General features: G+C 32.3%; 4 protein-coding genes and 2 long non-coding RNA genes across 11 annotated transcripts; 1 reads left to right on the forward strand and 5 right to left on the reverse strand.

Annotated features, from left to right (window-relative positions):
• Positions 1-13,775: 13,775 nt before the first annotated feature.
• On the reverse strand, positions 13,776-17,244 carry LOC107887026 (probable transcription factor KAN4). The gene is made up of 6 exons (XM_016811161.2): positions 16,179-17,244; positions 15,943-16,019; positions 15,641-15,677; positions 15,241-15,391; positions 14,219-14,306; positions 13,776-14,115 (listed from the first exon to the last, which is right to left on the reverse strand). Exons 1-6 carry the CDS (start codon positions 16,645-16,647, stop codon positions 13,942-13,944), a joined length of 996 nt encoding a protein of 331 aa, XP_016666650.1. The 5' UTR covers positions 16,648-17,244; the 3' UTR covers positions 13,776-13,941.
• A 7,797-nt stretch (positions 17,245-25,041) lies between these two features.
• Positions 25,042-25,895, reverse strand: LOC107936800 (uncharacterized). Its single transcript, XR_001694497.2, has 2 exons — positions 25,722-25,895; positions 25,042-25,354 (listed from the first exon to the last, which is right to left on the reverse strand). It is a non-coding gene; the product is annotated as an uncharacterized lncRNA (long non-coding RNA).
• A 3,101-nt stretch (positions 25,896-28,996) lies between these two features.
• LOC107887025 (transmembrane protein 147) lies at positions 28,997-31,798 on the forward strand. The gene is made up of 7 exons (XM_016811160.2): positions 28,997-29,249; positions 29,701-29,770; positions 29,887-29,946; positions 30,244-30,358; positions 30,799-30,914; positions 31,116-31,240; positions 31,359-31,798. Exons 1-7 carry the CDS (start codon positions 29,173-29,175, stop codon positions 31,480-31,482), a joined length of 687 nt encoding a protein of 228 aa, XP_016666649.1. The 5' UTR covers positions 28,997-29,172; the 3' UTR covers positions 31,483-31,798.
• Positions 31,799-32,435: 637 nt separating this feature from the next.
• Positions 32,436-34,947, reverse strand: LOC121229454 (B3 domain-containing protein REM16). 2 transcript variants are annotated; one of them, XM_041113865.1, is made up of 4 exons: positions 34,390-34,947; positions 33,575-34,127; positions 33,124-33,272; positions 32,436-33,018 (listed from the first exon to the last, which is right to left on the reverse strand). In XM_041113865.1, exons 1-4 carry the CDS (start codon positions 34,498-34,500, stop codon positions 32,713-32,715), a joined length of 1,119 nt encoding a protein of 372 aa, XP_040969799.1. In that variant the 5' UTR covers positions 34,501-34,947; the 3' UTR covers positions 32,436-32,712. The 2 variants fall into 2 exon arrangements, with proteins under 2 accessions (XP_040969799.1, XP_040969798.1); XM_041113864.1 differs by having other exon boundaries at positions 33,124-33,299.
• An 8,287-nt stretch (positions 34,948-43,234) lies between these two features.
• On the reverse strand, positions 43,235-46,995 carry LOC121229455 (uncharacterized). The gene is made up of 3 exons (XR_005927204.1): positions 46,891-46,995; positions 44,588-46,418; positions 43,235-43,448 (listed from the first exon to the last, which is right to left on the reverse strand). It is a non-coding gene; the product is annotated as an uncharacterized lncRNA (long non-coding RNA).
• Positions 46,996-54,560: 7,565 nt separating this feature from the next.
• LOC107888140 (uncharacterized) lies at positions 54,561-57,042 on the reverse strand. 5 transcript variants are annotated; one of them, XR_005927205.1, is made up of 5 exons: positions 56,742-57,042; positions 56,431-56,555; positions 55,963-56,044; positions 55,287-55,342; positions 54,561-54,950 (listed from the first exon to the last, which is right to left on the reverse strand). XR_005927205.1 is itself a non-coding variant. In XM_041113867.1 (4 exons), exons 2-4 carry the CDS (start codon positions 56,482-56,484, stop codon positions 54,677-54,679), a joined length of 384 nt encoding a protein of 127 aa, XP_040969801.1. In that variant the 5' UTR covers positions 56,485-56,555; positions 56,742-57,034; the 3' UTR covers positions 54,561-54,676. The 5 variants fall into 5 exon arrangements, 3 of the variants coding, with proteins under 3 accessions (XP_040969801.1, XP_040969800.1, XP_016667765.2); XR_001681297.2 differs by having other exon boundaries at positions 55,287-55,348; positions 56,742-57,039; XM_041113867.1 differs by lacking the exon at positions 55,963-56,044 and having other exon boundaries at positions 56,742-57,034.
• Between the last annotated feature and the right edge of the window lie 15,047 nt (positions 57,043-72,089).

A 72,089-nucleotide genomic window follows, 5' to 3' on the forward strand; every position in this document is an offset into this window, starting at 1 on the left:
TGGGTCATATTGTTTCAGGTGATGGTATACGGGTTGATCCTAGTAAAATTTCAGCCATTGTTGATTGGAAACCACCGAAAAACGTAACTGAAGTTAGAAGTTTCTTGGGGCTAGCTGGGTATTATCGGCGGTTTGTAAATGGATTTTCTATAATTGCTGCTCCTATGACTAGACTACTCCGAAAGGATGTTAAATTTGAATGGACGGAAGAATGTCAACAGAGTTTTGAAGAATTGAAAAAGTTATTAACTGAAGCACCAGTGTTGGTACAACCCGAATTAGGTAAAGAATTTGTAGTGTATAGTGATGCTTCTCTAAATGGTTTGGGGTGTGTACTCATGCAAGAAGGAAAAGTGGTGGCTTATGCTTCGAGGCAGTTAAAACCTCATAAGAGGAATTATCCTACTCACGATTTGGAATTGGCTGTAGTGGTGTTTGCTTTGAAGATTTGGCGACATTATTTGTATGGTGAAAAGTGCCGAGTATATACTGATCACAAAAGTCTTAAATACTTGATGTCACAAAAAGACTTGAATTTGAGACAGCGAAGATGGTTGGAGTTATTGAAAGATTATGAGCTTGTTATTGATTATCATCCGGGAAAAGCGAATGTGGTTGCCGATGCTTTAAGTAGAAAGTTGTTGTTTGCTTTGAGAGTTATGAACACTCAGTTGAAAATGTCAGATGACGGTTTGATTCTAGCAGAGTTAAAAGCAAGACCGATGTTTTTACAAGAGATTTCTGAAACTCAGAAAAATGATCAAGATTTGCTAGCCAAAAGAAAACAGTGTGAGGCTGATACGGGATCAGATTTTAGAATTGGTTCTGATGGGTGCTTAATGTTTAAAGATCGGATTTGTGTACCGAAGAATGAGGAATTGATTCAAAAGATCCTACAGGAAGCACGTAGTGGTTATTTCTCGATTCATCCGGGTAGTACGAAAATGTATAATGACTTGAAGAAAATGTATTGGTGGAATGGAATGAAAAGAGATATATCAGAGTTTGTGTCCAAATGCTTAATTTGTCAACAGGTGAAAGCTGAACACCAAGTACCTTCAGGATTACTCCAGCCTATTATGGTTCCTAAATGGAAATGGGATCGGATTACTATGGATTTTGTTTCAGGATTGCCATTGACTCCGGGAAAGAAAGATGCCATCTGGGTAATAGTTGACAGATTAACTAAGTCGGCTCATTTTATCCCGGTACGTACGGATTATTCTCTTAACAAGTTGGCTGAACTGTATATTAGAGAAATTGTTAGATTACACGGAATACCATTATCGATTATTTCAGATAGAGATCCAAGGTTTACCTCGCGGTTTTGGCAAAAGTTGTAAGACGCGTTAGGTACGAAGTTAAATTTCAGTACTGCTTTTCATCCACAAACTGATGGACAATCAGAAAGAATAATTCAGATTCTTGAAGATATGCTTAGATGTTGTGTATTGGAATTTCAGGGAAGTTGGGAAAGATACTTACCGTTGGTGGAATTTGCTTACAATAATAGTTATCAGACGAGCTTGAAAATGGCACCTTATGAAGCATTATATGGTCGTAAGTGTCGAACGCCATTGTATTGGACTGAACTCAAGGAAAATCAGATTTATGGAGTTGATCTAATAAAAGAAACTGAAGAAAAAGTGAAGATAATTCGAGATTGTTTGAAAGCTACTTCAGATAGACAGAAATCTTATGCAGACCTAAAACGAAAGGACATTGAATTTCAAGTTGGTGATAAAGTATTTTTAAAGGTGACTCCGTGGAAGAAAGTCCTTAGATTTGGACGGAAGGGCAAATTAAGTCCGCGTTTTGTTGGGCCGTATGAAGTAATTGAAAAAGTTGAACCGGTAGCATATCGGCTAGCATTACCACCTGAATTAGAGAAGATTCAGGATGTGTTCCACGTATCTATGTTACGTCGGTATCGTTCGGATCCTTCACATGTAGTTTCACCGACAGAAATTGAACTACAACCAGATATGACCTACGAAGAAGAACCGATTAAGATTTTAGCTCGAGAGGTCAAACAACTAAGGAATAAAAATGTTGCACTTGTGAAAGTGTTGTGGCAAAGGCATGGAGTAGAAGAAGCTACATGGGAATCCGAAGAAACTATGAGAAATCAATACCCACATCTGTTTACCGGTAAGATTTTCGAGGACGAAAATCCTTAAAGGGGGGAGAGTTGTAATATCCCGAATTAGGGCCTAATCGGAATAGTGGTTTCGTGACCATAAATCCAAGATAGAAATAATTATTTTATAATTATTTTTAGGTTTATGATATGATTGCATGATTGTGTGAAAATTTCGTGATGAAATTCTATGCCTAAAGTGCTTAAATTGAAAGTAGGGACTAAATCGAATAAGTTGCAAAACTTGCATTCTAGAAGTTTTTAGTATGAAATTGTTTTGGAATATTAATGAGGAGGTCTTAAATAGCAATTTGACAAATTTTAAGTTCATGGACAAAATTAGGACATGGAAGGAATTTTTGGAAAGTTTAGTAGTAAGGGTATTTTGGTCATTTAGTTATTAAAATGAATTAAAAACAAATTTAAAAGCCAATTTTTGTCCATCTTCTTCATTAGGACGAAATTTCAAGGGTTCTCCATAGCTAGGGTTTGTTTCAAGCTTCCAAGCTCCATAGTAAGTGATTCCAAGCCCCGTTTTTAATGATTTTTACGATTTTGAGATCCCGGTAACTCGATAAAGCTTATGTTAGCAATAATTTAACCTAGGGTTTATATTTGGAAAAATACACATAGGTGAAATTTGTGTATTTTGATGTTTTATGATAGAATATGAAGTTTTAAATTATGTTAGACAACTTGTACTACTCGATTTTAAGCAAAAACGAGTAAAAGGGATTAATTGGTAAAAATACCTAATAGTCACAAGTACATGTTAGAATGAGAATTTGATGTTGCCATAGAAGAGAAAAGTGATCAGCATGTTGTAAAACATAAGAATAAGGAATAAATTTTAATCCCGAGCCTAGGGGAAAAAATGTAAATATGCAAAAGTTTAGGGGTAAAATTGTAATTTTGCCAAAATTTGAGTTAAGGATTAATTTGATAATGTGAGTATTAAATAAGCTAAATGTGTTATTTTAGATCAAGAAAGACGTGGAATCGACCTCAATCGAGGAAAAGAAAAGATTGTGGACTAAATTGCAAAATCTTTGTATTTTGGTACCAAGGTAAGTTCATGTGTAAATAATGTATCATAATGGTTATTTTTAAGTTATTGATGTTAATTATATGTTATGCTGAATTGTTAAATATAATTGTGAACTACTTGTTAAATATAATTGTTACCGAGTATTGATTTCGGCATTCTACGGAAGACGGCAAGGATAAGTGTTCGAGGAAAAATCCCGTTTGAACCTTAGAAATAGATTAGGATACAAGTGACATGTCACTAGGATGATTGAGCATCCGAACTCGTTGAGTTGAGTCCGAGTTCACTTATGGATGCGAATGTCCGAACTCGTTGAGTTGAGTCCGAGTTCGTGAGATGTAACTAGGCATCTGAACTCGTTGAGTTGAGTCCGAGTTCACTTATGGATGTGAATGCCTGAGCTCGTTGAGTTGAGTCCGAGTTCGCTTATGGGCGGGTTACATGATTGCTTGATTGCATATATGGCACTTATGTGCAAGTTATCCATGTATCCGAATTATATTCCGATGTGTTCAACGGGTAAAGTTCTACTCAATGGAGGAATATTCGAGATGTAAAGAGAAGTATTGGTGAGTGATGTGAAATGGTTATTTTGGATAGGTATGTATTTAACCCTCGGGTTGAGTATTGATACAACCACGATAAGGTAATAAGATGATGAAAAATGATTAAAAATGTGATATGTGTTTTAGTGATACATGCTAATGTTGATTTGTATGACTGTTTGTTATGTTACTTATTATTTGCATATGAACTTACTAAGCATTTATGCTTACTCCCTCCTTCTTACTCATTGTAGTTTTGGACAAGCCAGCTCAGGAGTCGGGATAGGTCGAAGGCTCAGTCACACTATCCGGAAGACTTTTGGTAATGGCTTGTAAATTTAAGTATGGCATGTATAGCAATATACTTTTTTTGTGTAAATGATCTTATGGTATGGTGATGGAATGGTTGAGGAAATGCTTGATAATGATAAATTATGAAAATATTTAGTTTAGATTATATTTGATGTTAAGGAAAATTATTAAGATACTTAGTGCATAAAAACTCATAAAAGGGATGAAATTTGCCATAAACAGAATACTGCAGCAACACTGACGCGAGTTTAAAAATTTACTAAAAATCATAGAAATTGAACTTGGTGATGGAATACATATCAAATTGAAGCTTATTATGTCTAGATTCACATGAAAGAAATGAAACAGGTAAAGGAATTATATGTTACAAGATATTTGAATTTTAGTGAAACAGGGTCATAGCAGTTTCTGAATCCCCTGTTCCAACTTTAGAAATTCACCATAAATTGTAAAGATATAATTAGGTAGTGTATTTTATATTCTCAGAATCCTTATTGAGTCTAGTTTCATTAGAAACAAACCTCATAGTCATATGGATTTTTTTTACAGAGAGAAATGTGGTTCGTAGTAAACAGAGGTCAGACCAGTCAAGTCCTGAAACAGGGGTAACTTTAACTAATAAACTGTACTAATTGGCCCAACCAAAAATTCTAGAAAAAAATTAGTAGATAGGTATATGAGTCTAGATTTAGGGAAAATTTACGGATCTTGATTTCAAGTTTCATAACTTGAGATATGATTTTTCTTGTGACTGTGATGCAAGTAGCTTAAAAGCTGTGAATGTAGAAATAAATAATCCAAAGTTCTAAATATGTTAAATTAAGCTTAGTAACACCTCATACTCGACTCCGGCGACGGTCTCGGGCGTGGGGGCATTACACACTCCCTGGTTTAGAACCTCGTCTCAGGAGGTTTCAACTATGAAGAATCCAAAGGAGGAGGTTTCAATGTCGAATTTGAGCCTTAACGGAGAAGAAGCTCTGATGGCACGAACAAGGTAACCTCTCTCCCTCCTAGTCGATTGTGGGCTTCATCGGCAGCTAACGCACCTCCACCACCACAGTTTCAGCCAGATCCACAAAGATCTGCCAATCCTTAGACCAGAGGAGCCAACATCGACTGAACCGACACCAAAAGAGTAAATGAACTCTTTCTTTTTTTGATTCGTCGAATAAATTCAAAATAAAAGTAAAAAATGAAAATAAGAGCAGAGAAATAATCTACGAATCACCTTTGGTAAACTCTTTTTGAATTGATTTCTTTTTTCATATATGCGTGTGTATTTCTGTGGAAAAAATTAGCTCTTTTACACTTGATTTCATTCGGTTTTATAGCCGAAAAATAAAATAAATAAATAAATAAATAAATAATACAAATTTAATTGCTGTCATTTGCTGGATATCTACTGTGTGTTGTTAGTTTGTTGCAAGTATGAAGTTCGTGGTACCGCTGACATGGCGAGGCCGTTCGTGGGGGTGTACGGAGGAACGGAGGAGTACGTGCAATGTGGCAAGGCCGCTCGTGAAGGCTGCGGCACAAGGGAACCCTAGGGTTCTAGAAGTTTCAATTTGCTCGGGTCATTTGGGCCTTTTTAAGATTGGCCCTTATTGTAAAATGAGTTTAAATTTTGGGCTTCAATTGTATATGGGTTAAATGTAAATTTGGACTATGGACATTTATTGGATTTTTATTTTGTTATTTTGTTTTTGTTTTTGTTTTATTTTGGTTTTGGTATGAGCCCAGGCGAAATGGGCCTATTACAGCAGTATTTGTATGTAAGACCATGGCAGGGCCATGGCAAATTCACGTGTAAGACCATAGTCGAACTATGGCACAAAGAAAATGGTGTACTCATATCCGTAAGCCGTTATCAAATTTGGAATGACAAAGTAAGTATATTTATCGATATTTAAAGAAATTAATGAACTCTGTAATAATACGAGGTGATCTGAATTATTACGAATTAGTAAATGTATTTGTGTGAAATACGGAAATTAGTACATAGTGATTGAATTCATGCATGATTAACCTACTCGTGTTTACATGATAGGCTATTGGCTGAATTGGAACTTGTTTATGTTTATTTATGCTTATTTAAATTGTGAATGACTTGGTAAGTTACATTGATTAGTATTACGAACTTACTAAGCTTCATTGCTTACTTGGTTTATGTTTTCGTGTTTTATAGTATTTCAGAAGCTCGCTCGATTCGATAGCCGTAGGAAATCATATCGCACTATCAAACTCTCATTTTGGTACTTTGGACTTGGTATATTTTGGGTTAAATGGCATGTATAGGTGTTTTGGTTAAGGTAGCCTATATGTTGGTTGTGTAATTAGCCAAGTGAGTTGGCTTGAGAATGATATATATTTTGATATGTAAATATGTATATATGGCCTTTTGATATGTTTTGTATAGTGGCTTTGTGAATGCCTTGTTGTGGATTGGCGTCTTATGTAGCAAATGGTTGGAATTGAGATGAGTATGCATGATAAGTTATAGGCACAAATTCTCATATATGAATTTGACCTTTTAAATAGTCTTTGTAAGTATGTTTGATGTGTGTTAAAGTGGTTAAGTGAATGTGCTTATGGATATCATGTCGTATGTGTGATAGTGTATGATATAAACTTGATATTGGTTGGCTTGAAGTGTTTATTTATACCACGGTTGTATGTGCATTGTTGAGTTTAGGTTGGCACCATTTTAGGTGAGGAAAATCGCTTGGAAAATAGCCTATTTCTATCCACACGGGTAGATACACGGGCATGTGTCTTAGCCGTGTGTGACATACGGCCAGGTGACACGGCCGTATGTCCCCTGATACTTATTTAGAAACCAAGTCAGTAGCTTCAGATGGCCTAGGACATGGGCGTGTAGTCTGGTCGTGTGGCACAAGTCAGTTTACCCTCCAGTTTCCACATGGCCTGGCACACGGGCTTGTGGTCTAGCCGTGTGACCCAAGTCAGAGAGTTACACGGGGTCAGACACGGGCTGGGGCACGGCTATGTGATCCCATTTCGAATGCCCACATGGCCTGAGGCGTGTCTCTTGGCCGTGTGAGACACATAGCCTGACCACATAGGCGTGTGTCCTCTGCATTTTGAAAAATTTTCATGTTTTTTTCTAAAAAAATTTCTTGAGTGCTCAGTTTAGCCCCGAACCATTTTTAATGTTTATTTTAGGGCCTCGAGGGCTTGTATGAGGGAATATATGAATGAATTTGAATGGTTTTTGATTTGAACGATAACTGTATATGAAATGTTTGAATGATTGAGTTATAAGTTCGGTAATGCTCTGTAACCCTGTTTAAACATCGAATACGGGTTAGGGGTGTTACAATCGTAACTCATTTCCATTTCCATTCAGGAATCATAATAGGTTATAGAAAACCTGTTGGTACCTGATGTTCTGCTTTCACCTATTAACAAATTAAACATTTAGCTACAAACTCATAAATTTCCCGTTTCATACCCGACCACCAATACATCAGTTTCAAATTACAATACATCTTCGTACTACCCAGATGAATAGAGTACATGCCACTGTGAGCTTCAGAAAGAATATCATTTTTTAAATCTAAATTATTTGGAACACAAATTATATCAGGATAACGTAATGTACCACTATCATCAACACTGTACTCTGAATCCAAATTATTCTGAACCATCTGTCGTTTCAACACCAACTTTGGATCATTATCTTGCAATTCTTGAATTCGTTGTAGAAACATAGGTTTCATTCTCAATTCTGCTAACACAAAACCTTCTTATTAAGAGTTAAACGAGCGTTCAATGCTCGAAGTGCAAATAATGACGACTTTCGACTAAGTGCATCTGCAACTACGTTAGCCTTTCCAGGATGGTAATCAATAACCAGATTATAATCTTTCAGTAATTCTAACCACCGTCTCTGTCTCGAATTCAATTCTTTCTGAGTCATCAAACACTTTAAATTTTTGTGATCTATAAACACATGACATTTCTCGCCGTATAAATAATGTCTCAAAATCTTCAAAGCAAATACAATCGCGGCCAATTCAAGATCATGCATAGGATAATTCTTCTCATCCGACTTTAATTGTCGATAAGCATAGGCTACTACATTTCCTGACTGCATTAGTACACAACCCAAACCATTGAGAAATGCATCACTATAAACAACATATGCTACTCCAGATTCGGGCTGAGTTAAGACTGGGGCTTCCGTCAACATTCTCTTCAGCTGATCAAAAATCTATTGGCACTTATCAAACCGAACAAACTCAACATTTTTCTGTAATAATCTGGTCATCGGCGAAGCAATAATTGAAAATTTTTTAACAAAACGTCGATAGTAACCTGCTAAACCTAGAAAACTTCGCACTTTTGAGACATTTTTTGGAGTTTTCCAGTTTATCACAACAGAAACTTTACTTGGATCAACTTGAATCCCATCAGTTATACTATGTAACCCAAGAATCCAACCTCACGAAGCCAGAATTCACATTTACTAAGTATAACTGCTTTTCTCTTAAAATCTGTAGTACGATCCTCAAATGTTGTGCATGCTCAAATTCTGTCTTGGAATAGATTAGTATATCGTCAATAAACATAATAATGAATCTATCCAAATGAGGTTGAAAGATCTAATTCATTAAATCCATAAAAGCAATAGAGGCATTAGTCAAACCAAATGGCATTACCAAAAACTCATAATGACTGTAACGAGTTCTGAAAGTAGTCTTTGGCACATTACAGTCTTTAACCTTCAATTGATAATACCTAGATCTGAGGTCTATCTTCGAGAACATTGCGGCATGAGCCAACAGAAGCTCGAAAGCTGAACAGAAGCTTGTAAAAGCTAAACAGAAACTCATAAGAGTTGAACAGAAGCTCAAAAGAGCTAAACAAAAGCTCGTAAGAGCTAAACAGAAGCTCGTAAGAGCTAAACAGAAAGTAAAACACGAGAGTTCACAATAAATTTTGAACCCCAATTTACTTGGGTAATTTTTGATATCTTCCTCCAATATCGTCATACGCCAAATCAAAAAATGTACTCAAATCTCGTGTTCCATTCAAACTGAATATCCAATTTAATATTAGAATTCCAACAATGACTCATTTCCAACAATAGAATAAATGCATGATATCTTTCATCAAATTTGTACATATATAAAAATTTTAACCGTACAAACTTACCTGGACTAAATTATAGTAATTGTAGAAGTTCAGGGACTATTCTACTATTTTTCCTTTTTCACGAGTTTCTACGGGATCTTAATTTAAAATATAAAATTATTCATTCATTAGCATATATTTCACTTATAATTCATTCACGAGTTTCTACAGGATTTTGATTTAAAATTTAAAATTATTCATTCATTAGCATATATTTCACTTATAATTCATTTCACAATTAATACCCTTTTATTTGTCAAATTTACATAATTACCCCAAACTTTTACAATTTTTGCAATTTAATCCTTTAATTAGTTAATCTATCAAATTAACTCATTTTCCTCAATCAATAATTTATTCAAATATTCCAAGCCATTATGCAGCCCCTAATAAATCAAAAATTCACTATCAAATCCTAATATTTTAACCTTTTCACAATTTAATCCTAAAATCAATATTTAACAAAATCACTTTATAAAATCATCATACAACAAAATCAAAGCTCTAAATATATGTTATTCATAAAAAATCTAATATTTATCAAGGAAACTTCCAAAGTTTTTAATAAAATCAAAAACAAAGGTATGGTTTAGTTAGACCTAATTGTAACAATCTCAAAAACATAAAAATTACAAGAAACGGGTAAGAATTGAACTCAATTGAAGTAAAAATAGGTAAAACCGGCTTAAGAAGCTCTCCCTATTTGAACCAAAATTGAGTAAGAATTGCATAAAATATCTTCAATTTCCATTTGTTTGTTTTAATTTCAACAATATTACAAATTTTCCATTAATTGGCTTTATTTTAATATTTTTTTCTCCTTATGCCACCTCATCTTTTAATTTAGGCATAATTGTTTCTTAAGTCGTCCCTCATTTATTAATTAAGCCATTTAGTCACTAAATTAATATAATTAACAAGTTTTGTACATTTTTCAATTTAGTCTTTTTTAATTAATTAACTATCGAAATGTTAAAATTTTTCATCGAAACTTTAATACTACCTTAATGACACTTCTTAAATATTTATAAAAACATTTACGGCTCGGTTTATAGAAACGAGATCCTGTTACCTCACTTTCTAAAACTACTTGACCTAATTAACCATTATAAAACACAATTTACCAATTCAAAAACCTTTTTAAAACCATATTTGACTCGTAAATGTTAAATAATAAATTTACAAGCTTACTCGCCAAATTTGGTGGCCTCTAACCACTATTTCCGACACCACTAAACATCGGGTTGTTACATTGTTTCTTTTTATTTCCATTATTTCTAATCCATTTTGTTTTTTCTTTCAGGTCTATTGAGTCGAACAATTTAAATATAATCTTGGTTCGATGCCACTATAAGCAACTTAGAAAAAATCATAAAGCAATAGAAAAAATAATTAAATAGAAGAATTTCATTAATAATATAATATAATATATATTTTAATTTAATAAAAATAAAAATAATTACTACTTGAATATTTAATTTTAAAAGTATATAGGGTATAATGACGGTTGAATAATTAAATTTAAAAAATATGAAAAGCATATATATTGTTCAATATTTGTAATTTTAAAATTGATACTTTTGTATGGATAAATGACTCTTTTTTTGTAGTAAAGAGAAACAGCAATAACGAGATTCATAATAGATTCATACAACACATATAAAATACATTTTTGAATACAAGAAACAACTTAGCCTAAGGATGATGTTGGATCCTCAGTATTTGAATAGAATAGTTTAGCAGTGTGCATAATTTTAAGAAGCAAAATTAGCTGGGATACTAAATTATAAATATTAAACAAGATTTGGTAGCATGGTTTCATGTAACACTTATTTGGGTAGTTCCTTCTTCACCTACTGTATATTCAATTGCTTCAAAGAATGTTAAATGGGGCTTTAATTCATCTTTAGATCAGCAAAGTTGAATTGTGAGACCTTGTAGCTGTTACACTTATGTCATTCCGGAATAAAGAAAGAAAGAAAGTCAACTGTCCCCTGCACTTTTACGCCCACCGGTGTTGATGTTGAAGTAGTGGTTACCAAACATGAATGCAGGAACCTTGCCACTTCCCCCATTTCTCAAATTTCCCAGGCAAATTATCGTTTGATGTCATCTCTTCTTCGCATATTACTCCAAACCTGGATGAAGTTAACACTCCAGCAAAAACATCAGCAAAGCAATGGGGGCATTAGGAAAATAATATTAAGGTCAGATGTTTTTCAGAACCATAAAAATGGAAACTAAATATTTTTATTGCGAATTGAAGCTCTTCCAGCATGGTTTTGAATGACAAGAAGCCCAAATACAGAATTAAAAAAATACCTGTAAATTAACAATGAAACACAAGTGGGTTAATGAGTTAACGTAATATCCTTGTTTTATCGAAGTAAGAAATATCAAACACAACCAAGATAGCTAATAAAAAACAGTTAACCATATGAGCAATCAAATTTGTCTTGATATATAATTTCAGATTGAAACATTGACATAGTTTAAGAGAATTGGGTTTCTATATCATTATTAAACTGATGCAATTAGCCAATATTAACTTGTTAGTGTCACATGAAATTACAGTGTAGGATTGCATTAAGGTTTAAGAGCATTTGTAAAATAGGAAATTGAAATGCCCCAATAATACTAGCATATTTATGGTACACAAATATGGACCAAAATCCACTGAAGGATTAAATTAACAAAATTTTCTATAATTTGCCTGGAGACTGAATGTATGGTCAACAAAATTGCAATTTTTATATTATATATACCCAAAACAATACTGCAAAAGAAAACAAGCGAATTGAACATTTTGGGCAACGAGAAGACAAGAAAAGAAGCTTCAAAGAAAGAAATGGGAAAAAGAGGGTACTTAAGTAGTTTGTCCGAATAATCTCTTTACAGGAGTGATATCCGTAATGATAAGATCGCCTGGAGAGAACAAATAAAAGAAGTTGAATTAAAGGATGAAATTTTTGTCAGGAGGTTTCGATGTTGTTGGGAAAAAAAAATTTTGACAGATACAATTTCCACGGAACAGACAACCATGCAATCATTATCGACGAAAACAAGGGCCAGTTCAGCAGTTCCCAATTTCCAACACCCCCTCTCTTGGACCCCAAAACTGTGATAGGCCTAATAATGGCAAAGACAGTGGAACAAGGCCCATAATAATATTGATTTTCAGCAATGGAACCCACAGCACAGTCCAAATTGGATCCTACTGTTTTTTTTCCCCAAGGGATTGTTCAAGTTTAAACTAATTAGATTGCATGTCAAGGACATAAATTATTTATAACTATACCACTGATTAATTGACCCTTTTTATTATTTTATTGTAAATCCAGAAGAAAATGTAGAGGCGTGGCAGGGCAGGAATTGAATTCCTGGGGTAATAAAAGATTGAAAGCGACAGTGCACCTTATATCCAAACGGAGAAGTACAAGATTTCATTTTCCAATTTCTTCACTGCAGCAACGAAGAAAAGGGGCGTGGCCAATTACACGACAGCTAACTATGTGGCAAAATTTATATGTCAAGTTTCTTCGTGATGGCTTTTTGTAAGAGCATGCCCTCCATTTATGACTTTTAAACTATATATCAGAGTACAAATATGACTGTGAAACCTTTTACTTTTCCTAAATAATGTAAATTAGCCTAATTATTGACTCTAACTATTATACGGTAGTTTACTTGTTTCTTCTTTCAAAAGGGTTTTTCTTCCCCTTTACAGGAAAATGAATCAAGTTGAGATTGAAAAAGGGAAATGGACCTCAACCAAACTGGCTGTATTGTTTTGCCGACATATGTTTGTAATTTTGTCCATTAAGTATATGCTTCGTATATTATCAATTAATGTGTAGACGGGTATGTTATTCTCTTTCCTTGGTAATCCAAAAAGAAACAAATCCCTGTAAGTTGGAGACTCTTGGATTTCAGTAGTTGATTAAAACAACTAGCCAATGTTGGTGGTCCCTTAAGCATCTGCTCCGCAAAATGTACCGAGCTGGAGTAGTAATTTATATAATAACATCACTGTTGGTATAGTAACTTTGAAGGAGGAGGAAGAACAATCATGATTCGATGACCACACTGAAAAATGGGGGTCCTCAGAAGATGATCATCACTTTGGAGTACTTACTAGTTAATTAATACATAGGGTCATTATTATTGTATATCAGTAGACATGCAAGGATTGGACCCATCTCTTATCACATCGTACGTTCAAACTTCCAAGGCGAGAGCCTGTCAGCTCCCTGTGTGCGACATTAGCATTCAAATCTTGGCTACAATCATATCAAAGGTCATGGAGGCATGCAGGGCCATACCCAGCTCAATGTTCGCAGAGGGCACCGAATGCGAAACTGATTGACATTAACTGTCTCAGATATATTAATTTCGCACTGGTGCTTGACCCACTTGTTCATTGTCGGGGACCCTCCTGGAATTCTGCCCTGCACAACCCTAGCATCACCACCATAGACCATGGCCCATTAATATCAAGATCATGGCTAGAATTTAGTTTTCTCCCCCCCCCCAAAAAAAAAAGCCATCAACATTAGATGGAACAAAGTGATTGAAGACATTCACAACGCTACAGATAGTTTCTTTTCCTTTTTGTGATTTTCTTTCATGACAAATTTGAAGAACATGGAACAAGATAGTTCATGCAAGTTAAACATGCATTCCACCCAAATTCACAGAAAAAAAAAAACATTATATTAGCTGCTTTTATGGAGTCTCTAACACTTGAGAAGGGTTAACTCGTTTGAAGATTCAGCATAATCCATCTGCAAGGTTGGCCTTCCAAGGGTGATTTCTAGGTTAAGGAACATGTCTGAAGGTGACATGGAGCTCGAATCTAACCTTTCCTTCATTCTATCCGACATATGAAGCACTGCCTTGTCTCCATCCACCTATGCCAAAACCAAAAGTTAATCATACGATTGATAATTAACACAATGATAGAAAATTGAACTTTCAACGTTTTCGGTTTTGTTTTTAGACATACAATCATACCTTAGCATCATTTGGCTTAAAATTCAAGCCATTTCCACGGTTTGATACGCTAAAATTATTTGTCTCCATTGAGGATGGCCATGAACCGCTACAAACAAGCAAGAAACACCAACAACGAAAAACAAAAGTAAGAAATGGGATCTTATTTGCAGTCCACTTCTAACTGTTTATGGTGATTTAATTCAAGTACAGAAAGAGGGTTCTCCAGAGATATGACTGGGAGCTGATTATAAATTACCTGATATGTCTATGATGAACTATGGTACTTTTTACTCTTAAGTTTGTTTGACATTTATTATCAAGATTATAGATACAATCATAAAGCCGATTCTATTAAATAGAAAATGGGGAAAGCATGCAACTCTTTTTCAACATATATAGGAAATACAATACTGAGCTATTGTTCGGGGAAGTCAACATAACGAGGCAGCAAACAGCAAGGTCTAATTAATTTATTTACTAAATTAATAAATAAGTAGAAAGGTCATGGAGTTTAGGCCTTTAGAAGATCGAGGAATTAATTCGAAATCTAACGGGAGTAAATGGATGGAACTTGTTTTCATGGAACGGAACACGAAATAGCTTAGCTTGCCTAAAAACCCTAGGCGATCTTCATCAAAATCTATGTACATCATCTACCCCCATAAGCAGTGACGAACAACAAGTTGGACCAAAACAGATCATACTCCATAGCCAAGAATGTATGTATAATATTAGGGTGGGTTTGGGGCGGCGGTGCGGTGTGGTACGGTGCGGTGCGTTTATCTTACTTTTTATTTCACGCTACAGTATTGCTACAGTATCTAATCTCACCGCCACTGTTGTTTTTACACTAACCACAAGTAAACGCACCACCCATCTAAAGTCACCCTTAGTGCATATACGACTGCTTTGAGTTAATGCATCCATTTAAATCAGGCTTATAAGCTATCTTAAACTTTGCGAAAAAAGAGAAGATCATGATCCAGCTTCTGATAAAAGAGAGAGAGAGAGAGATGAGATGCTGCAGATATGGGGATCACCTTTGGGTCCTTCGTGGTATCGTTTGTGGTGAGGGTGTTGATATTTTGAGAGAATAAGAAGCGTTAGGATCAGCTTTTGGGGAAGACAGTCTTCCATCCAAATCAACAATCCCTACCCTTTGGTTCAAACTCATGTCTGTCTGCCCTTGACCTGAAACACCCACGAAAAGGTGAGGCACTGCTCATGCTTTATCAGACACCCACCAAATAATTCATATTTAGATTTTTTAGACTCGAAGTCAGTCTAATAATTCCAAAGGGTTCTGGTTTAGTTGGGGGGAATAGTGGACCAAATGATAGAACTTTCTGTCATACTTGGTCACAAAATTAGGTCTCAAACAAAGAGAAGCTAATAATAGAAGAGATATAAAAATGCTCCTTGGAGGGAAAATCCAATTACCTGATCCTTTGTCAGTGCTCTTCACTGTTCTATACATCTGCATGAACACAGAACACCCATAGAGAAAAAAATGAGAAAAAAGAAGTCCACATTGCTAAGATTACCACACCATCTAGATGCCCTTTTGTCCTTACCCCTTGTCTCTCCAGTCCACACCCACTACAGTTGAATCATATAGAAATACAAAAATAGAACATGATAGAGATGCCAGAAATAACTATGGGAAATCATTAAAATAATAAGAATTATCATATTTACTACATAAGTTTCAAAGAAATGAAGATTGCTCACAGTAACCCCACCTGCAAGTGACTCTTCACATGAGCTAGGGTTAGATCCTTGACATTCATCAACTCTAAGACAGATTTTGGTGTTGCTCCTGTGACAGTTGCCAATACAAAAAATTCAAACCTTATTATTCTTTTTTTCCAATAAAGATTTCCATTTTCGGTATTTTTGCACCAAGAGGAGAAAAGCTAAAAACATAAAGTAAATATATTGTAGATGGAAAGATATTTTAGGTCGTGAAGTATATTACTTTCATGGCCACCAAGAAGCTGGACTGCATGAACAAAGTGGGCATGGAGTGTTGTAGTCCATCTCATTCTGGGAGCTCTGATGCTTCTTTTCACTCCTCCATTCATCGTTCTCGCACTTCTCTTGAAATCACGACCATAGATTTGAGGCTGATAGTGATGCTGCTGAAGAAGATGATGAGGGTTTCTGGGTTGCTGTAAATGGGGAGGACCCAAATCAGCCATTTCAAACCCTAAGCTCAACGCGGGTTCCCCAAGGCCTGGATTACTATATCCATTTTCATGGCTCAAATCGCTTCCGCTACTGCCAGAATCAGTCGTGGAGCTCCGATCACTATAGATCGATTTTCCTGACAACACATCGTAGGCCATTTCCTTAGCCTTACAATCTGAAACGGAGGGTGGGCTAATCTGCAAGGATAGATCGGGGAAAGGTGCGGTTCTCATTATAGTATTTGAGCTTAAGAACATAAAGGAAGAAGAAAAGGTGTGAAGATCTTAGTCAAAAGCCCCTGCAGGGGGTACGTTAACAGAGACAAGAGATTAAAATAGAGAGAATGAATGAAGAGAAAACACACTGCCAAAACAAGAAAAAGAAAACCGACAGGAAAAAGTGGGTTTAGAACTTCGAAGCTAAACAAACGAAAAAGAGCCGAAAAGGAAAGGGAAAGCGTTGTGATTATATCATGAGTGCCTCATGATTAAGTTGCGTGGACGTGAAACATAGGCTTTTTCAGTTGGATCCCTCTAGGTTTGATAGAAGAAAAAAAAATTGCAGAGACTATAACCAGTCAGATTAAACAAAAAAAGAATGAATTGCAGGAGAAGAGAAAGTAAGTAACCAGAGTTGTTTTGGGGATGATGGTTTGAAGGAAAAGTTAGTGAAAAGGATGCAGAGAAGGATCAGAGAGCTTTCTTCCCTTGCACACAGAAAGAGAGTAAAAGGAAGGGGCCTTTTTTCCTTTATCCTTTATAATGGGGAATGGAAAAAAAAAAACAGTGCCAGCAAGCCAGCTATGGTGGTCTATGGAGGGAATGGTTGGAATTCGAGAAAACAATAAAAGGTTAATAATATTCCATATTGAAGCATCACAATATCTTTATTAGAGTTAGAACTATAATTTAATTTTTATAATATTAGAGTAAAAACCTAAAATTTAATTAAAATTAGGGCATAAGATTTCATAAAATATATTTATTAAAAGGAAAATTATTTTATATATTTATCACATTTTCAATTTTAATATTTTAATTATTTGGAATGGAAATTTGAGTGTATAGCACATAATTTTTATCTTTCTACTAATTTAGTAATATCCTAACTTTTCCTAAAATTAGAATATTCTGGGTATTAATTTTGTTGAACCAGGATTGACTGGCAAAGCAGGCAGGGCCAAAAATATCTTATCCCCTTAGCTCAAAATATTCATCTGCTTTAATTTATTACTACCTCTTTTACATGCAGACGAGGCATAAGCCCGATTAAATGTCGCTTTGTTTTTTGTTCCTCTCTTTAAAAGCTTACTGCCTAATAACACATGATGTTGTGCTTTAGCTGTTTTGCGATGCTGATGATTAAGCACAGTTTTAGTTCCATGCTAAATATACCACAAGATACTTACCCTTCCATTTCATGCTTAAACATATCCTGATTCGCAGTGGGTTTTATGCTTTAAAATAGAAAAACCAAGAAACAGCGAGTGCAAATTAGTGGGAGGGTCGGGGAGGTTTAAGTTCAACCCCAGCTCTTAATTCTTGATTAAACTGACAGTAATTAGTGAAATTGATGAGGGCTTTACAAGGAATTGGAACTTCGAGAAAAAGGGGAAAGTTGGATCACTTTGTGAGCGATGTGGTGCTGCTGGGCAAACATGAAATAGCGAAATAGGCATGGATCGAGCTGTACACGTGGGAAGAAGTTGCCAATAAGGAAATATATGCGTGGGGAATGAAGTGAAGGGGAGGAGTAATAAGGAGAGAAGGAATATGGAGGAAGCTAGGCTAGCATGGTGTAATTAAAGAGAGGGGGGGTAGCAGTGTCAGATTGGTTGGGGCGTCCGGCGACACGAGGGTCGCAGACCCACATGCAACACTTCCCTTGGCCCCCTCCCTATTTTTTTTTCATTTAACTTGTGCACTCACGCGCCCAGTCTATTCTTTATTTTCTTTGGGTTTTTTTAATGTATTAGTAAAATAATAACTTAATATCCTTTTTACCCGGACCAATAATAAACTTATTTTTGTTTATATTGTTTTGTCTTTTACTTCAATATTAATTTATGACCCATCAAAATCTCTATATATGTCTATCGTAAAAGTGTTATTAGTATTATAATTTTTTATAAAAAGAATTTTAGATCATTTAAAAGAAAATTTTACGAAATTTTTTTGACTCCATTCATTATGGATAGGATAAAAATCCTTTTTAATGTTACTGTTCTATTAAAAAAATATATTAGCGCAAATTTTTCTTTGACTCGACATAATGTAGGAGTGAATAAAAGCATGAACGGTGCTATAAAGGGTAAAATGGGGGATACTATAGAATAGGTGCAACAATAAGCGAGGAAAAAGTAAAAATATATTGATTTTGAGAAGGTCTCGAGGAAAATAATGAAGGATAAAAACAAAAACACGAAAGAAACAAGAAACTTGTACATAAATTGACAATTGTGTACCTTAAATGCTGTATAGTATGCCATATATAGTTTTAACTCCTAGCACAATAGTCCGTAACAAGCTTTCTCTTTGGGGGACTATTTGTTGTTGGAAAACTTCAATTTCACCGTACAAATCAAAATTTCTTGATAGATATACTGTGATGCCAAGGTCAGGGCGCGTGAAAAAAACGTGAGAGGAAAAGCAAGTAGAAATCCAAAGGACGATGCCCAAACTCAAAACGTTCAATTCAACGAGTAGTATTTGTCTAATATGTAACCTTTCCTTAGTGCCCAATATTCCCTCTCCGCCTCTAAATATTCCTCTTTTTAACATAAAAAGAACCTTGCTGTCTACTTCCGAATCCACCCGCGCGTGCCAACCCACTAACCCAATCGTTTCAATTTTGTTTTTATAAAAAAAAATTATATGGGTATTTAGAAGAATATCATATGATTTTATTTTTTAAATATTCTTTAAAAACCTAGTTTATGACATGGATGAAAATTTTTATGTAAATATTAAATACATCTTTAGTTAAAATGATAATATCATAATATTTAAGTTTAAATAATATGACCTGGACTTTTATTGATTTTACGTAAATATAAAAAAATACATAATAATATGATTCATTTTGTTAATTTTTTTTTAATCTTTACCCAATTGAATGAACGTATTCGAGAAATCAACTGACTTAGTGAATAGTACAATTACTTAATTCCACTTGTAAAAGTTTAAAAATATATAGAAATAAAGTAAGAATTAGGTAATAGTAATTAAAAAAAGAAAAAAAGAAAGATGATATTCCATTATTCCTCGGCGTCAACATGGTTTCTTATCACGTGAGTGTAAACTTGTCTTGTCTAGGTCTTTAACTCAAAAGCTCTTGTTTTATTCTTTCTTCAAATCCCCGTTTTATTTGCTGAATTGTCCCTTTAATTTATTCTGAAATTGTGGACCTCCCATGGCCTTTCTTTAATCCCAGTTGCTTAGGAGGTCGATCAAACAAGATAACTAGAAAGGAAACAACAAAAGATTAGATATGTTTAAATGCTTTAATGATTTGTTAATTGTTTTCGAAGCCCATGGTCAGCGCCTGATGCGCTCTAGATTCTCCGGGAAATGGAAATTTTTTGTTGCTTTCTTCTCCTTACTTTATTCTCTCTTTCTCAATGTATGTGTGTTTAAGGCTTTAACTCATTAAATTATTATAGGCTAACAGTGAGGGTAATATGAATATCCGGTCAACATGTCTCTCTATGCCTCACTTGCAATGGTGTCAAATGCTTTGGGTTTTATTCCATATTCCATGTGTTTGTCTTATAACAACAATTAATTCCAACTCTCCTTTCTTTATTTCTTCCTTCTTTTTTTTTATTGTATTCATCAAATCTTTCAAACTATATATATTTTTTGAAAATATATCATTTTCCCAGAACGACAACCCCCATTATCATAATCAAGAGTTTTAGGTTTTGCTGTTTGACAAATAGTTCTGGCATCGTCACAGATTCAGTACCATTTAAATTGATCTCACCGATTTATTTATTTGCTTAATTGATATATATATGGGTAGTTTTCAGCACCTTCTTCAAATGGTAGCTGTGATTTTATTTTCATTGTGGTACGTAGCTTTGATTTTATAATGTATAAATATATTTTAATTATAACGATGATGTTTATATGAAGAAACGATGGATGCAGTGCGAATCAAGAAAGAAACAGTCGACATATTAATTACCAAAATTATTTGCTGCAGGTAATTGCCTGTCTACTATTGATAGAAACAAAATTTAAACGGGCTAACCATAGCTTGTTCATAGCATGTACCTAACCATGTCCCGAGATGCCAGATATCCATGGATGGTCATCCCTCACCAATTTGTAAATCACGTGCCATCCTAATCAACCCAATAATTAAAAGTGAAGAGAAGAGTCCAACACGAAAGACCAAAAAATATCTGCAACTCATGGAAAAACAGAGCTCCTTTTTGGTTTCATTCTTTTGATACTAACTACAGTGTCTTGAAGATTAAAAAAGATGTCTATTTCCAATTGGAAGAATATTAGCTTCTTCATGGTGATTCGTGAGATTAGGTTAAGAGGGTATGCATGTGTTGCTTTGAAATATGAACATATATTTATATAAATATCACCTTCTCCCACTCTTTATAGAGTAATTGTTGGGGGAGAGAATAGATAAAAGAGACAAAAGAGAAAGGAAGGAATCACCGAAATCAACGCCGTTTAGGCTGACGTGCACCACGACATTACATCACATATACAAGCAGAATATATATATATATAAAGCAGAATATAGAAACGCCCCGTTGCTGCCGCTGCCTGGCTCCCAAACCCACGTCCCTTCCGTTGCTTTCTGTAGAATTTTCTTCTGCCTTAATTTGTATCGCATTTGATGCCCTTGCATGTACAAATGAATAATGAAACACTACTGTAACTCTTTATTTATTTAACATCTTAATCACATGCCATAACACATTAATTTACTAACAACTAGAGTATAAGCCTCATTTCATATATATTACATGTGGTGGGGAAGTTAAAAAATTTTAAGAGTATGGAATTAAACTGTATATTTTTACGATAATAAAATATAATTTTATCATTTTAATAGTTTATATTTTTATAATTATTAAAAAATTAAATTAAATTTTTAACATTTTGAGGAGATAAAATGTAATTTTAACATTACTAATTTAAAATTTTATAAATAATAAAAGGTTTAAATAAAAATTTTCTATTTTAGAGGGAGCAGGCCCTATCAGTCCCCTAGTTCCACCACTAATTACATACATGAATTATTATTTGGTGTATTAATAAATTTTGTAACATCAATAGACACAATAATTTTAATTTTTAATATTTTAAACATCAATTAATTACCCTCCATATATATTTAGAATAAGTGGGATTGGTATTATAAATAAATAAAATAAGGGTTTTACTTAATACAAAAGCTGTGAAAAGAAAAAGAGTTAGCCAAAACTAATAATTAAAAAGTTCAACAATTGATGAATGATAGTGTAAGAAATAAAAAAGAGAGGAGGATGGGTAGGCAAACTGTTTTTTTTTTTTGTGTGTGTGTAAAGGGAAAAAGAGAGGGTTCCAAAGCAAAAGAAAAAAGAGTTTAGAGAAGAGAACAAAGTATTGATAAAGTCAAATAAATACTATTATACACCTCCATTTACTAAGGCGAATGAAGTCAGACCCTACGCAACCCTAACACAAATCATTAATTTATTAATTTTAGCCGCTGTTGAAACCAGCTCAAACTAATAAAATAAGACTTGAAAACGATTTCCGACCTTGAGACTTGAAATCTTATCATTTTCTTACACCATATCTATTGTACATAGATTTGGATTCTGATCTTGGTGTTACTATCCTACACTAGAGCCCTCACTGATTGGTTTCGTCAACTATACCCACAGGTCAGCTTGGCCATTCTCGATAACATCAAGATAGCGAAATAAACTACTGACTATATGATAACAGAAGAAACCAAAATTAATTTGATGATCATTTTTCTCAATGCTTACTGCATGCTTTCGTCTGTTGAAACATCAGATGAATTAGAATTGGTTGCAGTAATTAATTTTATGGTCTTAGGACAGTCGACGCTATGTACTAAATAGAAAGTCATGAATGTGAAAATGAAGCAATGGCCAAAATTTATAAATAAATAAATAAAAAAGCATTGAAGACCATTCTATTCTGGTCATTTATGTGGGTGTCTCAATCTGTGTCATAAGAGGGACTTCATCGGGTGAAGTAGTGTGAGCTGAAGCCGATGGATGGATTCAAGATTCCTGGCCATTTGGCCAAACTAGAAACCTATGCTATCCCCCTTCTCTCTGCCACAATGAATGTTGAATAGTTGGACCAGAATGTTTGTTGAGCCAATCAAAGTTTTTCACTTATTTTATTATTACTACTACTATTATTATTTGTAAAATGATGTATGTTTCGTTTTAAACCTTTTGATTTTTTTTTCTTGAAAAACTAAACATCATATAATTTTGAATAACATTTTTATAATTATTTTAGATATATGATAAATTTAGCCCTTAATATTTATATATTTTATTAATTTAGTTTTTATTCTTTAAATTTAAATTTGACATTTAACATTTTAAAATTGGTCAAATTTGACTATCAAACTTTCAAAAAGAATCAAATTATTACTTTTTAAAAGAAATATTGACTAAAATATTAAATATTTAAACATGCACGACCACCTGCCTAGCAATAATTTCATTTTCAAAATTTTGAATATTTTTATATCTTTAAAATTATTTCTTATTTGGCACATAAGATAAATAGTATAATGTTAGAATAAAATGCACATGAACTATCACCCGGGTTACCACGCCAACATCACTAAAAAAATTAATGTTTTAGCCAATGTTTTCGTTAAAAAAATAATTTGATTCTTTTGAAAAGATTAATGGTCAAATTTAGCTAAAAAATAAATAATTGATAAATTGATAAAAGAACGTAAGCATTGAGAACTAAATTTATCATAGCATTTCTAAAAAGTAAATGAGTGACTAAAATGAAAACTTATTAATGTTAGGTGAATAAATTGAGTATATAGAATTAATGAGGCGACCAAAATGAAAACTTATTAAAATTGGATCACTAAAATGAAAAAAGCTATTAATGGCAGTGTCAATTTACACTCTCTTTTTTTTATGCTCAAAATGAAAACTTTCAAAAATTGAAACACCAACTATGTGGTTTATTTTTTTATTAAAATAACAAAAAAATAAATAGAAGAAGATGGTAACGACTCAGAATATACCATGAACAGAAAAAAAAACCTGATGTAGCTGAGCAATTAATCAAACAAAAAGGAAGGATGCATGCATGCAGCAAATGTAAATGGTCACATTGTTAAAAAGCATTCTTTAAAAAAAAAATCCAGAAAGCGAAGAGATACTGTAAATTAGGTATGGCAGGCGGTGGTATATAATAGGGTTAAAAGTTTCGTATAGAACATGTCGAGTATTTGCAATTTTTTATAATATTGAATTCAAACATGCAAATTAAGTTTTCAATTTTAACAGACAGCTATATTAATAGAATAAAAAGCAAAGAAACTTGAAGAAGGATTGTTGTTTTGTACATCAGATGACCCACGTTTCAGGGAGCTCATGTGCCCGATATCAGTACTTTGTTGGGATTTAACAGTGGCCAATTGAAAATTCGACCCATCTAACTTAAATGGAAACATTCTGTTTTTGGGTTTCATTTGTTTAGTGAAAACTTAATTGTCTTAAGAAAAGGGTATTGTGAAGGCTAAAATCAAACGTAGTGAAAAATGGAAGTTAGATTGTATTGCATCTTGATGACCTCATGCACAAACCAATATATTTGTCATAGCATTTATTTAATTTAATTATCTGCTGAGGCCAATTTGAAGGAAGTAATAAATTTGTTTTTTGTTATAGTGTTACCGGCAGGTACCTTGTCAACATTCTCGTGACACTGTCCTTTTTGGACCACATTTTATTTTAAATTTCTTATTTTGGTCCAAAAAAACAAAAGCTTGATGTTTTTCTCTCTTCAAATTTCCTTCCGTTTGTAATATGGTCAGAAAGTATGCTCTTTTTCCCCTTAGTAAAATGTCAAAGTAGTCATTAATAGCATGTGAGAAAATTAAAGTGAGAATGTCAACATCAAGTAATTAAAATTCTCTACATTTCACTTTCAGGAAGGAATAAAAACAACCCCCCATGATGCGTTTCAGAGTTGGTCCTGAATTCCGTTGAAAAAGAAAAACTATTTATGAACATTTTCCATACCATATTCCTTTGTAAAATGATATCAAGACTGAATAAGTTGATATTAGAATAGTGTATTGCAAATAAGTTGATTTGGTAACTTCATGAAACGATAATTAAAAAGATGGTTCAACAATTTGAGACATTCTATACAATTTCTAAATGGAGTGTGCTAGGTCAAGTCTTTTGGAAATTCTAACCTCTTTAACTTATCTCTCTATATTATTTCATTTATAAAAACTCCATAAATTCAATATTTTTTTAAAAAATTTAATATATAACTACGTGGATAATTGAAATAAGAATTATATTTAAATGTTTATATAAAGGACACGAAGAGTATAAATACCCTATTTAACTTCTATTATGATGGATTGAATATCTTTCATAAAAAAAATTTGTAGAAACATAAGACGATTTTTTCTAAGAAAACCCCAACGAAAAATACATATTGTATAGGCCCAAATTTGACTAAGCCCAATAGACCAACTAAAAGACCAACCTAACCCCATTACATTAGCCCAATCTCAAACTTATCTCAACAAGCCCAAAATTAAATCACCAACCCTAGCCCAATACATTTTTTAAAAAAACAAAAAAAAAGAAAAGTGAAAAACCTTAAAAACTAGCTAGCCACCGCCCTAGGGCCAACTACCCTCTGCCACCACCTGCTCCACCACCACGGTCGCATCACCACCGCCCACTTGCACCTGCAAAGTAAGTGAAGAAGGGACAGATAATATAAAATAAAGGAGAGAGAAGAGGGAAAGCATGTAACTTGGCTTTAAAAAACCAAGCCTAAATCAGAAAAGGATTCGGCAATTTCTTTTCTCGGCTAATACAAAATATTAGGCAGTCTTTTATCAACAAGAAACAGATTTAAACATAAGCATAAAATCATAGCAAAAAAAAAAACACAGAAGGAAGTTCAAATATTTCAAATCAAAGGTTTATCTATTTTCTTTTTATTTTTCCTTTTTTTGGACCTATTTATACATATCTTTCTCTATTTTATATTTTAAAAACAGCATATACGTACATATTTATAGACAAAAAAAAAATATATGAAAATCTTACCCTTTTTCGGTTTCCGGCCACCGTGTACGATGGCCGGCGCGGTGGACGGCGTCGTTCCGATGACTGGACCCATGAGCGGCGCAGGTGCCCCAGCAGAGAAAAAGAGGAAGGGACTTCTTGAGTTTTTTTTTTAATTTTCAGTAGAAATGACCCTTTTTTTGTTAAAATTAGTTTATATATAAGGATAAAACGACGTAGTTTTAATGGGACTTTCGAGATCACAAAACGGCGCCGTTTGGCCCTCAACCCGCACAGGCGACCCGACCCGCTAGGGGATCCGCGCGTTTTTGGACCAAGGGTCTATTTGCGCCCTTGGTCCTTCCGCTTTTGAGGCTATTTTAATGTGGTCCTTTTCCTGTTTTCCAATTTCGCCACAATCTATTCACTTTGTTTCAATTGAACCCTTGAACCTTTTAACAGATAAACATCTGAACGGTGTCGTTTTGGGTACTGGAATATTTCCCCATATGGCCCCTATCCTTTCGCGCGTGTTGCATTTAGTCCCTATATTTTCGTCCCATCTCGATTTGTCCCAAAATTTTCAATTAAACTTCAATTTCGTCCTTTTCGCTTTTATTCTATTATACTTTTAACTCAAAATTTTCCTTCTAATTCCAATTCAACCCCTAGTCTATTTGATTTCATTTTTTTTTATTGTTTCATGTATTATTTAATTAATTTATTCATTTGTTTTCAAGTTTTGATTAAACCGTTTATTGGTATTTATGTTTTATTTATATTTTTTTTATTATACATTCATTTTATATTTTTTAACTTACATGCATTTTTATATTCGTTCATTTTGTTTTATCCTCTATTATTGTTATACTTTTACTTACATATATTTTATGTTCTTTTATTATGGTTATCATTATAATTTATTCATTTACTTATTTATTACTTTGTGGTAAATTTAATATTATCTATTATTATTATTATTATTATTATCATTTATATTCATCATCATTATTGTTATTACTATTATTATTATTTTTTACCACTATTATTTATATTCACTATTTCTATTATTATTATTATTATTATTATTATTATTATTTTAAATCACTGTTATTATTTTTTACTATTTAATATGTTATTATTATTACTAAATTTTTTATTATCATTATCACTATGGTATTATTACGATTAGTAGACTTTCATCTATATTTATTTTATCTAATTTATCTACCTATATTTTTATTATTATTATATTTTAAAGTATCCTACCTCTATTACTATTTATTATTATTACTACCATTGTTATTATTACTATTATATTATTATTATATTATTTTACCTATTCCTCTCTAAATGCACTGATTTACTTTTACTCCTCATTCAAATTATATATTCTTTATTTACATATATACATACTTTTGCACGTCATTCCAAACTTTAAAATATTTATTACTTATATTATTACTATTAATATTATTATTATTATTATCATTATTATCATTACTGTACTATCTTTTTTTTATGGTTTTACGTAATGTTTATTTATCTACTAATAATTCTTCTTAATTCTAAATATTTCTTAGTTTATTCATTATTTCCTTTTTATTCATTTATTTTATTTTTGTTCTTATCATCATTATTATTCATATTCATCTCTATGTTCCTCCTGCTGTGTTTGTTAATACCGAAATTCGTATTCATTTATGCGTTCTTTATTATCTCATTTTATTACGAACTTATGACATACTAACTTTTACCCAATCCAAGATTAATTCTTTTATAAAGGCAATGTTCCGTGTTTGGAAATTCGAGAAAATCATTCCCTAACTTACTGGGTTTCGACTTTTTCTCATTTAACCTAAATAACGAAACATTCTTTTAAACCGCAATAAGAGTTTTGAATAAAATGCTTACTCTTTGAGATTCGAGGTGTCGTTCCCCAACTTACCGGATATGACATCTTATTACCTCGAGATAAGATCTTTTGTAAACAAAGGTAATGTTCGGTATTTGGAAATTCGAGAAAACTTGCCCTAACTTACTGGGTTTCGACTTTTCTTGTTTACCCTAAATAACCGGACATCCTTTTTTAAAAGGGTTAAAATACATGAATTTTAAATAAAGGCAAGTTCATTCTCAAAGTTTGAGATGCCGTGTCCTAACTTACTGGACGTGACATTTTCGAGATGAGAGGGTCTTTAACATCCGTTTTAATTTATTCGATCATTTTTATATCAGCATTAATACAAAGAGGGATCGTATTTTAAATTCTTTCAAGTTTTCAAATCTTCGACACTAAGACACTAATTAATCAACTAGGTACCAATTTTGGGCGTATCGAGGGTGCTAATCCTTCCTCGTGCGTAACCGACTCCCGAACCTATTTTCTTGATTTGCGTGGACCAAAATCGTTGTTTAAATAAATCAAACCATTTATTAAAAACAACCACTTTTATAAGGTGACCCGATTACACCTCATCAAAAAGGATTGGTGGCGACTCCCGTTTTTTGTTTTCATTTTCAAAACAAGCCGACCTATTTTTTCAAAAAAAATAGTTACGACACATACTATTCCCTCCTTTCTGTCGAATCGATCACAACCACTGCCTACATTTAAAAAAATCGTGCACCACAAATAGGAACTAATAAAGAGGCCTGCGATCCCATAGAAAGACATCACGATTCTTTATGGAAAGAAAAACTATTTGCTGAGACGGGAATAAAAATATCAAATTCCTATCAAGATAACTAGAAGTTCCAACTAATAAAAACCCTAATGAACCAAAAAAAAAAAGAAGATAAAGGCCTAGCAGAACTTACTTTTTTTTTCAAGATCCCACAATAAATTCTATCCATATAGATTCTGATCAACAGCTTATACATATTAGATCCAATTGCATTTTATTCGAATTGAGAGAATAACAAAAAAAAAATCGACTTTACGTTTTTGTTTCCGAAATAACTCTCATCAACTAGTACTATTTAATTTCCGAAAGTTGTTTAATTATCATAACGTATTTATTTTAATAAGATAATAGATATTATATTTTTATATAAAATAAAAATGATGCATAGATTTGAATTGTCTCTTTTTGGTTTTCTTATCAATTTTGGTTCATCTCAAATCAACATTTACACAGTAAATACTAAATAATACAATACATAAAATTGTATGGCATAGCTTAATCTTTTACCCCTCAATTATCACAGGTACCAAAACAGAGAAAAAGAATGACACGTTTTACCATTTAAAACATGTTAATATTTTTAATGAAGCAATTTTATTACTTAAATTTAAATATCCATCTTTTATCATTGCTGTCTAGCCCAAAAGCCCAAATAGAGGCTTCAAGGCGTATTCCAGGCTCGTAGTGTAACGGGTTCTTTAGCGTCCCTTTTAACAGGTTCCTCAATCGAAATTTGTTGAGGAGACAAACGAAGCATCACCGGTTTGCGATCAGATTGAGACTCGCAAAAAATCACAGGAAAAAACATGACGATGTTTCACTTCTTCAACTGTGCAATACTCGCCTTCGGTCCTCACGCCGTCTACTACTCCGCCACTCCCTTGTATGTTCCGCCTCCCTTTTTACTCGATTCTTTATCTGGTTTTCGGGTAATCTGTGATTTATTTCTTTTAATGATGTCTTTAATTTATTAATTCTCCACGAAAGTGAGCTCTAATTAGAGAATTTAAACTTCGATCTGTTTGTTCAAACTAGGAAAATATTTTATCGAGGGAAATGATTCTGGTTTTTTAGGGAATAAAAATCTCCCTGCAATAAGAAAAAATGAGCAAAATTAGTACTGAAAAAAGGTTAAAAAGAGTATGATTAAAATGTTCGACGGCTTTAGTTTGGAACTAATTAGATTTAGTAGAAAATTTATACTGTTATGTAGTTGATTTTTTGAGAATTTGGTTAGTTAAATTTGTTGAACGAAATTGTTATTTATCTACTAAATTATAGTATTATGTATATATATATATCAGTTGACTTAATAGTGAATCATGTTGATGCAGATCAGAGTATGATACTCTTGGTACCTCTGTAAAAGCCGCTCTTGTTTATCTTGGAACAGCTTTGGTGAAGGTCTGTCCAGCTTGTAAATATCTTTGTCGCTGAACTCTGTGCTAGATTTCAATCTTATTCGTGTTTATACCTAGTGTTTTTGATGGTTAATTTGTTTTGTTTCTTTATGGTGGCAGCTCGTTTGCCTTGCAACATTTTTGCAGGTGTCTGAAAATGATGGCTTTGATCCATACCAGGTATTTCCATTTTCTAGTTTCAGAAATGGGAATTACATGGAGGAATGTAAAAATTGCTCTAGTTATACATGATTTCAAGTTTTTATTGTGTTTTGTGGCAGTTTGATTTTATTTACTGTTGTGGTTAGTTCGAAGATGATGTTATTAGCTAGAAAATAATGTGAGAACTTTTACTTCTTTCTTGGCTGCATTTGCATATGGGTGCGTTAGAGATATCGGTTGTTATACCGCATGAGTCATTATAAATAATCTATATATTTCAAACTTATGGAGAAATTTGTTGGTTATACATTTCAGGAACTTTTGAAAGCACTGATTGGTTTTATAGATGTTGCTGGACTTTATTTTGCCTTAACACAGTTGACTCACAGGAACATCTCTCAAAATCATAAATTTCAAGCTGTTGGACTTGGTGAGTGTGATTATGACTCAAGTCCTTTAGGTTGAAATTCAGTGGTTCCCTTCCTGATATCTCTCCCCCTTGCAAATAAAAATTAGAAAAAAGAAGCATAGTTTTGCATTTGTGGTTTTTGACCCTTAAGTCTGTCACCATTCCTCTGATCATCTAAATTATTGGTGAGTTGAATTACTAGAAGCAAGCTGTGATATTTATAACAAACAAAATAAATATTATGGGATGAAAAAAATGTTCAGGCTATCCAAGATGATTGAAATCGCTCGATATTCGTGAATGTTTAATGCTAGTTTTGCCAATTATGCAAGGGTTAGTTAATTGTCGAGGATCAAAATTTGAAATCTGTAATGATAGATGAAATTATATATTTGAAAATGTGGAGATGAGTTTCATTCAGAACATTTTGCTGGGTTCTTCTTTTCTTTCCCCGTTGATAGGATGGGCTTTTGCTGATTCTGTGCTACATAGATTGGCACCACTTTGGGTGGGAGCAAGGGGACTAGAATTCACTTGGGATTACATTCTGCAAGGCCTAGAAGCAAATGCAAATTTGGTATGTTTATTTCTTTAATGGTTCGAACATTGCTTTTTGGAACTTTTTTAGGCATTCTTCATTCTGCACAGTAGGTTTATTCGCAACTGTCTTTCCTAAATTAGAATAGTGATAGATATTAGAATTTGGTTTCTTTAATCAATTCCGAAATCACCACTTGTAGCTCTCGTTATGGACATCTTTATCCATTTCTCATTTCAGGTGTTGAGTATATCTCTTGCAGCATTGGGATCTTTGATTTGGCTCAGAAAGAACAAGCCCAAGACTTTGATTCCCATAATATATGCATGCGCTGGAATTGTTGCAACCATGCCATCCATTACAAGGTCTGTTTTAACTTGTCACAACATCTACCCTTAATTTAACCCCTCCCATGGACATCCTTAGATTATATGAATGGACTTTGCATTAAATTCTCAAGTGAAAATAATTTTCCTTTTATAGCTACCTAAGGCGAGGATTGGGATGGCACTTTCCAAAGGTGGTAGGCTTTGAGTTATTCACATCTTTGGTGATGGCTTTCATTAGTTGGCAATTGTTTTCTGCATGCCAAAGGCCTTACGTATGAGGAACAAAGTTGATTCCTTCTATGTCATCTGATGTTTGAAGCGATGCGATGCTCATTGCCTGTCAGTTCCTCTTTTTTCCCTCAGGCTGCTCTGTTGTCTCCTAAGAAATTCCGGTTACCTTCTAGCTTTGTAGTTTAAAAGTTCGGTCATCGTTGCAAGTTGGAACCATTTAACATGATCGTTAGATTGTTAGATCTTTACCAAAGGCACAAAACTCAAATTGTGTATCTCTATAGAAGTAGAGAAATGATACTTGCGCCTCGTTTGGTTGATTTGATTGGTTAGTTTAATAACACAAGGAAAAGTTTAATTCAATTAGCAATGCTAAAATAGTTATCATCATATCAATTCTTAAATAATTCAATGTTTGATAAATAAATTTGTTGTACAAAAATAGTTGTTATAATTCTGTATCTCCATAAGTAAAGATATTTTATAAAAGTTGATTTTCAGGACCCTTTTTTCTTAAATATGGCCATTTTTTTTATGAAAATATTTTTTAAAATAAAGCATAAACAAATTTCGGTACATAATTTTATAGGAATAATATATTTAAAAAATTGAAAGTTGCGATCATTCTTTTTTAAAAAAGAGATCTGCATAAATTTCTAAATTATACAACTTTGAAAATATATATATCAATAAAAAATTATATTAGAATAAATGGAGGAAAAAGACGACAGTAGTGTTTATTTTTTGAGCCAAAATGGAGTGGGAAACATAAAAATTAAATGTAGGTATTGAGTTGAATTTCACAACCAAACAAATGATTAGTGTAAAAAAAAAAAAAGAAGACATTACAATATTAATACCCATACCAAGCAAACAAGGCTGCTGCAATCTTACCTTCACATGAAACGTAGCTGCTACAATCTTACTATTATATCATTAATGAAATGCAAGTAAATACGCATGTCAAGAGTTAGGCCTCACTAGAGATTAGATAAAGAGGTGAGCTAAACAGCAATATGATTGATAATGAAACCACTCTAGCAACAAACCTCACAGAGATGGAAAAAGAGATCAATGGCAGAACAATAATCATCTAAAACATACATAAAATTACAACCAGATTTCCATCAGGCTGTAGTAGCAACACAGATTAACCAACATTCTAAACTACAACTTCACAACATATCAAACATCCATAGCTGGACGTACCTAGAGATGATGCCATCACTAAACTGCTATTTCATTTCTGGCAGATTCTGAGAGGTACCTGCTGCGATTTAGCAAGAGGCAGGGTGTGTTATGGTCAGAGGAACCGGTGCTTGAACTGCTGAGTCCATAACCCGAATGATGATAACATCCAGGATGATAGATTTTCCTCCTATATTGGAAGGCTCAAATACACACACATCATGTTCTATTAAATTATTGTCATTCACAAAACACTTCCAACCACCAGAAAGCCCTCCACAATCACGATTTTTGTGATAATTATATCTGGTCCTCCATGTACGCTTGTTAATGCGTAGAATGATATCTGTGTTTTCTTTTAAGTGATGTTTAGCCGTCCAGGCAACAGGGATTGCCTGCATGTACCCAGACAATAAACAAGGTGGAGGTTTAACACCATCATCTAATTTTAATGCAGCAAAGGGGTATTTTTCTCTATCAAGTTCAGGGATGAAATTTACCATGTAAAACCGTCTCCATACATGTGTAGGCTTCATAACCACCATAAAACCATCTCTGGTTAATGCTTCCTGTGCCTTTGCAACAGCATTTGCTTTCTCGAATTGAGTCAAAGGCCCGTTATCACATGTAGGGGGAGGGCTAAAGTCACCTTCATCCATTATTGCACCATCAAACTCTGAATCAGGGTTTAAGACACAGTAACAACGTCACCCAATTTAGCTTTCTACCAAAGGCAATACTACTGCTTTTCATTTTGGTCATTAAAATGCACATTCCTATCCAGAGTCTAACAATAAGACGCAACAAATGAACATCCAATAAATTACCAAGAAGTTCCAAAATTCTTTGCAAAGACCATAATATTTTCAGTGTCGGGAAACTTAAGTTAAATTTACCGTGGAAAGCAAGTCTTATGTATAGAAAAAGTTTCTAGAAGTGCTTCTACCCTACCAGTTTCGAACTTCACTTCTCCAGGAAAAGTACAACGTTCTTTGCGTCCAAGGTGCCTAGCATAGATCGATTTAGTAGAAGAACCTGCATACCGCGTCTTCTTATTAGTAGGTGCAGTGTTGATAGGTCCCCTTGATGGCGCTGTGCCAATTTCATTGTTAGTAGATTTCTCGGGACTGCTTTCTAGACCACACCGTGAAGAGTTGTGCACAATTTCATCAGGGTTCTCATCAATCTTTCGTTTATTTTGGTATCCATTCTCCGATTCCGGATGCACACACTTCCTCACAAAATAAGAAGATCCCTTCTCACACAAGCTCTGGCCCTCAAACATAAGAACATCAAAATGGGACAACCCATTGTACTTGAAGATCAACAAGTCATTCTCTTCCAAAGAATGGTCTAGTACAAAATTTCTCCATCCATCGTTGAAGAACAAGGTATCACCATCTGCAGTCAGTCCTAGATCCCATATGATACCGCTAGGACCTTTAACAGTGACGGTTTCAGGAAGCTTTTTCCTAATATTCTTAGCGAATTTTTCTGGTATTTCCTGCAATACAAGTTGAGGTTCACTATCAAAGGTAAACAAGGCAACAATTCCAGAATTTTCTAGCGAAGAACAAACCAAAGAAAGGTACAATTGACTGCTAATACCTGCCCAACACCCCTCCACACATCTCTTTTAGACCAAAATATAAAATGTGTTAAAAGACATGAATGAACTAGGGTACTGCAACCTCCTTGATTTCTTTGGGTTTCTACTTCACTAAGCCACAATACAACAATAAAAAAGACAAAGCAATGGAACTCACAAGCTGATGAAGAAAATCACCACGGAGAAATTGAGAGAAATGAATGCACTGAAAATGGGTCCAAAAGATTTCCTCTTCCCTGCTTCTACAATCCTTACAAGAATCTCCCATTTGCTTAACCACACAGATCCACACCCAAAGACCGGTTTTTTTTTTTGGGGGGGGGGAGTAGGGGGGTTGTATTTATGGAATAAATGCTTTGCGTTTCAATTCATTGTTTCTGCACAGAAACAACGAAGAATCCAAAGGATGTAAAATGGGAAGGCAAAATGAGTCAGGAATCTAATGATCAGGAGACAATCGTTTGGGTTTAGATGGAGAGGATTTTAGAGATGGATGAGCTGAGGCTGAAGACCAAAGGGAGTAGTTGAAAGGTTAAAAGTGTAGAGAAGAGACGTCTAAAAGGACGAGCCTTATAGGTTTCGGTTGAGGGGAGGGGAGGGGAGGGGGGTGTCATCAGACTTCCCCAGCCAAAGTAGGTGCGGATACTGAAATCTACGATTTACAGTTGGGGGAGTGGGCTAATGGGCTGCATCCCGCTTGCATTATGTTTTGTCTCTGCTATCCCTGTTCACCCCATTTTTTCTTTAATAAACTTTCCTCAACTCATTTTTTTTAAACAATGCTACTAATTAAATTAAGGGTGAAACCATTTTTTATTTCTTAAAATTTCATCCTTACTTTATTAAAATATTATAAAAACCGTTATATTAAGAGTCGAATTGTATTTTATTTTATCTACTTAAAAATAAACAAAAATAAAAATTAAACTTAAACAAACTAAATTCTCAAAAAATATATTTATAAAATACAATCTAAAACCTAGGGAAAGTTATATCTATGGTTGCTCATGATAGTTTTATTAAGATATTAATATGTAAATTTTTATTTAAATACTTCTATTTTTAAAATTGTGTATTAAATTTTCTTTTAATTTGATAAAATGTTTTAAAAAATTATAGGCTTAAGTGTAAAAAATTATTGTATTTATTTTAGAAACCCAATTAAATTTATATGGTATGAACTAAAGTATTTGATGAATGAAAACGGGTATTGATAATTGATGATAATGATTTAGCTTGTTTTGTATTGCATGTGAATTGTGAAACTTTACTATCATGATATCATTTTTGTTTTATATATATTAGTAAATTATTTAAAATTTTGTAGAAAAATGAAATAAATGTCTTCTTCACTTTTCCACGATGCACATCCTGTCGTTGCCGCTAGATGATAACATGCTGAAGCACACTTTTGTTAATTTATACTTTAGTCCCTTAAAATTATAAATTTTTAATTTAACCCCTTAAAGAATTTGACATAATAAAATTATACTTTAACCCATTAAAAAATAATAGTTGGTCCCTAAAATAAATTTCTCATCTCATCCCAATATACATACATGCACGATTGAGTAGTAGATTCTTTTTGGTAACATAATAGTAAAAGCAAATGGCAACATGTCAGGGTTTCCTAACTATGGCCAGCTAAATGACATTTTTACTACGAACTTTTTTTTTGCTGTCTCTGCTGCACCATTCATTTTAGGGTGATATGGTGTCTGGTCTTGAACAGACTGCGAACTTCTGATATTATGATGTTATGCATTGTTAGATATGATCCTTTCCGGCATTCATTGTCGGTTCATGATCTTTTTTTTTATGGAATTTGATGACTGTTGACTTTATAACATTGGCATATGAAGCGACTTTCACCCATTTAGTGAAGTAATCGATGACCACAAAGATGACGATGTCTGCTAGAAACTTTTGACGAGATTGGCCTAATAATAATATCCATGCCCCACATAGAGAAAGTCTATGAAGGAATGAAGGAGGCACATGAATCTTGTCTTCCTCTATTTGACATTTACGACATAACTGATACAATTCCCTTCTATGGTGGATCAGCAGTACCCAAACCTCATGATTAGCCTGGCTAACGTAAAACATTAGCATGTGTCCTTCTAACATCGTATGGACCTTTTTTAGCATCCACAAGTCTTAGTAGCCGGGCATATCTTGATACGATCATGCGAAAACATCTTTGAATTCTTGAAATAACTCAATGACGTCTCGCTTTGTCTTTGCGGTGATGCTGGCTCCGATCTTTGCCTCTTTCTCTTTTTCTAGGCTCACTATCCACTGACTTTTTGTAGAGTAGGATCTGTTTTTCATCTTGCTCTACCATTCTTAACAAATCAGGAGATAAGTTACAATATTTGTCATCTTCAAAATCCTGAGATCCCCTTAAACACATATCTCACTCAAAAGGAGACTCTGAGTCAATGACAGCTTCACTCACGTCATTGATATATGGGGACCTGTTGCAGGTATGAAGGCAGATTCCAAATAATAAATGATTCCAATGATGATTATTGTTATGATATGATCATGAATGAAGAATAAAATAATATTTGAAAGAAAGTCCAATGAACAAAAGAATCTAAGAATAATTATTTGTACAGCATGAAATGGAAAAAAACAAAAGAATATTTACTTAAAAAGATGCATTTTATTAAAATAAAGATTCTGGACACGAGCCTATTTCACAAAAGGATTCTTATTGCTTCTAGGCTTTAAGCAACAGACGTGTTTTGAATATTACTTTAAATTAGCTCTATAAATACAGGAATCTCTTCCACAGTCTCATTGTTCAAAACATTCCCAAGTATGCAAGGGTTTGGAAACTTTTATTCCCTGGCTCCCTCTTCGGATATGTCATTCAGATTCCCTAATATTCCTTCCAGGCTTTTGACTTGTTCAAGTCATCGCAACTCTTTTGTCCCGCAACTCTTTTGTCCCCACTTTCAGATATCGCATTCACTTCATTGTCAGAGCGATTAGGTTCTGGGGAATCATCGAACTTTACAATTCCCATTTCAATGAACCTTTCGACTGACTTTTTAAATGTAGTGCAGTTTTGGATTGAGTGTCCCATTATTCCCTCGTGATACTCGCATTGAGCATTCTCATTATACCATTTTGAGAACGGAGGTTGCACGGGTTCTGAGTAGAACGGAGACACCCCATGCACATCAAAAAGATTTTGATACAACTCCTTATATGACATCGGGATGGGTGTAAATCTGAACCTTTCTGTATTTGGCCTCGAGTTGGATTCCTGCCTTGAAAAGTCTTGATAGCTAGTGGTTACAGCTCTCGGCTGGTCTACGTTGACCAATTTGGAAGGCATGCTCATGATGTTCACTTCATTTTTCTTGTTTATCGGGGTTGACCTTTTAGGGCTTTCTCCCGCATTTATCTTCCCACACTTTACCGCATTTTCAATCATCTCACGGACATTACTATATCTGAAAAGCTCAGAGTAGTGTTTCCCAACATATGGTTGATGAACGGGGCTTTCAAAGTATTGATGAAAAGCATGGTAGTCTCTTTTTCTAGTAGAGGTGGCTGAACTTGTATAGCAACTTCCCTCCACCTTTGGGCGTATTGCCGGAAACTCTCATTTGGTTTTTTTTCCATACTCTGTAAAGTGATCTTGTCAGATGCTATGTCCGTCACATGGCCATACTGCTTCACGAAGGCCTGTGCTAAGTCCCTCCATGATTTGACTTGGGTGCGATTCAGCTAATTGTACCATTTGACCGGAGCCCCATTCAAACTATCCTAGAAACAGTGAACTAACAACTGATCATTATTGACATGACTAGTCATCCTCCGACAAAACATCGTGATGTGGGCCTAAAGGCAGCTGGTTCTATTGTATTTTTCAAACTCTGGCATTTTGAACTTCGGAGGGAACATTAGATTCGGAACCAGACTTAACTCCTTAACATCCATACCACACTGATAATCAACGCTTTCCAGCGCCTTGAACTTCTCCTCCAGTCATTTGTATCGGTCTTCCAGCTACTTTGGGAGTTCTTCTTTTGCCCTTTCTACCTCTGCCATGTCATCCAAATCAAGAACACCGGGATTTACCAGATTGTCTCCGGTGCCTGAGCCTGTCGAAAAGTTTGTTAATGCCGAAACACCGGCTTGATGCTGAGGGCTGATATTGACAGACACCCTAGGTGGATATGCGTTGGGCTGTACTGGGATATTTGTTGGGGCAAAACCCAGTGGGTAGATAGGGTTCTCACTGTCATCCCCGGGGTTGACTATAGGGCTCTTTCCTTTTCCTAGCCCTCCAAGCAGTAACTGGATTAATTGATTCATCATGTTCTTTTGCAATTCTAACATCTGATCCTTCATATCCTGCTGAATCTTGGCCAGTTGCTCTTGCATCTTTACTTGCAGCTGATTCTGTATTTCTTTTTGCATTTGTTCCAAGTTTTTCCAACTTTTGATCCATAACTTTAGTTTTTCTCCGTGTGTAGTAGTGATGCTCCAAGGTAACTATAACATGATTTCTAATTAATTTGGGTTCTTTTATGAAATTTAATGCACATGATGCGATATAATGCAAATGCATGAAATGAATGCAAAAAGAGACGTTGATTCTGGTTCAATTCTGTTAGAACAACTTTTCTAGATAACAAATCTCTTTACATAAAGCGGAAACATGTACGGCCTTGCCCGTATACTCCAGGCGAAGTCATTGATCTTTTTCTTCATATTCAAACACTAAAATCAAATCTTACAAATTATCTCCTTTTTGCTTGATCTAGGCTACGACTTCTTGCTCACTCGTCCTCTTGATGTTCGTCAGCTTCTTTAAGTAAGTCGAGACGTTGCCGGTTCCAGAATAATCTTTGTTGGCTTGAATCTTGAATCCAAGTCGTGTGCTCCTCTGTGGACTCTCATCCTTCTCTTATCGTGTTTACTTAGACCATATTTGGACAACCATATTGTATTCCACTTTATCAAGAAATTCATTTTCCATGACAAGCTCTCTATTTAGCAACTGAACGTGAATTAACACCTCTTTTCTATGATGAAAATGCAATGCAATCATAAACAAAACAAAAGAAAACACGTTAGTACAAATACATAAATAGCAAATAGAGCACCTACTTGGGTAACCACTAGGGTTTGGAGTGGCTCTACTTAGGGTGGGCTCTTAAGGCTCGCTATATGCAGTTTGATTCTAAATACAGGGTACCTAAACCAGCAGATTCCTTAATCCTCACCCATTATAGGCTCATGTGGATCAAGTTCAATTCAAGGGGATACAATTTCCCTATGGCCATGCGGAGGTGAAAACCTCACGAAGACATAGGTACGGATGTACCCGAAAGTAGTCCACTAGCCCATACGGAGGTGATAACCTCACGAAGGCATAGTTTCTCACTCTCACTTAAGGTATAACCACAACGGTTATGCAATGCAATGCAAGAGTATTCTAGCAAACATAGGGATCACAAACAAATGTAACAAAAGAATCATGGTTTTCAAATCAAATTTTCAATTTTCAACAAAAGGACAGAAAATAATCAATTTTACGGCTTGACTCTCTTATTGGTCCCCAGTGGAGTCGTTAAGCTATCGAAACCATTTTTTATTTTAAAAAACAGGGATCGACTTTAAAACAATGTATGGAGTCGCCACCAATCCTTTTTGTTTAGGTGTGATCGGGCCACCCAATAAAACATTTTATTTTATTAAAATATCAATTTTGGCCTACAAAATTTGAGAAAACAGGTTCGGGAATCGGTTACATACGAGGAAGGATTAGCACCCTCGTTATGCCCAGAATTGGTACCAAATTGATTAAACAATGTCCTTATGTCTAAATTTTAAAAAATATTTTGAAACACAACTTCTTTTAAAACATTTGAATAACTTAAATTGAACATTAAAATTCTCTTATTTTGAAGGAATATAATATCACATCCAACACGTTAGGATATGATTCTTTAAATCTTCGAAACCACGATCAATTATTGATTTCTAAAAGCTCATACATTTGAAAATTACAAAAGGATATTCGATTATTTGGTCCAACAAAAAATCGAAATCCAACACATTAGGGCACGATTTCTCGGATTTCCAAACATAGAACATTGCCTTTATTTTTTAGAAATCCTTATCTCGAGATAAAAAATGTCATATCCAGTGAGTTAGGACACAAAACCTCGAATTCCTGAGAATAAGCTTTTATTTGAAACTTATACGTTTAGATTGCAAAAGGATACTCGGTTACTTAGATTCAACAAGGAAAATTAAAACCCAGCAAGTTAGGGCATAATCTTCTCGAAGATGCCAAATACCGATTATTGCCTTATTTTGAAAACTTTTGAATAAAATGATTTTAAAACTTAAACGATATTAAAACACGACCTTTTAAGCGAATAAAATGGGATGGAATAATAATGTACAACGCAAAGTAATAATTCATAAACAAAATGTTATAATAATGAATCACAAGTAACAAATAAATACAAAGTAAGAAAATCTAAAATAAAATATAAAACAATTCTAAGCAAATAATACATAAAATGGATTTAAAATGGATGTTATAAAAGCAATCTAAAATATATAAAATAATTTTAAAAAAAATTAGTATCCATTCAAGATAAAATAATATATAAAACTCTTTAAAAATAATATATAAACAATTCGAAATATATAATGTGTAAAAAAAGTGTGAAATATATAATATATGAAAATATTAAAGTAAATAATGTATAAACATTTGAAATGAGAGTTATATAAAAAGTTAAAATAGATAATAACAAAAAATGTAAAAAAAATTAAAAAAATAAATAGAATGTTAATAACAAGAGTAAAAAACATATATAAGAAAAATAATAATGAAAATAATATTAGTATATAAATAGAAATAAAAATATAATAAATAGAAATATAATAATAGTAGAAATATAAATAGATAAATAAAAATTAGATAAATAATAATAGTATTAGAATAACAAAATAAATATAAATAGAAACATAAAAATAATAGCAATAATATATTAAATTAGTTAATTTGATAATAAAATAGCGAAAATAAAAAAAGGACTAAGTCGAACCTTAAAGCAAAATTTTGGGGCAAATAAAAAATAAATAAAAGGAAATGAACCAATTTGAACGTGTGAATAACAAGGAGGGACCAAAAGGAAAATAATCCCCACCTTCCAAAACACACAGTTTCAAGGAAGACCAAAATGTAGTCAAAATAAATTTTAGGGCCAAAATTAAGAATAATGAAAACTTAATTGTAAAACAATAAAAAACGGAAGGGCTAAAAGCCATTGGACGAATTTAGAAAAAAACAAAAAAATTGAAATGAAATGGACAGAATTCTCACGTAATTGAAAGAGAAAAGAAGATAACTCAATTCCAATAGAAATAGGAAAAGAGAGAATAATCCAACTCCAAATTGAAGTAGGAATACCAAAAAGTCCTTGATCCCCTCCGGTCCTCCCATCAAAGAACAAAATACCCCTATTTATATACATGGAATTTACTAAAAATAGCATAACTAATTTAATAATAAAATAAAATAAAAATCATATCTTCCTATTTTTAGCCTTTTACCAAGTCAACAAAATTTAGTAACTCTTGGGCTTTCTCCATCTTTTTAATTTGGCCACAATTTAATGATTGTCTTTCAATTTGGCCCTTTTTAGCTTGTTTTCGACCGATTGTATCATTTGGCTTCGGTTATTATTTTTTAGGGGCCCAGGCCAAAATTAACCTATTACAATAATTATACTCTACAAATATTGAAAGATAAATATAAAGCAATAAAAAACACCAGAAATTTAACGAGGTTTGACAAATCAAGTAGGAAAGTACAAGGAAAAAGCTAATGGGAATTTTTTATTCAATCATTGTACACATTTTTTTTTTGTTTGTAATAAGATTTAGACTATGCATGGGAACCCCAAACCGGAATGACGGTTGATGATTTGAATTTACGATGCTCTCATGTTTGATTATAATAGGTTAAATGCATCATTGTCACCCCAAACCGTCAGCCTCCATGTCAATTCATATTATTTGGGTAATTAAAAAAAATCATATTATTCCGGTAATCAATTTTTTTCCATATTATTCCGAAGAAAAAGCCTTATAACTTGAATAAAAGTCTAAGCATACTCCTACACAATAAGTCAAAATAAATTAATAATTAAGGTTAAAATATTATTTTAAGAAATTCTGAATTATTTTTATTTTTATTTTTTATAAGTTAACTTTTTTTATCTTCCTATTTATTAACCTAATAAAATAAATCTAAGTATATAAATAGAGAATGATTTTATCTTTTAATTATCACTTAATTAGTGTTAGATTTATATATCAATTAAAATTTAAGTTTAGATCTATAAATAGTATCCATTAGTAGTCTCTAAGAAAAATCATGGATAAAAAGAATGAAAATTATTAGTATTGATAAGTTTAAAGTATCTCAAGAAGAAGTATTAAACGATAATGGTACCAAATAGATATGTAAGATCATTCTAATTGATGATGACATTATATATGTAACACCCCTTAACCCTAACCTGTCGCCGGAACAGAATTACGAGGCATTACCGAAATTAAACACTAATAAACGAACAAAATCGAGTCATAAATCTGTATTTCAATTTAAAATTTCTCAAATTCCATCTTTAAGTCCCTAATATGGACCTAGAGGCCCAAAATAAGTTTAGGAAGTGATTTGGGACTAAACCGGAAACTTTAGAAACTTTTCCTCGAGAATAGGGGCACACGCCCGTGGCCTGGGACATGCCCGTGTGGCCTGCCCATGGGGCCAACCCGTGGGCAGATCTGACTTGCTCACACAGCCGTGGGACTAACCTGTAGGCAATTCTGACTTTGCCACACAGCCTGGGCACACACCCATGTGACTTGGCCGTGTGAACCTAAATTTTCACCATTTTAAAACTATTTTCACATATTAAACACACCTAATTCATGCCCAAAACATTGACTTATAAATCTTGATCAAATAACATTCATTTATTAATTTCAAATACTTTTTAAAATTTACAAATTACCTTACATCCAAAACATAAAATATATTAAAGTAACTAAAACAAAACCTAATAAATGCCACATTTCCAAAAGATAGATTCATCACCAGAAATTAAGTTGAGGTCGGGATTGACTCGGATGCTGAACCGAACTTCAACAACACCTAGCCTGCGCACAGAAACAAACCGTGCGCTGAGTATTGGAAATACTCAGTGGCATTACCATAATTCAAATTTTAGCAAATATAAAATATCATAAACATGCATAGATAATTAACAAATCATGCATATAATTCGTACCAAGTTATCATATTTCCATTGTATCATTTTCATTATTTGAATCAATATCTCATCAATAAAATTACCAACTATTCATGAACCTTTGGTTCATCTCTCAATCACAGATAAATATCCAATTCACATTTCAAATATGAATAATTCATGAACCTTGGTTTGATGCCTTCAATCTCATAGCACAAATTGCATTTCTCATTTCATCTTACAATATCATTTTCTCATTCCATTCAATAAATCAATTTATCAATTTCATTTGATTTTTCTCATCACATATATTTCCCCTATTAACATAACTCGGACTTTGAAGGATACACGGATCCAACCAAACACACCAGAGTGGCGGCCAACGCCTCATTGGATAGTTCGAAGTAGGGGGTGTGCAAAATTCGGGTAAAACTTGTAACACCCCTCGCCCGCATCCGACGCCGGGACGGGGTTCGAGGTGCTACCTGACTTTTACTAACACTTCTATACTAAACAGGGCCATGAAATCTCAAATAATTAAAAACTTTTCTTTTCACATACAATTTGTCCCATATACGGGCTTACGAGGCCCCAAACATACATCTGGAGTGGTTCGGGACCCAACCGAGAACTCATGAAAAACTTAGAAAATCTCTTGCATCAAGGCTTCATACGCCCGTGTGGGTATAGAGCAGACGCCCGTGTGCTAGGGACACGCTCGTGTCCCGAACCCGTGTCCAAAAACCTAGACAAATACAAGGCTATTTTCCAAGCCATTTTGTCACACTCACAACAGATGCACGCATACTTATACAATAACATAAACATGGCAAAATTAGGTACTTAAACATTCCTAACATGTCATGATTATGGCAATTTCACATGCAATAGATATCATAGATTTTACTCACATCTTTACCACATTCATGCTATAATCATTATAAACTCATCACATAATACCATAGCACATGCATGCATAATTAAAATGGATTTACAACCCCATAATCAAAATAGGCCAACACATATGGCTAAAGCCATATCACATACTCTAATATTTAAACTCCTATACATGCCATAGGCTCAAAGTACTTGAAATCACTACACCAATAATGTTAGCTTGACAGTGTGATAATATCTCCGACGAACTCCAACCCGAGCTAACCTGGCAACCCTAGGAAACATGGGAAAGAAGGGGGGTAAGCTTTCGCTTAGTAAGTTCATATGAAAACAATAAGCAACTCATTAACTTGTTTTATCAATGTTTACAACATATTCTCAAGTTCACTACAAGCTGTCTTTCTGAGAAATAGTCACTAAATTATTTATATCTAGAGCTATGAAACTCCGAATTAAGTTCCGTTAATTTTCCATGAAACTAGACTTATTTTCCTTTCTTCCATAAAATTTCCAGAATTTTTGGTTAAGCCAAATAGTACAGTTTATTCCTCAAAGTTACCCCTGATTCACTGTCTGATAGTTCCGACCCTTCTGTACTAAAGTTCAATTATCTCATAGTACAAGACTTGAATAATGTTCTCGTCTATTTCTCTTGAAACTAGACTCATATTTCTACTTACTAATTTTTTTCTAGAATTTTTGGTTTGGCCAATTAGTACAGTTTATTAGTTAAAGTCTTCCCTGTTTCAGGGTATGACCACTCTGACCCCTGTGCACTACGAACCAAATTTCTCCCTGTACAGAATTCCAACGACCATGCCGTTTATTTGCCATAAAAATAGACTCAATAAGGAATCCATGCATGTAAGGTATGACTCTTAATAATTTTTTTACAATTTTTAGTGAATTTCTAAAGTCAGAACAGGGGATCTTGAATTCATTCAGACCCTGTTTCACAAGAATTCAAATATCACACAATATGAAATTCTTTTTCTTCCCCTGTTTCTTTCATGTGAAAATAGACTCATTAAGCTTTAATCCCATATTTTATTCTGCCTCTAACTCATTTTCCACTATTTCTAGTGTATTTTCAAATTTACACTACTGCAGTAACTCAAATCTGTCAAGGCTAAATTACTCATTCATGATCATTGTTCACAAAATTAATACAACATCATTTGTATAATCATCACCGAGACATTCATATCACATTTTCATTTACCATCTTACCATTTTGTTGTTATGTCGAGTTTTCAACCAGAGGATTAAGTACATACCTGTTCAAAGTATCTATTTCACAACATTTATCAATACGTCCCTTTCATCTCGAGTATTCCTCCATTTGAGTAGAATTTTACCCATTGAACACATTGGAATATAATTCGGATACATGGAAAGTTTGCACATAAGTGCCACATATGTAGCCAAGCTACCATGTAACCCGTCCATAAGTGAACTCGGACTCAACTCAACAAGCTCGGGCATTCGCATTCATAAGTGAACTCGGACTCAACTCAACGAGCTCAGATGCCTAGTTACATCTCACGAACTCGGACTCAACTCAACGAGTTCGAACATTTGCATCCATAAGTGAACTCGGACTCAACTCAACGAGCTCGGATGCCCAAATATTCTAGTGACATGTCACTTGTATCCTAATCTATTCCTAAGGTTCAACGGGACCTTTTTCCCAATCATGTGTCTCAACCATCTTCGACGGAATGCCGATACCAATACTCGGTAGTATTTCACATTTTCCAAGTATATCATATAATTTGACATATTATCAAACAATTATCACAAGTATAATATCTCATAATAATTATCATATCATTTAAATAACATCAAAACATTTAAAATAATAACTATGTTACCAACATTTACATATGAACTTACCTCGATACCACAAAGGTAAAAAAAGACGTAATTATCCCTTAATCGATTTCTTTCCGTTCTAGGTCCAAATCTCGATTTTCATCATCTAAAATATCACATTCAACTTATTAAAACAATGTACTGATCAAATTAGTCCATTGACACACTTGAGCAATTTTTACAATTTTGCCCCTATATTTTTCCAAAATTACCAAATTACCTCTAGGCTCGTAAAATAATTTTTATCACATTTCTTTACTCCTTGAGTCTAGATGAACCATTTTCATAACTATAGCAACTCATAATTTCAACTATTTCACACATTTACAACTCATTTTACAACTTAGCAATCTAGCCCTTTTTAAGGTGTTTTCATGCAATTTCTTTCACAAAAGTTGTTTATTAGACAACTATGACTCATAATCTTCCATAAAAATACAGTAAACAACACATTTAATCTCATGGCAAAACCCTAGACTCTTCATCATTTTGCAAAATAGACCCCTCATATGAAAGCTCATGCTTTAGGGGTTCCAAAAATGTAAAAATCATCAAGAAAGACATTAAAAATCACTTACTAGCAAGGGATGTAAGTGGCTGATATTTCAGAGCTTCAAAACCCCTTTCTTTTCTGCCATTTTCGGTGGAGGAGAAGAGAAAAATGATAGCTTTTTCTTTTTAATTTGTTAATAATAAAACTAGTCAAAATTGATGACCAACTTCACCTAATTTTGACTTTTCAACAATTTTTTTTTGTCTCCCGTGGCCGGCCATCACAATTTCAATGGCCTAATTTCACTTTAAAGACCCCCAATTTAAGATACAAGGCAATTTAACACCTTTAGGTATTAAAACACAACTTTTACCTTTTACGCGATTTAGTCTTTTTTCGAAATTGGACTAGAAATTGCTAAAATTAACTTACCAAAATTTACATGCACTTATAAAATTATATTATGACACATAAAATAGTACTAAAATAATTTTCTCTGGCCTCGGAATAGTGGTCCCGAAACTATTGTTCCGACTAGGTCCAAAATCGGGCTGTTACAAAACTGAAAAAATTTGGTTAACCGATCGAATTCGGTCAATTGGTCGGTTAACTGAATTAATTCGGTTGGGGGTCGGTTAAATTTTTTTTGAGTTTTCGGTTAACGATTAATTCGGTTCGAAACCGGTCGGTTAACCGAAAAAATTCAGTTAACCTAAAAAAATTAATAAAAAAATTATAATATATAAATAACCCACTATTCACTCAAACCCAATCCAACATAAACCTAAACACCCAATCTAATATATATTAACTCAAGAACCCAACCCAACCCAATCATAAAAATTACAAATAATTTAATAAATAAAAATTAAAAATAAAAATAAAAAACATATAATTTTATACAAATAATTCGGTTAATTCGGTTAATTTGGGTAATTCAGGTAAGTCGGTTAATTTTATACTTATTTTAACCAAAAATTTAAAAACATATAATTTTCGGTTAAATCGGTTAACCGACCGAATTAACCGAAAAATTTTCGGTTCGGTTAATTTTTTTGAAAAAATTTTGGTTCGGTTAACGATTAAAAATTTTGAAAGGTTGGTTAATTCGGTTAATGTTATTTTGGATTGGTTAACCGGTCGGTTAATCGATTGAACACCCCTAGTTCGAAGTAAATAAGTGACGACCAACGTCTTATCGGCTAAGCCGAAGCAAAGTGGCGACCAATGCCTCATCGAATCTATCCAAAGCAAATGTGACACACCAAGTGTCTCATCGACTCGAGGTCAAAGAATCCCTGAACTCTTCTTATCCTATGGCATGCCAACTATATCCACCCTAGCTCGACTAGTTAATAGGGTATCGGAATCACATATTCATATCATTTTCACTTTTAGTTGATCATAATCATTTGAATTCAAATCAATCGCAATAACAATTCAATCACAATTTCAAATTCACCACAAATCATTATACAATTCAATTTCACACATATATACATTCATCAATCAAATCCAATTCTCGTTCAATTCAAATATCACTAGTTACCTCAATTTCATTTTTCATGCACATATATTGAAATTAAACATTTAATAATAAATAACTTGAATTAAGGTAATACAAACTGATATTTTCTCGAGCTACTCCTCGATCACTTTTTCCTTTCCCTTTGCATTCAACGTCTCGGTTTCTTTGTTTGCTACGAAAATTAGCATAATTATAATTAATTAATAACACACATATTTTATAGAAAATAATAACTTTCCATGCAACTTTAACCTAAATCCCAAATTTGTCCTAACTATATTAATCTTCTTCCTTTTTATAATTCATATTATTTCCTTATTCAATTTCCATCAAAACTTTAATATAACCATCAAATTTTTATCATTTTTCATAATTTTGAATTTCTATCAATTAAACCCCCAATTTCATCATTATTTCAACATAAACCTTATTTAAAAATCTATCATCTTTCAGTATTTTCACACAAATTTCAAAAGTATTCAACTTTAGAACTTCAAAAATGTCAAAATCACTAAGAAAGGGACTTAATTGACTTACCAATTTAACTTTCAAGCTTCCAAACCCTAATTTCTCCTTTTCCTTTTCTTTTGTTCTTTCTTTCCCCTAATTTTCGTGACTTCTCTGCACCTTCTTTTTTTTCTTTTTTTTTTATTTTATTTCTTTCATTTACTAATTAATAATTAATTATAAAATATCTAATTAATACAAATAAAAATACTACATGTGTATTCATACACACATGTACACATGTAATAATTCATCACCATACATTTATCATTAACTCAATTAATAGATAAAATATAACAATAATAATAATAAGTAAATATCTTTTACTTAATATATAAGTAAATTTATATATTATATACATTTGTACTAATTATTTAAATACACGTGTATTTATTTTCTAACTTACATATGTCACTAATTTAGTTTAATTACTAATTTAATCCTTTATCCTTTCTCTATTCTATGATTAAGCTTTTATGCTCTATTCAATTTAATCATTTCTACTAATTACTTCTAATTAAAAATAAATTCACCTAATTAAAATCTAATTCAACTCACAACTAACTTCATAAATATTTTTTTTAAATATTTACGAACTCATTTTCCTAATATGGAAGCCTTAAACTCACTTTTCTGGTGCCCGTAAAATTTAGGTCGTTACATTTCTCCCCTCTTAATAAATTTCGTCCGCGAAATTTACCTGAGAATAGATGGGGGTACTGAGCTCTCATAGTTTCTTCCCGTTCCCAAGTCGCTTCTTCCACCTTATGACTTTTCCATAGCACTTTTACTAGATGAACCCTTTTATTTCTTAATTCTTTTATCCCCCTGCTAAAATCTCAACTGGTTCTTCTTCATAAGACAAATCCGGTCGAATCTCAATATCTTCAATGAAATAACATGAGAAGGATCTGATCTATATCTACGTAGTATTGAAACATAAAAAACATCATGTATCTTCTGTAATTCCGGAGGTAAAGCTAATCGATAAGCAACTGGTCCGATTCTTTTCACAATTTCATACAACCCAATGTAACGAGGGCTCAAGTTACCTTTCTGACCAAATCTCAACACTTACTTCCATGGAAAAACTTTAAGAAATACTTTATCCCCAACTGAATACTCAATGTCCCGTCGTTTCAAATCAATATAGGACTTTTGTCTATCAAATGCAACTTTTAATCTCTCTTGTATTTTCTTGACTGTCTCTTATGTTTCTTGAATCAATTCCGATCAATAACTTTTCTTTCATTCAGTTCAGTCCAACACACAGGTGATCTACATCTTCGTCCATACAATGCTTAACACGGAGCCATCTGAATACTTGATTGGAAACTATTATTATACACAAATTCAGCTAAAGGTAAATAAGGTTCCCAACCTGATTCAAAATCAATGATGCAAGCCCGAAGCATATCTTCTAATATTTGAACTACCCGTTCGGATTGTCCGTCAGTCTGCGGATGAAATACTGTACTGAAATTAAGCCGTGTGCCTAGTGACTCATGTAACTTTCTCCAAAATCTTGATGTAAATCGAGGATCTCAATCTGAGATTATAGATATTGGAATACCATGCAATCTAACTATTTCTCGAATATATACCTCAGCCAGTTTCTGAAGTGACCAATCGGTTCTCACTGCTACAAAATGCGCTGACTTAGTAAGTTGATCAATTATTACCCAAATAGCATTCTTTTTGCTTGTCGACAGTGGCAATCCATAACAAAATCCATTGTGATAAGATCCTATTTCCATTTAGGAATACTAAACGGCTAAAGTAACCCAGTAGGAACCTGATGTTTCGCCTTTACTCACTGACATGTAAGACATTTACCAACATATTCAACTATATCTCTTTTCATTCCGGGCCACCAATACGAATCTCGTAGATTACGATACATCTTTGTGCCTCCCGAGTGTAAAGCAAATGAACCATTGTGTGCCTCTCAGAGTATTAACTCTTTTAATTCAGATTTAGCAGGAATACAAACTCGATCTCGGTACCTTAAGCATCCATGTGCATCAATGCTGAAATTTTCTACCGTCTGTCTGTATCATCTCTCTTTTCTTCAACAATTTGTCATCTTTCAATTGAGCTGATTTAATCTGGTCAAACATCATTGGTTTAACTCTCAATTCAGCTATCAAACTCCCATCATCACAGATACTGAGCCGTGCAAACATTGCTCTCAAATCAATTGCGGTTTTTCTACTCAAAGCGTCAGCCACTACATTAGCTTTTCCTGGATGATAGTCTATGATACAATCATAATCTTTTAAAAGCTTGATCCATCGTCTCTGTCGCAAATTCAATTCTTTTTGGGAGAGGAGATATTTCAAACTTTTATGATCGGTATAGATGTAACATTTTTCACTGTACAAATAATGTCTCCAAATCTTCAGAGCGAAAATCACAGCTGCTAGTTTCAAATCATGAGTTGGATAGTTGCGCTCATGTGGTTTCAACTGACGAGATGCATGGGCTATTACCTTTCCAACCTGCATCAGTCCACAACCCAGACCACTCAAAGAAGCATTACTATACACTACAAAATCTTTCCCCGACTCTGGTAATGTTAGAACTGGTGCCTCTGTTAACATTTGCTTCAACTTTTCAAAACTTTCTTGGCATTGATCATCCCACACAAATGGTACATTCTTTTGTAGTAGCTTGGTCATCGGCAAAGCTATCTTCGAAAATCCATTTACAAATCTTCTATAATACCCAGCTAAACCAAGAAAACTATGTACCTCTGATACGTTTCTTGGTGGTTTCCATTGTACAATCGCTTCAATCTTCTTTGGATCAACTCAGATTCTATCTGCAGATACTACATGACCTAGGAATACAACCCCTGACAACCAAAATTCGCAGTTGCTGAGTTTTCCATACAATTGTTTTTTTCGTAATATCTGTAGTACAATCCTGAGATGTTGATCATGCTCTGAATCTGACTTCGAATAAACTAGTATATCATCAATAAAAACTACTACAAACTAGTCTAAATACGGTTGAAAGATACGATTCATGAGATCTATAAAAGCAGCTGGAGCATTTGACAATCCAAATGGCATTACTAAGAACTCATAGTGACCATACCTTGTACGGGAAGCTGTCTTTGGAACGTTGCTTTCTTTTACTCTCAACTGGTAGTAGCCTGATCTTAAATCAATCTTCGAAAATACAGAAGCTCCTCTCAACTGATCAAACAAATCATCAATTTCACTTTACCTATCCATTTCACTGTCTTATAATTAAATTAAAATACCAAATATCAATATAATTTACGTATCTTCATCACTTGCTAATAATATTTTTTTCTCTTCTTTCAATCTTCATGCTCAATTTTGTAACTGAAAAAATAATAAATGTTTATCATAAGCTATTACTCATTCAACACCTTACATGTTATAAATTCCTTTTTTATAATATTTGACATTTCTTTATATTTTTTGGTATGGTTTTGAAATTAGAATTTGATATGAGATAAGATTTTGGAGTAAAAAAATTATTTTTAAATATTAAGAATTTTCAATTAGATTTTGTGACAAATTAAGTTATTATATTTTCAACAAAATTGGGTAATTTCACGATAATTTTTAAAAATATAAATACTTAAATAAAATAAATAAATTTATCAAGACAAACCAAAATTAGTATCCCATCATAATCTTTTGCACTTCCTTATATATATATATTTTTATATTCCTTCAAAAATTTTGGTACTTTCTCATAATATATATGTATTCCCTTGTAAGTTTTAATATTTTCTCATTTTTTTTATACTTCTTCATTTTTTTTTTGTATTCCCTCAAAAATTTTTATACTTCCTCATATTTTTAGTATTCTCTCATTTTTTTATCGGGTTGGATCGATTTTATTTTCATTAGCAGACCAAGCAATTGAATTGGAGATTGTAAATAAATAATAATTTTGATATCATATTTTAAATAGTGAATATGAACTATGTTTTAATTTATATGGTCTTTTGAAGAATATAAAGATTAAATTGATTTATTTTACGGTAGATATCTTAATTTAATTCAATGGTTTGGCAATTATTTTCTCAAAAAAAGCATCTAAAAGTAATGTATAGGTTTGAAAATATACAAATTATGAGGTGCGGTGTGGTAGTTGCTTACCTCATACCTTAATTATGAGGTTGGGATTTTGATCCCCGCTCATGGGAATAAAGTTCATTTCATGACCAGCCATTTATCTCTTTGGAAAATATTCATGACAAGGGAATTAGTTACTACTTATGCTTAGGTTTTTATACCTAAATTTTGAAATTGAAAAATAGAGAGACTAAATTCTTAAAAATAAAAGTATAAGAACTAAATTTTAAATTTATGAAAAGTAACTTATAGCATATTTTGACCTACCAAATCACAAAATTCCTCGCTTTTAACCCCCAAAAAAAAACTTAAAAGATTTCGAGCTTTGATAAAAATTAATAATAGTAAACAAATATTATTCAATATTAAATTTAACTAAATTATTTTTTGAGAGTTTATTTAGTAAAAAATACTTTAATGTTTATAAAATAGTGAATGAATTATTAATTAATATAAAATAAGTTAGCATGGCGTGTTCGGAGCTATTTCTTGATTTAATGGCATTTCTTAATTATTTGTAAAACCCAAATTTATGCAATGGTTGACTAAGAGCAGGTGGTGAACAAGGTTTTACAATTGAAAGTATTATTGTAGAGTTCCTTTCTTTATTATTTACCCTTTTTTTTTGTGGAATAGGAGCAGGTAGAAAACTTCATGGAGGCTTGCGGGTCAAAATGACAATGGTTGGGTGACAATGACTTGGGGTATATTATATTCTTTTATTAAAGATGGCTTCTAAAAGTTTTTATTTGAAAGTAAATAGGATTCAGGAAAGCAAATCTTTCTTAGCACCAGATAAAGCAGAAACTTTGTTTTCATACTGTTGTTGGTTTGACCTTACGTTCGTATTCTTATCCTTTAGTGTAGCGGAAAACAGAAAGAAACCATAAGCATTTCTGATTTTAGAGGGACGTTATCTAGATATGCTAGATGCCAGTAAAGCATAGAAACAAGTACTGTAATTAAAATTCAGTATAGTATGGATATGTAGCATGAAAATTACATGCAATATGATCTAAACATTTCTATTTTCAACTGATCCTCCTTAGTGAGATCAAACTTTACCAAAATCAAAGTGTAAATAAACCAAATAAACTTCATTTCTGCAGAAAATAAACCTAATATCTTTAAACTGACACTGCAGCAAAATTAACTTTTAGCGGCGTTTTTTAAGGAAAGCGCCGCAAAAAAACGCCGCTATAGAAGGCGCCACTAAAGTTTGTGGCGTTTATTTAAAAAAATGCCGCTAAAGGTCATGACCTTTAGCGGCGCTTTCCCCACAAACGCCGTTAGAGGTCTTGACCTTTAGCGGCGCTTTTCCCACAAACGCCGCTAAAGATCTTTACCTTTAGCGGCGCTTTTCCCGCAAACGCCGCTAAAGGTAATGAAATTTAAAAAAAAAACGCCTTCAAGATGCTGACATGCTTCACATGATGCCCACATTAAGGATGCATGTAAAACATAAGGCATAGGCAGAGAGAGAGTTACAGAATAATAAAATCACTATATGTTAACTGATTTTAGTCATAAAAGAGACTAATAAAACAAAAGAGTCTTGTTATCACAAGCAAAGATCAACAAAAATCCTGAAGAGAAAAGTTCATAAAAGATATAACTATGATTGCCTTAAAGCAGCTCCCTAGCTTTGCTACAGACTACTCTTTTTCATTTCAGCACATATAAAGATATATAGAAATCACCAACCAATACCAACATTACATAGAGACTACAATGAAATTCAAACAGGGATAAATCTTGAGCAGAAGAATTAAAAAGCTCCAATAAAATTTGCATACCAAAAGAGACAATGATACATTGAATGGCTCTACTATATGTTTAGACTTATCACCAACACTGTGTGAATTGAACCAGGATTCAGAACCCCCAGTATTGCTCAAGCTCAAATCCTTGGCAGCATCCTTGCAGATGCTACAATAAATTTCCAAACCTTCAACCTCCACAACTTTGCTCACCTGACCCATTCTCAGCCTGCATTATAAGGTAAGAAAAAATTTATTTGAAATTAGAGCTAATTACATATCAAATTAAGAATCAACATTTGGACTTAATTTTTGCAAAACTTATGAAAAAGCGAAAGAAAACAAAATGCAAATTAAATTTGTCATTGGTTAGTGGTACTTCACAAAATTAATGCAGAACAAGGTAAATTTCACATGTAAGCCAAGCCACAACTATTATTGCCATTAAGTTGAGGAAATTCAAATAACTGACTCCTTCATGTCCCTATGACAAAGTGGAAGAGAGTATGTGTCTGTGAAAATTACAATGAAAATCAAGGACATTACAGTAGACATAAGAAATTACCCAACCGAATTTTGCTTTAACATTGTCAAGCTAGAGAATCTTAAACCAAATAAAACCTGCTCCTGCAAAAACATTTAAGTAAATAAATGTTTTAAAATTTTAAATCAAATAAGTTGCATAATAACATAACAAAGAGAAATGTTAATATAAAACCTAAAAACAATTTAATGCCAATTTTTAAGGAAATTACATATGGTTCTAAAATTCAAAACAATCACTCCTAAAAGCATCCAGACGTTAAATCAAATAAGTTGCATAATAACATCACAAAGAGAAATGTTATTATAAAACCTAAAAACAATTTAATGCCAATTTTTAAAGAGATTACATAGGATTCTAAAATTCAAAACAGGGACTCCACAAAGCATCCATACATTATTAAGCCTCTGCTTAGCTTATGCATATAAACATAAACAACCCAAGCTTTAAGCTTAATTTATCGAAGATCTCTAAATTCCACCTCCCTCAATTCATTAGTAATTACCCTTCATAAACAACAATTTCCTTTATTCTGAACGTTCTTATCTGTTCCAAACCAATTTATCCTCAATTTTTGAGTTGATGAAATCTTCTCAAGAAAATTTAGAAATGGAGTTTAGCTTTGAAGATTTTTAGACTGGACAATTTAAAGAGATTAGTTTGCTATGATATGAGGTTTACCCATCAAAGTTCCTACCAGTCATTTTAGAAGTAACTTTAGAGACTTTCTCTCTGCATTGAGCGCACCCCCTGTTTGCACTCATCACTATAACCTGAAACTGGAGTTTAAGCAATGTGATTTCTAAATTAGTGAATTAAACTCTAAAATAGCAATACTTGCATGTGTGCAATTCACACTGCTGCTGAGATTGCAGAAGCTTGAAGTTACCCTTTTTTTTTCATGGTCATGATGAAACTGTTAGAGGGTCTTTGATAAAAAAAATTCAATATAGAAACATCATATAACCGTGAAGGAAGAACCAAAAGAAGTTAAAGAAATCTGCAGATACTACCACTCAAGAAAACCAAAAAGTTATATAACACCAAAGGTGTTCCTAAAAGTAGAGAAACAAGCCAATGATGCAGAACCAAGAAGCTAAACCTTGGACAATGATGATCAATGGAAACAAACTTTGATGAAAAGAAAAGAACCCAGAAAACATACCGAAAGGAGAGCCAGATCCTCGAAATGCAAGAGAGTTTTTGTATTCGATGCCATATGCAATAATTAAATCAAGTCTCTATTCTGCTTCTTCAAACATATGATGAACTCTCTCTCTTTCTCTCAACCTGGTTTTTTGCAAAATTTATGAAACCTATTAAGCTTCAAACAATCAACTCCTTCACAAGAAGAAACCGTTGTATCTAACATTATAAAAAGAAAAAAAAAGTGAAGTTGCTATTAAGAAAATGAGGGATTATATTAGAAAAAATGGAATTAGGGATTATATTTATATTAAACCATTTAAAACGAACCTCCTCTTGTAGAGCCTTAAGCTTTTCATCAGCAAGTAATGAATCATCCTGCAATTAACATAATGTAGAAATTAAAATTCATAGCCGAATAAACCCTAATTTAGTACACTGTACTCTTCAATCTACGCTTCCTTAGGGAAAGACATTCAATAACTGAAAATAATTGAAAACATAATAATAAAAAAGCAAAGCTTCTTTAGGGAAATTTGGGGGCAAATTTTGAGAGTAAAAGGAGATGAGAAAGAAGATGAGAAGCGGGTAACCAAAATTCTTTTTTTCGTTGTGAGCGGGATTTTGAAAACGGGATAAAAAAGTGTTTTATGGCGTTTTTAATAAAAACGCCACTATAGTCCAATTTTTTTTGTGGTGTTTTACTCAAAAACGCCATTATTGCTCAATTTTGATTTTTTTTTCATTTTTAACATATTTTTTCCTATTTTTTCTTATAAATTTTTTGTGCTGACATTATCATTTTTTAGAATTTTTCTAATTTTTGAATATTGAATTTTTTAACTGAAATATGAACTAAAATATTAAATATTAAATTTTTAAGTTTTTTATTTTTTATTTTTTAATTTTAAAATTTTAAAATTTTTTTGAAGATTTTTTAATTTTAAATTATCATATAAAATACAAAAGGAAACTTTAACAGAAATAAAATGAAATCGATGAATTAAAAAAATACAAAATGACACAGTAATACAAGTATTATTCTTTTAAGTATGGTCCGCTTTAGTTGTTTAGATTTTTATATAAATGGCATTTAATTATATGTATACACCTAAATTTTAATAGAGATACATCTTAGAGTTATATATGAATTTCGGTTTAATGTGTAATTGCAGACGTGAAATTCTAATTGTGGTTTAAATGTATAGTTAAAACGTTAATTTTGATTTAATCATACAAATTTTAAAAAATAAATACATCAATATATTTTTCTATTAGATAAATATAAATATTTATGTATGCAATATATAAATATAAAATGATGTTATATCAATAATTGAGTTAATAATTTACAAGAACTGGATCAAATTAAAGTTCATGTATACAATTGCACACTAAACCATTGTTAGAAAAAGAAACATTTATCGGGGATTTTGGATTTTGAATTGGGGAAAAAGGGGTGATTATTTTAAAGATTCGGATTAGGGAAAATGGGGAAATTATCTCTTACATAACCATAAATCATAATCCCTAAACCCATAATCCATAAACCTTAAAATAATAACTCATACACTTTAAACCCTAAACCCTAAACCCTAAACTATAATGATAATTAATTCAATATTTTAAAATTAATACTATCTCTTTTATAATTATATAAGAAAATATTTATCATATAATTAAAAAACACTAACTAATCTAAACCCTAAACTTCTAATCCCTAAACCTTAAACCTTAAAACATAAGCCCTGAACCATGAACCCCTCACCCTTAACCCATAACCTCTAACCCCTAACACCTAAATCTTAAACCCCAACCCTTAAACCACCTTTAAACCATAATCAAATACATTTAAAACAAATACATTTAATATGGGCCTAAAAATTTGTCCAAGTCCAGCCCGAAATGAAATTGTTAAGCCTGAACACGGCCCGGCCCATATTAATTTTTTTAACTTATTTAATTAAATAAAAAATTTTAAAATATAATAAATCATCAAATACATTTAAAACAAATATTAAAACAAGAAACAAATAAAAAATGATATTAAAACAATTATTAAAACAATAGACAAATTGAAAATATAATAAAAAGTGATTATATTAAAATTAAAAATAAAATATCAATATGATTAAAAATAAAAAAATATACATTTAGTATATAATTCGGGCCGGGCCCGGGCCAAAAAAGTTTTACCCGAGCCCGGCCCATTTTCTAAACGGGCCTCATTTTTTTGCCCAAACTCATATTTTGGGCCTATATTTTTACCCAAAAATATATATTTAGTATATAATCCCTTTTAGGGATTATATGACTTTTAGCGGCGTTTTATCGAAAGCGCCGCTACTGCTCTGGTTTTTAGCGGCGTTTTACCAAAAGCACCGCTAATGCTCTGGTTTTTAGCGGCGTTTTACCAAAAGCGCAGCTAATGCTCTGGTTTTTAACGACGTTTTACCAAAAGCGCCGCTAGTGCTCTGTTTTTAGCGGCGTTTTAACAAAAAACGCCGCTATTGCTCTGTTTTTAGCGGCATTTTTGGTAAAACGCCGCTATTGCTCCGTTTTTTATAATTTTTGTGGCGTTTTTTTGATAAAACGCCGCTAAAGCCCTATTTTCCTGTAGTGTGAAATAACCGAAAATATGTCTATAACATAAAAGCATTCAAAAATACAAACTCCCACTAAAACTAAATATCCTTTGTAACGCCCCCTAACCCTATACCGTCATCGGAACAGGGTTACGAGACATTACCAGTCAGTACAGTCCAATTTCGGTCATTAATTAAAATAAATATTTACACACATCCTAGTTTTAAGATGTCGTCCCTTTAATGGGCCCTCGCGGTCCAATATGAACAGTAAATTCAATTCGGGACTAATTTAGAATCACTACGAATTTTTAGTAAATTTCAAAATTCATACTACATACCGTTGCCAACCATAATTTACTCATTTCATGAGTACATCTATAACCTAAATGACTCTCATAAAACATCCTAGGTACATGCCATTACCAATAATTAACACACTTTACCTTAATGAATTCGGGATCGAACTGGGATACTGATTCAACGTTCTATCTTTACTAAACCTGAGCACGGAAACAAACCGTACGCTGAGTATGGTATACTCAGTGGTATTTCCATAATCCGAACACTTAATAATATAACAATTAAACTTAAAATCACAAGAACAATTATAAGTATTCATTTATTTGTTTTATAGATAAATTTTCAATTACTTACCATATAAATTCTATACAAGTCATATAACAAACACAATAACATATTTGTTCAATTCTTTTCATTTACTTACCGTATAAATTCTATACAATATATTCACAATTCACTTGTTTTCACACTTTATTTCTTAACAATATACCATTTTAATTCATTTTAACATCAATCATCATCCATTTGAACTTCACTCATTTCATGAACCTTTTGGTTCATGTTTTCAATCTCATATCTCAATTTCAATTCTCAATTCAATTTCTCATTTCATTCCAATAGCTCAATCAATCAAATTCACTCGACTTATCTTTTCACTTATTTACCCCTATTAACAAGACTCGGACCTTGGCGGATACACGGATCCAACCAAACACACCAATATGGCACCCAATGCCTCATCAGATAGTTCGAAGCAATATTTGACACCCAGTGTCTCATCGGCCTAGCCGAAGTAAAGTTGGTACCCAGTACCTCATCGAATCTATCCGAAGAAATATAGTGACACCCAGTGTCTCATCGACTCGAGGTCGAAGAATCCCTGAACACTTCCAATCCTATGGCATGCCAACTATATCCGACTCAGCCCGATACTGTTAATAGGGTATTCAATTCACTTTCAATTTTTTTCAATCAATACACATTTTAATTAATCACATAAATTCATAATTCAATACAATTCAATTCACTTTTCAATAACAAATATCCAAATATCACAAATCTCATATTTAAAATTTTCAAACAATTTATATTTCAATTCAATTCAAATAATCAATATATATTCAATATTCAATATATATATATCTATATATATACGCCAATTCAATCAATATAAATTCAATAATTTCATCACATACTATATCAATCCATTTCATTTGCAAAACACAATAATTCTTACTTCAAAACACTTAATATACATATTAAGAAATAAATTCAACAATTAAGTATTAGGTTCGGATTATAGAAATACAAACCGTAATTTTCGAGCTAACTCCCGTTGACTTTGTCTTGTCCTTTCTTAGCCGAGATTTCTAGTACCACATTGACTACGAAATTAATACAATTCATAATCATTAATACATTACTAATTCATATCTTGAGTTATAGAATTCTAAATTAAGATTCGCTAATTTTTCCTGAAACTAGACTCACAAATCTTCTTACAATAAAATTTTCAGAATTTTTGGTTTAGCCATTAAGTACAGTTTATTCTTTAAATTCACCCCTATTCTGCTATCTGACAGTTTCGTCCCTTCTTCACTAAAAATTAATTATCTCACAGTACAGAACTCGGATAACATTCTCGTTGATTTCTAATGAAAATAGACTCATTAGGGATTCTAAACATATAACTTTAAGCCTCTAATTATTTTTATTCAATTTTTGGTGATTTTCCAAAGTCAGAACAGGGGAACCCGAATTCATTCTGACATTGTCTCACAAAATTCATTATATCTCATAATTTACAATTCAATTGCTTATATAGTTTCTTCTATAAGAAACTAGACTCAATAATATTTAATTTCATATTTTATGCATCCTCTAATTCAATTTCTACAATTTTTGGTGATTTTTCAAACTTAGACTACTGCTGCTGTCCAAAATAGTCTTAGTACAAAATGTTGATTTACTTTAATTTCAATTTAATTCTAACTAAATTCACTTACTTTTCTATCTTAATTCATACTTTATTTCTATTCAAATTTCATCCATACTCTCATTTAAATATTAAATTTCCAGCATACTTTCCTAATTTCAAAATTTCATCAATTTAGTCCCTACAACATAAAACTTATAACTTACTTTACAATTTGATCCTATTATCAATTCTAGCTTGAAATTTACTCAATTAAACCCTTAATTCACTATTTTATTCAACATGAACTATACTTGAAAATCTATAAACTCTCAAAATATCAACTTAATTTCATCAAAGTCTTGTTCCAAAGCTTCTAAAACATCAAAATTTAAGAAGAAATGACTTAATTGACTTACCAAATTAAACTTTGAGCCTTGAAACCCAAATTTTCCTTTTTCTTTTTCTTTCTTTCTTTCTCCCCTGTTTCTTCTCTGTTTCGTTTGCTTTCATTCTGTTTCTTATGTTTCTTTACTTATTTATATAATATAATATATAATATAATATACTATAATATAATAATAATAATTTAATATATATTTTTTAACACATAAAAAATCTCAGATTTTTATGTTTATGCCGCCTCACTTAGGACAAATGGCATAATTACCATTTTGGTCCTCTTCATTTTCTTTTATTCTACAATTCAACTTTCATCCTTTATTCAATTTAGTCATTTTTCCTAATTACTCTTAATTAAACTAAATTTACTTAATTAAACTCTAATTAACCACTCAATTGACTTCGTAAATATTTTTAATAAATATTTACGAATCCATTTTTCAGAAGCGGAGACCCGAAAATACACTTTTTCGGTAACGGTAAAATTCGGGTCGTTACATCCTTTAAATGACATTACACCCATATAAGCAATGCACTCTTATAAAACCTTAGGTGTAATTCCTTAGTAAGCGGATCCACAATCATAGAGTTTGTCCTACTATGCTTTATAAGCACTTAACCACTCTGAACTTTTACTTTAACAACCAAGAACTTAAAGTCTATGTGTTTTTACTTTGATGTGCTCTTGTTGCTATTGGAATAAAAGACTACAATTTGTTTTCACAATTTACACCTTAATGACAAAATCTTGTATCCATATTCCATCAAAATCGGAGTCTATATACCTAATGATCTCTAACTGATTAGACATCCGATATGTGAGCATGTAATCTTTTGTTCTCTGAAAATACCTTATAACCTATTGGATGCTATCCAATGGTCCAAACCAGGGTTGCTTAAAATATCTGCCTAACATCCCAACAGTGTACACAATATTCCAATGTATACAAACCTGAACATGCATTAGACTTTCTACTGCTAAAATGTAAAAAATCTAATGCATTTTTTGTAATCTCAAAATCATTCTTAGGGTATTGATTGAGACTATACTTATTATTGACAAGCAGTACATGTCATTAAGATATAAAACCAAATATAGAACCTTACTCCCACTAAACTTATGGTATATACGATTATCAATAAAATTCATCTCTAAACCGAATGAGATAATCATTTGTTAAAGTTTGTAATATTATTGACGAGAAGTTTGCTTAAGCCCATAGAAGAAGTTTTTTGCAAATCATTAACTTTGCATCATTAGACACAAAACTTTCTAATTGCACCATAAAAATGTATGATCAATGTTACCATTCAGAAATCATTAACTTAATATTCATCTGATGTAGCTTAATGTCAAAATATTCCACTAAATTCATTATAATCATTTCTCTAGTGGACCTTTTAATGACATTCATTCTTGAAGTTGTTGAGTTTGTTCTTCTGGAACAATTACCTCATCTTGAATAAGGAGTTGTTCAATATTGTCTTATTGAGGTTCTAGATTCACTTCTTAATCAATAATAGTTATGAGAACCTAAACATCATTAAAAGCGATAATAAGAACTAAGTTAGAATCCAATTCCTCCTCAAAAGCAATGTCTCTAACCTTATTTCTCCCCCCAAACTCAACATCCTAAAAAAATGTTACAGTTCCCGTCTCAAAAATATTCCTTATTATGGGATCATAAAATTTATAGCCCTTAAATCTGTAACGCCCTAATTTTCGGGAATTCTGTGAATGTTGGCATAGGTTTAATTATGTTAGTGGGCCTCTAGAAGGCCTAAGCTTAAGATAGAACCCGGCAATTTTAGTTAATTTTTGTTCCATAAGAAAAAGGGGGTGAAATTATGAAATAGGACCTATGTGAAAATGTTTGAAAATGCTATAGGCTAAATTGAAGTGGCCAAATAAATAGGAGTGCAAAATAGGAGGATTTGCATGACAAACCTCCCATTTTACATGTAGTGGCTGGTCATCATGTTGTTGTAGACAAAATGTGCACTTGATATCCATAATTTATGGTACAAATTGATACAAATTGATAATGGGTTAGGTAAATGTTTCATGATAATGGGTTAGGTAAATGTTCCATGAAATGGGTTAGGTAAATGTTCCATGATGGAATTTCATGTCTTTTGTATTAAAGAATTAAATGGATGAAATATGAAATTTTATTAAAAGAAAAAGGGGTGAAAAGAACAAAGTTTTGTCCATCTTTGTTCATCATAGCCTAAAGTTAGAGAAGAGAAAGGAGAGGAGAAAGCTCTTGAATGTTCGGTCACTTGGGGAAGAAAATTGAAGGTAAGTTCATGGTAGTTTGCTTCTATCTTGATGTTCATGAGTTCTTCTTGATTCTACCTTAACTCTTGAAGCATATTTTGGTTTTTAGTTGTGTCGTGAGCATTTAGTCATGAATTAAAATGAAGGAAATGGTTGTTGTTTCATGTTCTTTTGATGAAAAATGGAAGATAGGTGAAGTTGAGCCAAACAAATGAGCATGCATGTGCCTTAGATGCTAAGGGGAAAAAATCGGCTAACATGTTGTGCTTTAAAATGATGAAATAGAGATTATACTTAAGTAAAATCATAGATATGTGATGATTGATTGGTGATATACATGTTTAAATAACAAGCATGCAAGTTAGGTGTGAAAGAATGATTTGGTAATAAATCTGCTTGGGACAGCAGCAGTAACGTGACTTTGGAAAATCACTATAAATTGTAGGAGATGAGTTAGAGGCTTAATAAATTATGTAATTAAAGCTTAATGAGTCTAGTTTCAAATGAAATAAACGAGAACATATTTTGAATTCTGTACAATGAGAAATTTTGATTTGTAATGAAGAGTGGTCAGATTAGTCAAACAATGAAACATGGGAAACTTTAAGAAAAATCTGGTATTGATTGGCCAAACCAAAAATTCTGAAAATTTTATGTATATAAGATATATGAGTCTATTTTCAGGGAAAATTAACGGCAATTGATTTGGAGTTTCGTAGCTCCAGTTATAAATGATTTAGTGACTGTTGCTCAGGAAGAGAGCTTGCAGTGAAATTATGATTATGTGGTAAACATTGACAAAAATTTGTTAATTAGTTACTTATTGATTTCTTATAAGCTTACTATGATCTGTAGGTGTGGCTGGCCGAATATTGTAAGGGGTTAATACGTAGTTTGTATTTGAATAGTTAGATTAACGTGTTAGTAATCCAATTGTAGGCGGTTCATGTGTGGATCTCGTCAGCATATCGTCGCAAACAGGTGTGTAACTAACACCCTCTTTCTTAGTCTAGATCGGCAAAAGCCGAAAAGCCGAAATGCCGAAAACCGGTATTTTGTAGATTTGCGAGTGTGCGAATGCTCGTGAGGTAAATCGATTAATGTTTTTGGTAAGCTGCAATGTTTGGACTGCAAAGTGCATGATTTCTGTGCCCTCGATATTTTTGGGCTTAATGGGCCAAAATTGGAATGATGGGCCAACGGGCCCAATTCGGTAAGAACCCTCGGTACGTGATTCTGTTAGTACGTGAAAAGTAGGAATATGCATGAAAAACCCTAAAATAGATAAATTACTGAAATACCTTTAAAAGTGGAAAATTTACAGTTTTACCCCTAAGAGATAAATTACCAAAATACCCCTAGGGTTAGATTGACCTAAATGCATGTTTGACTGTTGTTATTTACTACATGCCATGTTGTTATTATCTGATGCATGGGATTGGGATATTGACGGAGGAAGTACTGAAAGTGACTTGTCCATGTACTGGAGGCTTTGCCTCAATTTACTGTTAACTGAGCAGCAAGGCTGCAACTGTGGAGTGTTGGGCTAGGTGGGTTGAGCTATTCCCCACATGGAGTGTCTGGCTGGTACGGGTGGAGTGTAGTGGTTGGTGGGTTGAGTAGTCTTCCCAAATGGGCTTGCATATGTTATTGATGTTGCATGTATTTTGAAATGGGCCTATGGGCCATACTGTTATCTGAATAAGGGGCTAAGGCCCAGTTTATTGTAATCTGAAAAGGGCTCTGGCCCAGTACCACTGTTACCAGAATGCGCTTAGGCCCAATAGGCTTGAGCTGACTTGGGCTTTGAATGGGTTTTCCTTACACACTGAGTTTCCCCAAACTCACCCCTTTTATTTTCATCCATGCAGGAAATCCCCAACCATAGTGGGCTTGGAGCTGTAAGGGAATTCGGAGTGGCCACCCGTTCTGAAAGTTTGATTTTCTTCTGGTGAACTGGACATCCTTTTATTTATGTTTGAAGTTTTGGGTTTTTAAATGTAATAAGGCCGCTTAATTATTTTTAATGGTTTTAATATGTATTACTAAGATAGGTATTATTTATTTTAACTGTTGAAATTGGATAGCTTTAGGACGCGTTTTCAAAAACAACAGTTGATTTCAAAATAACACGACAACAAGCAAAGCTTCCGCAATGAAAGTATTTTCCAAAATTAATCACTTTTCCTAAAAATGACTTAATCAAATCGGTTTCCTAGAAATATCCATGACGTTAAGGTGTGGCAATGGTGGTATGCATGTCTAGGATTGGATCCGAAGGGAGCTTGGTACTTAAGCAGTCTGATGAACTCACCACCTCTTTTCCGGTTTCCTACCTGGTGCACAGCTTCCATTTACTTTAACCTATAATGAAATTATCTTTTAAAACACTAAGTAGGTTTTTCTGGATCAACAATATAAAATGTTTTTAACGCTTCGATGTGGCATGTCGGATCCAGCCATAACGTCTGGGCCGGGTTTGAGGTGCTACAAAATCACTCAGAATTTCCTTAACCATTATGCTTTATAGACATCAAAGAAGTCAGAAGTGATGTCATTTCAACATTATTATTTTTAGCAAAACGTTTCTCAATTTCGTCAAGGGAATTTAGTCCCATTAAGCATGGGTATAGAATTTATATTAGCAGATATTGTGGCAGTAGAAGATGAATTAGCTGAATATAGAACAAAAAATAAATAAAAATAAGCTCACATCAATATTCATAAGTAAACAATAAATTTAGGATAATGGCTAATCCCATCTCAAGATACCAAGCACAAAATCAATATCAAGTCTTTGGAATGTAAAATTAACAGTAAACGGTACTCTTGTTGTAGCAATCAAACATTAACAATAAATTATGTCAAACAATGAATTAATCTTTGGATTAACATATTGCTCACATAAAGTACTTTATAATTGTCACACATTTATCACCACAGATGTCGTTGAAATTCTGCCAAATAAACTTACCTTTGGGTCAATTAATAAATGCATGCATCAGTACAAAAACATATAGTTATCTTGATATTTTAAATAAACTAATCTACACAAAAGAGGTCACTTTGGTGGCATTTTGTTTCAACTAATCTATTTATAGATATTAGACATTCTTAATTAAAACCTAAAGCTAAAATCTGAATTTATTTGTTTCAAAATATTTCTCTTAATTTCATCTTTCAATCAAATCAAAAGATAATAGTATATATATGTATATATTTATCCTAAAATAATATACAATGATGTTGGCAAATATAACAATAGTTGAATAAATCATAAACCATAAACAACTTCATATAAGACTTCAATTTTAACCAAAATAATTTGAATAAAGGTAAACCTTGTCTTAAGATATCGAACACTCCATTAAAATTTTATCTTTAGACAAAACATTAACTTGTAAGTGATATATTGGTGTAATAATCAAATATTGACAATAAGAACATGTCAAACCATAAATCTTCCTTTGGACCAATTTATTGCTTACATGTAAAACCGAATAATTGTCACATGTTTATTACTATAGTTGCACATGTTATATTATTAACTTTTATTTGGGTTGATCAATATTAACATAACTTAAGTTACATGCACACAACCTTTTATATTTTAAAACAAAATAATTTATACAAAAAAAATCACTTTGGTTACTTATTGCTTCAATTAAGTTAATTTAAAAAATATATAAACATACCAATATTCAAATTTAAAATTTCTCCAATAGTTAAATGTCAAAACTATTTTTTTTATTGCTTTATAGATTCCGAAATAACTGAAAATAAGATTGTCTTAATAATACAATAAAAAACAAAAAACCTTAATTTTTAACTATTTTCTTTTTTTGTTCCAAAACCATATATATCAAAACCAAACATAAATAATGTAATGGTTCAAAGCCAAATAATTAACAAGCACATGTATTCATAATATTGGGATGGATAAAAACACCAAAGCAATTCACGCATATACATGTATTCATAATTAAATAGAAAAACTTACCCTAAATTTACCATGTAAATCCAAAGTTGTATTTATGATTAAACAAATATTCACATGAATACTTGAAAAATATTTTCAAGCCAATAAATCTCAAAAAAACAAAATCATAATAGTTGGCATATCTCACAATTCATACAATAAACCAAATCATCATAATTTAACCAAATATTTGGAACCAAAAGATGCCAAAACCTAAGATTATAGAACCAAACTTAAAACCAAAATATTTAATTGTGTATATAGTTGACATGAATTTGCACCAAAACATCCATAAAATTGAATATATAACCATAACAAAAAAAAATAACATCAATGATATCCATCAAAACTTAATTTCACCAATTAAACTATAAAAGATATCTTATTGAATAATGGTTATAAACACCTATTCATACAAACTATAATCATGCATTAATCCTCAAAATCATTGATATGCATATAATACATATACACACATAATATATACACGCAATTATAATAATATACACACAATTATATTCATGACTAAAGACATTATCATAAAACTTTTTTATACGAACACATACTTAAAAAAAAATCTATAACCACTAAATATAAAAAGAATCCAAAATTATATAAGTCTTTATACAAGCAACTATTTATGAAATTTCATAGCCACCATATTTTTAAAAAAATCCCAAATATTTTAATTTTAGTCGAGTTCCATAAGGACTAAAACTTATATAAAATAATTATAACAGAAACCAAAAGTAATCATTTCGTATATATGAATTAAATTCAATGGTGAATATAATTCATTATGAATAAAGACAAAAGATAATAATTCTATATATATTCGACCACAAATAGAAATTTTAAAAAAATAGTGTGAAAAAAAAATCTTACAAACACTCATTTATTCGATTATCAAGGGAATTAACTTTCAAAACCAATTATACAACCCAATTAGAATTCTTCAATTGCAAAAAGTTGTAAGTTGTAACTTTAATTAATTTAATAATGACTTTAACCAAAATTTATAAAATAATTGTGTGAAAAGAAGATAAAGAAATCTCACAAATCATTTTTTATCAATTGATTATAAATAAATAAATAAACAAACTTTCATCTTTTGAATAGCATATGCAAATATTAAACTAGATTATATTTATAAAACCCTAAAACTTTATTTAAAGAATCAAAACCCAAAAATTTATCAGGAATCTCAAAGATTCAATATAATATATAATTAAAATATCAAATCCATAAAATTAAAAAAGAAAAACGAATCAATCCAAAAATAATAAAGAATCAATTTATTCTCAATGATTCAATATGACAAAGCTCGAATGCCACGTATTAGAATTTGTAAAATAAATCTGAAATAAAACTTAATAAACCAAGATCTATCATCTCAAACCATCAAGAATAAATCAAGAAAAAAACTAGATGTAGAAGCGTACCTGAATCCATGAATTGCTTGAAGTTTTACCAGATCTTAGGGATTTGATCTTCCAAATTAACACACAAGAAATTCAGAGAATATCTGCTCTCTCTTTCCTAAGTATCATGTAATGACCCGAATTTTACCGATACTGAAAAAGTGTAATTTCGGATCTCTGTTTATGAAAAATGGATTCGTAAATATTTATTAAAAATATTTACGAAGTAAAATGAGTGGTTAATTAGAGTTTAATTAAGTAAATTTAACTTAATTAAGAGTGATTAGGAAAAAGGATTGAGTTGAATGAAGTGTAAAAGTTTAATTACAGAATTAAAGAAGATAAGGGGGACTAAATAGGAATTTAGCCTATTCTAAAGAATAAGGCTGCAAAACATAAAAATCTTTGATTTTTACGTTGTTTAAATTATAAATATATTATTAATGTTATTATTTTATTATATTACAAATTAAATTTATTATATTATTATATTTTGAAATAAATTAAGAAAAGACAAATGTATGGTGTATATGGATATGGTGACATGTGTAATATTAATATACATACAATTGTAAAATACATGTATATTTACTTATCATATAAGTATATTATTAAATTATATATTAGTATTAAGTAAAAGATATTTATATAATAAATAGATTAAAGAAAGGCAAATGTAAAGATATAAATGGATACAAATGTTAAATAAATATTGGTTATTTAATAGATTTTTATTGTTATTATATTATATATATAAAACAAATGGAATAAAAAAAAGAAAAAGAAAAAAAAAGAAGATAGAAAAGAAACAGAATGAAACGAAACAGAGAGCACGGGAGAAAAAGAAAGAAAGAAAAGAAAGAAAGGGGGAAAAGGGAAAATTGAGGTTTGAAGCTTTAAGCTTTAATAGGTAAGTCAATCAAGCCCTTTTTACTTAATTTTGATGTTTTAGAAGTTTCAGAACAAAGTTTTGATGAAATTAAGTTGATATTTTGAAAGTTATTAGATTTCTAGATATTATCCATGTTAAATAAAATGATGAATTAAGGGCTAAATTGATAGAAATTCAAGTTAGAAATGATATAAGGATTGAATTGTAAAGTGATTCAAAAGTTTTATGCTTTAAGGACTAAATTGAAAGAATTTAGAAATTATGGTTTTATGATGAAAAATAGATAATTATGTCTAAGTTTGGTTAAAAATTGAGTAGAAGTAAAGTATGAATTAAGATAGAAAAACAAGTGAATTTAGTTAGGATTAAATTGAAATTAAAAGTAGAAAATCAACATTTTGCACTAAGACTATTTTGGACAGCAGCAGTAGTCTAAGTTTGAAAAATCACCAAAAATTGTATAAATTTAATTAGAGAATGAATAAAATATGGAATTAAAGCTTATTGAGTCTAGTTTCTTATAGAAGAAAAAGTATAAGCAATTGAATTGTAAATTATGAGATATAATAAATTTTGTGAGACAAGGTTAGAATGAATTCGGGTTCTCCTGTTCTGACTTTAGAAAATCACCAAAAATTGGAGAAAAATAATTAGAATCTTAAAGTTATTTTTTTAGAATCCATAATGAGTTTATTTTCAGGAGAAATCAACGGGAATATTATATGAGTTTTGTACTGTGAGATAATTAATTTTTAGTGAAGAAGGGTCGAAACTGTCAGACAACAGAACAGGGGTAAATTTAAAGAATAAACTGTACTTATTGGCTAAACTAAAAATTCTAAAAATTTTATGGTAAGAATATATATGATTCTAGTTTTAGGAAAACTTAGAAGATCTTAATTTGGAGTTTTATAGCTCCATATATAAATAATTTAGTGACTACGACACAGATGAACAGCTTGAATATCCATAAAAGTAAATAATAAAAATTATAGATAATGTTACTTACAAGTCTGTTATATACATTAAGGATGTGGAATGGAGAGGAGGAGGAGGAAAATATATATGAATATTCAGTTAGCATGGCTAATTTGCATGTTTTAAGCTCATGGACTAAATTGAATAAAAGTAAAACTTTAGGGGGTAATTTTATAAAAATGTCAAAAATGACTAAATTGAAGGGAATAAATTGTTTTATTATCTAAATTAATGAATTGAATGAAATTATCAATTTTAGATTGGGTGAAATTTGGAAAAATGGTAAATTACCAATATGCCCCTAAATCTTAGTATTTCTACAATTTAGTCAGGTAGGTTCGTATATCCTGAATGATCATGTAAATATGACAATCTAAGTATTGTATCATATTTTATATGATATTTTGAATTGAATATATGAAAAGGATGTTACATGAAACATGAAAATGAATACTAAATAATATAAATTAATTGAAATTATTCTGAAAATCTCGGTAATGCCTCGTATCCTATCCCGGTCTCAGGTACGGGTATGGGGTATTACAGATCAAATTCTAATTAGCCTATTATTAATTAAAATTTAATTAGAACTCAATTACTAGAGTATCTACACATATTTAACCCACACTTTATTTTAACCAAATTAGATCACTTTTAATTTGGGCTGACCTATCATGATAGTTAATAATAACATGTAATTACCGTTATTATATATGTGAATAAAATGATATTTCAAAGGACAGCTTATTGAATGAAAACAGGCCTTTGGTAGTTTTTCCAAAGCTCTTATTTAGTTGTCAAAAGTTTTCAAACTAGATTGGGGTCCTCTATATAACACATGCTTCCCAAATGTAAACCCGCATTGAAATCAATAATTATTCAATTCAAGAGAACATAGTTAATTTTTAACTATTGCTTTCCT

The sequence above is a fragment of the Gossypium hirsutum genome, chromosome A05 (genome assembly GCF_007990345.1).
Source record: "Gossypium hirsutum isolate 1008001.06 chromosome A05, Gossypium_hirsutum_v2.1, whole genome shotgun sequence".
Classification (NCBI taxonomy): Eukaryota; Viridiplantae; Streptophyta; class Magnoliopsida; order Malvales; family Malvaceae; genus Gossypium; species Gossypium hirsutum.

Excerpts from the sequence above, each read along its gene's own strand:
- LOC107888140 (XM_041113866.1), bottom strand. The coding sequence starts at position 56,484 with ATGGCATCGAATACAAAAACTCTCTTGCATTTCGAGGATCTGGCTCTC. Across the intron at positions 55,349-56,430 it reads AGGATCTGGCTCTCCTTTCG|GAGCAGGTTTTATTTGGTTT; the intron begins GTATGTTTTCTG and ends ATGTTTTTGCAG. Across the intron at positions 54,951-55,286 it reads TTAAAGCAAAATTCGGTTGG|GCTGAGAATGGGTCAGGTGA; the intron begins GTAATTTCTTAT and ends CTTATAATGCAG.
- LOC121229454 (XM_041113864.1), bottom strand. The coding sequence starts at position 34,500 with ATGGGAGATTCTTGTAAGGATTGTAGAAGCAGGGAAGAGGAAATCTTT. Across the intron at positions 34,128-34,389 it reads GTGATTTTCTTCATCAGCTT|GAAATACCAGAAAAATTCGC; the intron begins GTGAGTTCCATT and ends CTTGTATTGCAG. Across the intron at positions 33,019-33,123 it reads TATGGAGACGGTTTTACATG|GCAATCCCTGTTGCCTGGAC; the intron begins GTAAATTTCATC and ends GGGTACATGCAG.
- LOC107887026 (XM_016811161.2), bottom strand. The coding sequence starts at position 16,647 with ATGTTCTTAAGCTCAAATACTATAATGAGAACCGCACCTTTCCCCGAT. Across the intron at positions 15,678-15,942 it reads ATGTGAAGAGTCACTTGCAG|ATGTATAGAACAGTGAAGAG; the intron begins GTGGGGTTACTG and ends GTGTTCATGCAG. Across the intron at positions 14,307-15,240 it reads ATACCACGAAGGACCCAAAG|CGGTTCATGGCCATCCTCAA; the intron begins GTGATCCCCATA and ends GCTTGTTTGTAG.
- LOC107887025 (XM_016811160.2), top strand. The coding sequence starts at position 29,173 with ATGACGATGTTTCACTTCTTCAACTGTGCAATACTCGCCTTCGGTCCT. Across the intron at positions 29,250-29,700 it reads TACTACTCCGCCACTCCCTT|ATCAGAGTATGATACTCTTG; the intron begins GTATGTTCCGCC and ends ATGTTGATGCAG. Across the intron at positions 29,947-30,243 it reads ATGGCTTTGATCCATACCAG|GAACTTTTGAAAGCACTGAT; the intron begins GTATTTCCATTT and ends TATACATTTCAG.